The 52932-nt window shown below is 39.7% G+C and overlaps 1 protein-coding gene across 1 annotated transcript; it reads right to left on the bottom strand.

Moving 5' to 3' along the window:
- Positions 1 to 21171: 21171 nt before the first annotated feature.
- On the bottom strand, positions 21172 to 46950 carry LOC120542845 (UDP-glucose 6-dehydrogenase-like). The gene is made up of 12 exons (XM_039775535.1): positions 46749 to 46950; positions 31195 to 31365; positions 30920 to 31021; positions 30611 to 30811; positions 28757 to 28954; positions 27774 to 27921; positions 26358 to 26452; positions 25715 to 25845; positions 25369 to 25505; positions 22972 to 23063; positions 22770 to 22880; positions 21172 to 21735 (listed from the first exon to the last, which is right to left on the bottom strand). Exons 2-12 carry the CDS (start codon positions 31354 to 31356, stop codon positions 21643 to 21645), a joined length of 1470 nt encoding a protein of 489 aa, XP_039631469.1. The 5' UTR covers positions 31357 to 31365; positions 46749 to 46950; the 3' UTR covers positions 21172 to 21642.
- Between the last annotated feature and the right edge of the window lie 5982 nt (positions 46951 to 52932).

The raw sequence follows: 52932 nt of genomic DNA, 5'->3' as shown, positions 1-52932 counted from the left end.
AGAAGTGTGGTATACACAGTGTTGTGCGAGTTCACACCTCACAAGAACTCGCTCAAAGCTCAGTTCACTAAAATGAACACATTGTCGTCCATAGTTCACCGTTTCAATTTTGAACTGGTTCATGTTCAGTTCATTTTGTGTTTTTTAAAGAGTGACAATAAATGACCCATGAGTTTACTTTTTCAATTTTGCATACCTTATATTAGGCTATTACAGTGTTCGTAAATAAAATACAATAATTCTGAAGACACTTTATTAAGTTATACCCAGCAACAAACACGTATAACCATATATGCTAAATATCTTCCCGGTCACAAAAGAAATTAAATAGATGAAAGTAGGCTAGAAAATAAATTACAGCTTTATTTCCAACCGTGTGACACAAATGGTGACTGTGGGACCAGCGTGTAGCTGAACTAACTTATTACGCTGCCGGTCAAAATCCGCCTCACATATACTGCTGAAAAGAATTAAAGGAACACTTTTTAATCAGAGTATAGCATAAAGTCAATGAAACTTATGGGATATTAATCTGGTCAGTTAAGTAGCACAGGGGGTTGTTAATCAGTTTCAGCTGCTGTGGTGTTATTGAAATTAACAACAGATGCACTAGAGGGGCAACAATGAGATGATCCCCAAAACAGGAATGGTTTAACAGGTGGAGGCCACTGACATTTTTCCCTCCTCATCTTTTCTGACTGTTTCTTCACTAGTTTTGCATTTGGCTACAGTCAGTGTCACTACTGGTAGCATGAGGCGATACCTGGACCCTACAGAGGTTGCACAGGTAGTCCAACTTCTCCAGGATGGCACATCAATACGTGTCATTGCCAGAAGGTTTGCTGTGTCTCCCTGCACAGTCTCAAGGGCATGGAGGAGATTCTAGGAGACAAGCAGTTACTCTAGGAGAGCTGGAAAGGGCCATAGAAGGTCCATAACCCATCAGCAGGACCAGTATCTGCTCCTTTGGGCAAGGAGGAACAGGATGAGCACTGCCAGAGCCCTACAAAATGACCTCCAGCAGGCCACTGGTGTGAATGTCTCTGACCAAACAACCAGAAAGACTTCATGAGGGTGACCCAAGGGCCCCATGTCCTCTAATGGGCCCTGAGCTCACTGCCCAGCAGCATGCAGCTCGATTGGCATTCGCCATAGAATACCAGAATTGGCAGATGCACCACTGGTGCCCTGTGCTTTTACAGATGAGAGCAGGTTCACCCTGAGCACGTGACAGAAGTGAAAGGGTCTGGAGAAGCCATGGAGAACATTATGCTGCCTGTAACATCATTCAGCATGAGCAGTTTGGTGGTGGGTTAATGATTGTTTGGGGAGGCATATCCATGGAGGGTCACCCAGACCACTACAGGCTTGACAAAGGCACCTTGGCTGCCATTAGGTATCAGGATGAAATCCTTGGACCCATTGTCAGACCCTATGCTGGTACAGTGGCTCCTGGTGCACGACAATTCCTGGCCTCATGTGGTGAGAGTATGCAGGCAGTTCCTGGAGGATGAAGGAATTGATACCATTGACTGGCCACCACACTTTCCTGACCTAAATCCAATAGAACACCTCTGGGACATTATGTTTTGGTCCATCCAATGCCACCAGGTTGCACCTCAGACTGTCCAGGAGCTGGTCCAGATCTGGGAGGAGATCCCCCACAACACCATCTGTCATCTCATTAGAAGCATGCACCGATGTTGTCAGGCATGTATACAAGAACACAGGGGCCATACAAAGTGCTGCGTACAATTTGGAGTTGCTGCAATTAAATTTTGGCAAAATGGACTAGCCTGCCACATCATTTTTTCACTCTGATTTTTGGGGCGTCTTTGAATTCAGGGCTCTGTAGGTTGATCATTTTCATTTCCATCAAACGATGTGGCATCCTTTCGTTCCTAACACATTACCCAGTCTATATCAGTATAGATATCCAGGAGGATTTCTTTTTCCCATTGAGATCTGATGTGTTTTCAAAGTGTTCCTTTAATTTTTTTGAGCAGTTTATATGCATGTCCAACGGGGAAAAATATAAAGTGGCCTCGTGAAATCCAACGTTTTCCTAAAAGCGAAAGCGGAGCGTCACCGCGTGTTCGTGTCAACGGAGGTATACACTTAAGAGGGCAGACACAGACAGTGCCTTTTTTAAGTTATTTTTTTCCGAATACAAATAAATGGCAAAAAATTTGTACGAAATAAATATTTGTAAAAATCCGCTATTTGTGCTTATCTGAATACTGGACTGGATTCGAATTGCTACTTTGCAAGGTAACACGTTTAATCTGGACCTAAACCAGATCCAGAATGTCACTTAAAACTGAACTAGCTCACGTTCAAGTTCTTCACTTGCAAATACGTTACGTTAAGTTCACCGTTCGTAGAAAAAAATAGCTTTTTCAATGAACGTGCTCTTTTGAACTAGCTCATGCACAACACCGGGTATACGGAAACAAAGCCTGGTGAGCTTCTACTACAGCATTGTTGAGAGCGTAGTGGCAGGAGGTATCACACTCTAGCATGGGAACACCACAGCCATCACAACAAAGGATGGTGAAGCAGGCACAGCATATCACTTGGCTCTATTCATCCCACAATCCACCAAAAGCTGCAGAAATACTGTAGGACTGATGCAATGCATGGCCCAACTCATTCTGGGTACAGTTCATTTTCCAAACTGAAGTCAGACCATAGGTATGCTGCTATCAAAGTGAGGACCTCTCAGTTCAAGATCAGTTTTTAACTCACTGCAGTCCATCTTTTCAATAATGTGGATCATAGTTAGACCAAGTACACTGTATAATAACACACACTGTATATGTAACATTCAACAACATGCTACCCAAATAATGTAATCGTTCTGTTTTGTATTTGTCTTGTCTTGCATTTGTTTTGTTGTGTATTGTATATGGGTGACCCATGCAATGTTTCATGTACCTGACTGGACAGATCAAGTGAGATTTTCATACAGGGTCAGATTAAGACCTAAAGGTTAAGAAGGGAGGTGATGATTATCAAGCAGCAGTATGGTTTCATGCCAAGAAAGAGCACTACAGATGTGATGTTTGCTCTGAGGGTATTGATGGAGAAATTTAGGGAAGGCCAGAAGGAGTTGCATTGTGTCTTTGTGGACCTGGAGAAAGCATATGGCAGGGTGCCTCGAGAGGAGCTGTGGTATTGTAAGAGGGAAGGCCAGAGAAGTATGTAAGAGTGGTACAGGTTATGTACAATAGAAGTGTGACAGTGGAGAGGTTTACAGTAGGACTGACGGATGCGTTCAAGGTAAAGGTGGGATTACATCAGGGATCGGCTCTGAACCCTTTCTTGTTTGCAATGGTGATGGACAGGTTGACAGACGAGATTAGACAGGAGTTCCTGTAATCTATGATGTTTGCTGATGACATTGTGATCTGTAGCGAAAGTATAGGGAGTAGGTTGAGGAGACCCTAGAGAGGTGGAGATCTGCTCTGGAGAGGAGAGGAATGAAGGTCAGTAGGAACAAGACAGAATCCATGTGTGTAAATGAGAGGGAAGTCAATGGAATGGTGAGGATGCAGGGAGTAGAGTTGGTGAAGGTGGATGAGTTTAAATACTTGGGATCAATAGTGCAGAGTAATTGTGATTATGGAAGAGAGGTAAAAAAGAGAGTGCAGGCAGGGTGGAGTGGGTGGAGAAGAGCGTCAGGAGTAATTTGTGACAGACGGGTATCAGCGAGAGTGAAAGGGAAGGTCTACAGGACAGTAGTGAGAACAGCTATGACATATGGGTTGGTGACGGTGGCACTGACCAGAAAGCAGGAGACAGAGCTGGAGGTGGCAGAGTTAAAGATGCTAAGATTTGCATTGGGTGTGACGAGGATGGATTGGATTAGAAATGAGGACATTAGAGGGTCAGCTCAAGTTGGACGGTTTTGAGACAAAACTAGAGAGGCGAGATTGCGTTGGTTTGGACATGTGCAGAGGAGAGACGCTGGGTATATTGGGAGAAGGGTGCTAAGGATAGAGCTGCCAGACAAGAGGAAAAGAGGAGGACCTAAGCGAAGGTTTATGGATGTGGTGAGAGAGGACATGCAGGTGTTGGGGGTGACAGAGCAAGATGACGAAAACAGGACAGATATGGAAGAAGATGATCCACTGTGGCGACCCTTAATGGAAGCAGATGAAAAATGAAGAAGAGGCCCTAAGCATTTAAAAGATTTTGGAGCCCCCATACAGTATATATCTCATTCAAAATATAAACAATAATAAACCTTAAAATAAAAATGTATTTTTTTATTGAAACAAAACTTACAGTAAGATGGAAAATAATATTTTTTTCTATACTTCCACTATATTTGAAAACTTTTCTCTTACTTCTTTAATCAGATCCTTAAAACTAATCGTATGTAACACATCCTTCTATATAAAAGCGGTCGGGTGTCCTTCGTCCCGTGAGTGCTACGCAGGCGCAGAGTTTCACACACGCCCTGTCCATTTTGCAATGCACGATGGGATTTGTAGTTTCGTTTTTCCATGTAAAAGATGATTTTCTACTTCAGACTGTGCGATATCTTCTTCTTCTTCTTTCTTACTATATAAAAGCGGTCGGGGTTGTCCTTCCGTCCCTTATCACAGACTTACTACTTGCAGCTTGCGGTACGAAGCGACATGATGTGAGCAGAGTTCTGGTGCTCCCATCGTTCCTTTGCTTTTGTGCGCGATGCGCTGGAAAAATAGACAAAATTATGTCTCTGGAAATAATTAATGTTGATGGAGTACAAATGCCTCACCGCGTAGTAAATATCAGGGGGGTTCAAAAGGGCAACCTCCATACAGAAAAAAAGTTTAAATTTCATCACAAAAATAACAGAAACTAAGAGTATTAAAGTAATACCGCTCAAATGCAATATAACCAAATTAATGAGTTTGTATAAAATATCAAATTGATCTACGTATTGAATTGCCTTAAGAAGTGGTCAACTTAAAAGTCGGTCGCCTTAAAAGCTGGGTCAGCCTAGTAATCTTCTATACATAGTAGAGATAACACATCCAGTCTGCCTTTATTAGTACTATTTTTAAATTATTTTTATTATTGTATATATGTATGCAATTTTTTAATTAGATGTGGGAGTCCCTTTTTGTCAAACCTGGTTCAGCTGCACCATTTGTACTTTTGCACCATATGGTTTATGCTAAATTCATCAATGGAAAATTTCTGTGGTTCTCCCCCTTCCCGTGATGCCCTAATTGTGTTTATTTTGCTTAATGGGTAATCCAGCCCTGTTTGTAATTCTGTATATCAGTCAAATGAAGAATCTCAAGCTCTAACTCTGCTCTGCATGATGGTGTCCTTATCTGCCTAATAATAATATAACCACAGGGGGGCGCCAAACAAACATACAATTCATTTTATTAAATGACAAAGGATAGCATAACTCTGTGTACACAGTTCTCAGTCTGAAACATCCTCTCATTCCGTTAAAGTGGGGCTTTCGCAGTTTGCATTTGAGGTACATGGGTATGGAGGAATATTTCGGACAAAATGAAATAAATAAATAAATGCGTAAATAAATAAAAGTACTGTGAAATGACAGCCTTAATAAATAAATATGTCATGAAATGAGAGCATAAATAAATAAATGTGTCACGAAATATGTTTTTCGTTGCTTATTTATTTATTTCATTTTGTCCGTAACATTCCTGCAAACCGTCATGAAATACGGCTTGAAATAAAACTGTCACTTTCACTCGTCAAAGTTGAGAGGGTGGGCTCTAACACGCCCTCTAGTTACTGATTGCTGAATCGATAGCACAAGAGTTAATTAGAAAAATGCTTACTACTGCCGATGAAATGGATTCTGCCGAAGATATTACGTATTTCAGAGAGAGAATTGAAGGTTTATCGGAAGAAATTACAATGTTGGCGGCCCTTTTAGACTCCGATATAGATGAAACTGTTTTTGAAATTATCGAAGAACTGGTGGAACGGACTCGACTACACTCCAGTTCAGGTGATGCAGTTCCCTGCTCTGGACGTCCATCCTTTGACATTCCAGCTGAGTCAATAGAACACCTTCTGTTATGCGGTTTAAAAGTACGACAGATTGCTGATCTGTATGATGTATCAGAGAAGACGATCACAAGGCGAATGAGCCAGTTTGATATACGGTAAGCTGCAACGGCTGTATTAGTTTAGGTACTTTGACATGGAATGCCCAAAGCAGCTCCACCTAATATTTTGAACTGAACAACTTTACCACTGATCAGAGCTGTACAGTTGTTTGAAAAAGTAGCTGCGAATATGCAACTGACTTTCTACTCGTAAAACAAGGGTCAAATACTCAGTTCTAAAAGGGCCGCCAACATTGTAATTTCTTCCGATAAATCTTCCATTCTCTCTCTGAAATACGTAATATCTTCGGCAGAATCCATTTCATCGGCAGTAGTAAGCATTTTTCTAATTAATTCTTGTGCTATCGATTCACCAATCAGTAACTAGAGGGCGTGTTAGAGCCCACCCTCACAACTTTGACGAGTGAAAGTGACAGTTTTATTTCAAGCCGTATTTCATGACGGTTTGCAGGAATGTTACGGACAAAATGAAATAAATAAATAAGCAACGAAAAACATATTTCGTGACACATTTATTTATTTATGCTCTCATTTCATGACATATTTATTTATTAAGGCTCTCATTTCATGACACATTTATTTATTTATGCTCTCATTTCACAGTACTTTTATTTATTTACGCATTTATTTATTTATTTCATTTTGTCCGAAATATTCCTCCATACATGGGCAGTGCTAACAAGCCATGCTGTTCCTTCACATAAAGTCTAAAGTGGTATAAGAAGTAGGAGGCAAAAACACACAAAAAAGACTGCAGTCCCTATCATCAGCACATGTCTCTGCTTAGCTAACATAGTCGGGAGGCCTATGCCACTGGGCACACCCTGAAGTCAGGTTAACAGGTCCTAAAATTCTGTGTGGAGAGCTAGTGCCAGCAGAACTTGTGAGTATAACCATAATGCTGGCTGAAAGGTGTGCTCCTCTATCATTGCTTGGCAAAATGGAGTATTAAACATGACCTCCCTTGTCTGAACCCATGCTGTCTGTTTGGTAAAACGCTTGTTCTTGCCATGTGTTGCTCAACCTTTACCTTAATAGTGATTGCATGTGATGCATGTTAAATTTACCTGTGATGCATGTCATTACTTATATTTTTGTGCTAATGACTAACAAACATAGATGCATTTTGCAGAGCTAATCATTAGCTCAAGTCAGGCTGTGCTTAGTCTTGCAGAGCCAGATGTCTGGAGACAACCACGAGTGAATTGTGCTTAAAAATAAGTGGGAACAATTAGATGACTCGCTGCATGTCACATTTCTAAACCAATCAAATGTCTTAATGAAGGTGGTGGCTCTGAGGCTAAGGAATCTGTGCTGGTATCCCGAAGGTTGCCGGTTTGAATCCCCATCACTGCCAAAAGAGATCCTACTCTGCTGGGCCCTTGATGAAGGCCCTTAGCCTGTAATTGCTTCAGGGGAGCTGTACAATGGCCGACCCTGCTCTCTAACCCCAAGGGGTATGCGAAAACTAACAAATTCCTAATACAAGAAATTGTGTAAGGCGAAATAAGGAACAAAAAAAAAAAGTTGGGACGGGGATTTTGAACTCCAAAGAGCAGAGGTGCTCTCATTATCCCAGTACGACAAAGTGTTAGCTTTTGTCTATAGCTGAAAGTCTCCTGATTAAAGACTCTAACTGAACAAATAAATGTGTTTCGCCCGTGTGGAAAGCATATTGCATGTGTTAAAAATAAACACAACCTGTTCATACATTGGAATTTGAGGACATCCGTGAACTAGAGGTAAAAGTGTACAATTTGCAGTCACAGGTGTTGCGTGTGCTTTTTGTTGTTCCGCATTATGACGATAGTGTAGGAGTGGATGGAAACTTGAAAGAATTGGCAGATATGCTGGTGAAAATATGAACTACAAAATATGCATTTGAAGTAAACGGTGCGTCACACCCCATCAAAATGGAGGTGAAAAAGACTGACAGTAAGAGAGCTGATAACGAAGAGCCTCAGCAGATGCAAGATTTTCGAACGCAAAACATCAGAATCAACAAATCAGCCTCAGCATACCAGTAAAGCAGAGAGAAGGCAGTCCAACATCCACCTTCTGACTGCACATCTAAACGAATAACTAAAGGAAGTTAACATTACTGTCTAATTGCAAATGCAAATGTGCCATGCCAGAATAAAGCTGAAGCACTTTAACACACAGTATATCCATAGACATCAATGCTTATCTAGACTCTATTTGCTGTCAGTTTGCCCTATGGTGATGAAATAGTCAAAATGTCGGATAACGTAGCAGACAGAAGCATTTCTTTAATGCATAGGGCCAAGTACAGTACCTGCAGTGGTCAACGTGTGTGGGTCTGTCTCTTCTGTCACTGCGCTAAATACAAATTCATTATTAATCTTCTGTTACCTTGTGTTATTGAGCTCTTGAATTGATATCTGCTTATGATTCCAAGGATTAATAAAATAACAATGGGAGTCTGAGCTTTTAGTTACAGGGCCCCTAAACCGTGGAGCGGTCTGCCTGCTACTATAAGAAATGCACCTTCAATCTCAGCTTTCAAATCCCGGCTGAAGACTCACTACTTCAGTTTAGCACACCCTGACTAGAGCTGCCGATTAGCTGTACAGACTCCATCTCTGTTGTTAGTCATTAGCACTAAGGCCTTGTTCACACGGGCGTTAAGTTTTTGGATAAACGAACTTGCTCTGAACGTCCTAGACGTTTATGTTGCATTTTGTGGTGGCGATCGATTGACTTCTACACCGGCGTTCGTTTGTCTCTGTCTAACGCCAGCCTGCAGCCCAAATTGTAGTTTGTGTGTTAACCTGTGGAGTCAGTGTCGGGAACTGGATATAAAAGCCCTTGTCGTTTTATTTGAGGTGCCTCCTTTCAATATGGACAATTTTGCTATGTTAGATATTAATCTTCTTGTTTTAAAAATACTCGTAATACGGCGACGTAGGGAGAGAAAAAGTCGCCGCCGCTACTGGGTTCATCCTCTGACTGCACAACGTCGGGTTAAAGCAGTGCTTCTCAATTATTTTCTGTCATGCCCCCCCTAGGAAGAAGAAAACATCTCGCACCCCGCGCGACTATAAATAGTATCATTTGTCTATAAAATTGTTATAAGTACACCTCTGCTTAACACTGTATCCTTATTAACGTATAAGAGAATAAAAAAAGAAAGAAAGATGGACCAATTTACAACAAAGAATAGCTTTATTAAATGTAACAGAAAAGATTTAAAGTGCATTCTAAATTCAAAAAAAATGTAAAAGAAAAATAAAAAAGCATGTTCCCCGAGGTCAAACGCGACCTCCTTGACGGAGCCACGGGGGCACGCAACCACTATTTGAGAAACACTGGGTTAAAGGAAGTTTTTGTGCTTTATGAAGAAATGCGAAAATTTCCGCGCAAGTTTTTTAATTATTGTCGGATGTCGGTTTCCACTTTTGATTGTCTGCTGCAGCTGGTGCAATGCCACATTGCGCCGATCAACCAATATGCGACTTGGTGTTAGCGAAGAGAGACTACTTGTCACTTTGAGGTAAGGAAACAGTAGTCGAGTGTGCGCTTACACCGGTGTTATGCACTGAAATGCCCCCCCTACATAATCGTTATCAAATATTATATTAGAACATAAATTAATAGGTTCATGGTTTACAAATTACACGAGACAATAAAATAAAATAAGCAATATGAAAATATATATGTTGTATATGAAAACATAAAAATATTAATATTTTTTCATATACAACATGTTAACTTATATATATCCGGTCCTCCGAAACGTAAAATAAACGCGCAGAAAACGAACTAGAAGCGGTTTCCTTGCGTTCGTTGGGTTTTGAACGCCAAGAAAAAGCTGCATGCAACGTTTTTCTGATGCCGTATAAACGCGCTGCCGGACAAATGCACGTCACCAAAGCCCGTGTGAACACTCTCATTGACTCCTACGTGTAGAAAACACTCGGCGCTTGATCCGCGCTCACCGGACGCTACGAACGCAAAAACGCTCGATTTTAACGCCCGTGTGAACAAGGCCTAAAACTTAAGTAATATGATAGTTAGAATTTGTTACTAACCCTCACTTATTCTGTTTCTATTCTCGGTACTCAAATGTGGCACTTGGTGCCACTGCCCACCTGCAAAGCTTTTTGCCTGCCTAAGGTAAAGTCATCTCTGATGGAAAAAGTGCAGGAAAGTGTAAAGGGGTTCCTTTCATTGGATTGGCTGGCCCAACACTGACTCAGATGTGGAATGGCCAATAGGGGGAAGCCATTATATTTGCCAGTTTTTCACTTTCTCTGTAATCAGCATTACTTCTGACTTTGACCTCATGCTTCAGTATCTTCTTATACTGCCTTAGTCCTTGTCATTAAACTACATTCTGTGATTTGCTTGACGCTCAGCAGATGTTGCCATACTTCCCATTTTTCATGGTATTATGGTGGTTAGCTGATCAGTTTGTAATGACACGTGAGCACATTATGCTGCCCTTTATGTATATGTAATAAAAGCACAATATTTTCTATCAACAAATACATTCCAAAACTAAATATTAATTTTCTAAGCGCTTTTTTTCTTTGTTTATGGTAAAGCAAAGAGCCTTTTCATTAGAAACAGGGTTGTGTGACACAACAAAAGGTTAGAAATAAACCCATCCTTGACATGTAGTAGATGGCCCTGCACTTCTTTATCTTCTTTTAATGGTGTTGCTTGTCACATCATTGGCCTCTGTGATCTGCTTGACACTCGGCAGCAGTCACTATTTTTCTTTCCACCGTGTCACTTCCTTTGCCAGTCACTTTGCCGTAGTAAATTCAGAAAGAGAGGTCAGTTTCCAAACGTAGTGCTGCTTTTTATTATTAATATTTTGGCAATAGCCTTCCATCAAGACCAGGATCTAGGATCTAAGCAGCTTGATGACCAGGGTCTCCAGGACTCTGAACAAATTCAAATCGTGTTGTAAAATATCGTCTACTGTTGAATTCTGCTCTGTACTTGTATTATTTCTATTGCACTATTATATTGAATTGAGGATTACTTTGTGTTCTGTTCTGTGTATTGTATTGTATTTATACCCTTTTGTTTGACACCCACTGCACGTCCAACCTACCTGAAAAGGGGTCTCTCTTTGAACTGCCTTTCCTAAGGTTTCTTCCATTTTGTCCTTACAAGGGTTTTTTTGGGCGTATTTCCTTGTCGTCTTAGAGAGTCAAGGCTGGGGGGCTGTCAAGATGCAGGGCCTGTTAAAGCCCATTGCGGAACTTCTTGAGTGATTTTGGACTATACAAAAAATGAATTGTATTGTATTGTATTGTGTTGTGTATCAGCAATATCAGCTTGTTGTTTTCTCTCAGCATCAAGTCTTTTGTTCACTTTCATTTGCTCTCTCCCTGTGAAACCCCGGTAGTTTAAAGTGCAGGGTTTGGAGGAGATAGGGGTAGGTGTATTAGGAAGAATGTCTGTGAGTGGAGACTTTGCAGCGGCGATCAAGAGCTTCTTCCCCATAAGCCTGCTAGGCTTAGAAAATGGTCTCTGTAGTGCGGATTAATCCGACAAAGTCTGAAGGCTACTGGACAGTAAAACCCTGCGTTTGTCGTGCCTTAGCCTCTTGTAGACATGGATCCAGCTCCAGTGCACAACAAATTTGAACAGCCAATGAATAACACTTTATAGTTGTCAAGCCTACTATAAATAAATGCATTAATTTCTCAGTATCTATATATATAATTTACTAAGGCATGACACCCATGGAAAGGACGCCGGAAGGGGCGTGGATTCACTAAGCCGCCGACATAAGCCACCTATGGCGCACGCAGGAAGGAGCCACGCCGGAGGTGAATCGCCATATGCAGCGTGTAAAACGGTTTGCGAGGGGTATCCCATGGAATCCTTAAAACAATCCTTTACAACTGAGGTTAAAACGCAATGAATTAAGCAGTCTTTAAAAACCGAGTTTTCGTTACGACGCATGACCACGTGCACCATAGCAAACTGTTTTACACGCTACATACAGCAATTCGCTTCCGCGACAAACATGCGTCTTCTTAGATGCTCCTGCAGGAATACGGAAAGTCTACGTGAGTCACAGGTGCATCTGGACCGTGCAAAGACGACAACGACTCAAGTGACGAGTTGGAGGTGGGCACATGAGTGACGGCGGTCCGCCAGTTTTCAGTCACGGACGATTGTGTGTTGGTTCGTTCCGTGCATTGTTACAATGTTGCTTTTCTTGCTGATTTATTACATTACCGATTTTTCAAATGTTCATTTTCTCCCTGTGCTTAAAAATCATTAAAAAACCGGCCTGATTATGCGGCATATGGTACGCCGCGGGTTGGCTAGTCTTTCATATTTAGAAAACACCTTAATTGTCCAACATTTTTATGACACATAACTATCCAAAACATGTTTAGGATCAACCCTTTTAACTCACAGGCACAACTAATCGTGGGTAGCATTGGAGAAACATCAGTTGGCCTAAGAAAAAGGTATACTTGGGTGCCATCTGCATACAAGTGAAAATGATTGTTATCTATTAATTTCCAAAGGAAGCATGTAAAGCTAAAACATTAAAGACACCAGTGCTGAACTCTTCGGGACACCAGATTTAACTTCTGAGAATGACAATGGGAGTGTTGTCGACACATTTCTGTATGTATTGAAATTGATTTGGTAAGAACTAAACCAGGCAAGATTGTGCTCCTTCATTGAATAGAGATATTCAATGACTAAAATAAACTGTCCTAATCGGTACTCTGAGGGCGGCACGGTGCGCTTCCCGGGTCCTCCCTGCGTGGAGTTTGCATGTTCTCCCCGTGTCTGCGTGGGTTTCCTCCGGGCGCTCCGGTTTCCTCCCACAATCCAAAGACATGCAGGTTAGGTGGATTGGCGATTCTAAATTGGCCCTAGTGTGTGCTTGGTGTGTGGGTGTGTTTGTGTGTGTCCTGCGGTGGGTTGGCACCCTGCCCAGGATTGGTTCCTGCCTTGTGCCCAGTGTTGGCTGTGATTGGCTCCAGCAGACCCCCGTGACACTGTGTTCGGATTCAGCGGGTTAGAAAATGGATGGATGGATGGATAATCGGTACTCTTTCATCTACCCCAGCTTTGCATTATCGCATTCCTGTGCTGCATGGCTTTCTTCTGTGGGTAGATGATCCCTACAGATGTATTTCACTCGGGATCCTGTGATAATTTTAATGAGTACTACTTCTCATCCTGTCTTCAATGTCTCTGTCTTGCAAGCCCAAAAGGAGATTTGATGGGGTGGCTCACCTACTTACCCAATTTAATGTACAAAATCACTCCCTTTTTCTCCTCCCTCCTCTCTTTTTTCTTTGCTTTGCCCCTTTGCTCTGTAGTTTTTCAATTTGAATCAAACTATTCACACATGATTAAAGGGCACATTCTTCTGTTATGTACACTTTGCTTTCACCAAAAAGAAATGGCTGCACTTCTTAAGCACAGTTCCCCTCATTTCAGGGCACCATAACTAGTGGCCACCTGGTTGCCACAACCTAACATTTTTGAATTTCTGGAACATACATATCAGGCTATATTCAGGATGACATCTTTCTTATCTGTGTGTCAGTGCCTTGTCTGCTTCTTCATTTAATCATCTTTTTTGTTGTCATTCTTCTGCATGCTAGACTTTGTCTGGCAGGGATATAAGCCATTTTATTTGCCCGTTTTTCACTTTCTCAGTAATCAGCATTACTTCTGACTTTGACCTCATGCTTCAGTATCTTCTTATACTTCCTTAGTTCTTGTCATTAGACTAAATTCTGTGATTTGCTTGACGCGCAGCAGATGTTGCCATACTTTCCATGTTTCATGGTATTATGGTGGTTAGCTGATCAGTTATGCCACCTTTTAATGTACATGTAAGGAAAGCACAATATTTACTGATCAATAAATACATTCCAAAACTAAATGTTAATTTTCTAAGCACTTTTTTTTTTGTTTACAGTAAAGCTAAGAGCCTCTTCATTAGAAAGAGGGTTGCGTTACACAACAAAAGGTTAGAAATAAACCCATCCTTGACATATAGTAGTAGATGGCCCTGCACGTCTTTATCTTCTTTTAATAGAGTAGAATAGAACGCCTTTTATTGTCACTATACGCATGTACAATGAGATTAAAAGCAGCTCCTTCAGTGCAGACATATACTGTATGTAGAACACAACAAGTAAATAAACAGATAAACAAATGGTGCAAAAAGTTGCAAAAAAGTTCTGCAATGCTATATACATATGAAAAGAATAATAACTATTGTGTTATTGCACAGAATTTAAATATTGCACAATAATGATGGGCGGCACAGTGGTAGCGCTGCTGCCTCGCAGTTAGGAGACCTGGGTTTGCTTCCCGGGTCCTCCCTGCGTGGAGTTTGCATGTTCTCCCCGTGTCTGCGTGGGTTTCCTCCCACAGTCCAAAGACATGCAGGTTAGGTGGATTGGCGATTATAAATCGGCCCTAGTGTGTGCTTGGTGTGTGTGTCCTGCGGTGGGCTGGCGCCCTGCCCAGGTTTGGTTCCTGCCTTGCGTCCTGTGTTGGCTGGGATTGGCATCAGCAGACCCCCGTGACCCTGTGTTCAGATTCAACGGGTTGGGAAATGGTTGGATGAATGGATGGATAATGATGATCATGTGCAGTGAGTAGTGGATGTTGAACCCTGAGAGTAATGATATTGTACAGTGTACAGATATTGCAGTTATTACCAGTGCAACTTATATATTGGATATTGCACAGTTGATGGATAGAAGGAAGTCCAGGGGTTAGACTGTGTAGTCAGTGCATGTGCGAGTTTAGAATGGCTATGGCTTTTGGGAAAAACTGTTCTCGAGTCTGTTTGTTCTTGTTGTGATGCGCCTGTAGCGCCTCCCAGAGGGCAACAGGTCAAACAGGTCAGAGCCATGGTGGGAGCCGTCCTCGATGATGTTGTTGGCTCTGCTGAGGCAGCTGGAGGTGTAAATGTCCATCAGGGACGGGAGAGGGCAGCCGATGATCTTCTGTGCTGCCTTTGGTACTCTTTGAAGCCTCTCCCTGTCTGCCATGGTGCAGCTGCCGAACCATACTGTGATACAATACGTCAGCAGGCTCTCGATGGACGAGCGGTAGAAAGTCAGTAGCAGGTTGGAGTCCATGTTGTGCTTTCTGAGGACCCTCAGGAAGTGTAACCGCTGCTGAGCCTTCTTGATGACTGCTGTGATGTTGTCTGTCCAGGAGATGTCAGCAGAGATAAGGACGTAGAGAAACCGGAAGGTATGGACCCTCTCCACACACCCGCCGTTGATGTAAAGGGGGGCTAAGTCAGTGCTGTGCCTCCTGAAGTCGACAATGATCTCCTTGGTTTTCCTGAACACCAGGCTGCCAACTTCAGGACCTCCTAATGGTGTTGTCACATCATTGGCCTCTGTAATCTGCTTGACACTCGGCCGATGTCACTATTTTTTCTTTCCACCATGTCTCTTCCTTTTCCATAGTAAATCCAGAAAGAGAGGTCAGTTTCCAAAGCTAGTGCTGCTTTTTATTATTAATATTTTGGCAATAGCCTTCCATTAAGACCAGGATCTAGGTTCTAGGCCCAGTAGTTCATGATTAACCGCTAACCAGATGGACAGAACTTAGCATTTTATTTATGCAGATTAGCTGTGCTACTCGTCTAAGATGGGTAATTAAAGTAGACCTCAGTGTTAATGTTTGCAGTGTACCTTCTATTGAATTGTATTTTGTCATACATGTAAACAATAAAAATGCATTTGGATGTCATTCCAACAGATCACAAAAATGGTAATAAAATGCATTACCACAAATATTTGTGATGCACCATCTGTTGAAATGACAAGTACAATGCGTTTTGTTACTAAACATGTGCGATGCATCACCTTTCAGACCGACAGAGACATAGCAGCTAGATGAATAAGACACGCATCTTAAGTTGGATCATGTATGTAAACGTGACAGTATCTCTACCCCAACTTTAAAAACATCTTCTGTAACCTCGGCAATAAAAAATTTTGATACCGCTGCCAGTTTAAACAATTTTCTGCCTCTTTCTCACTTACTTTCTCCATCTAAACTTCTCAGTGGTTTCCCTGGTCAATGGTGAAACTGCTCTGCTTTAAGTAACTAAATGATTTGGGTTTTGGCAGCAGACTCCGGGGAATTCATTAATTCAGTGGCACCTTTGTGCACCACTTTATAGGGTCAATCGTGGGATTTCACTGTCCAGAATGCAAAGCACCTCATGTGCTCTTCATATTTTCAAAGCCTCTCTAACGGGAAGTCAAAGGTTTGTCAGTCTTGACAGCGGAAAGTGCAACTCGGAAAAAGGAATTCCTCAAGGCTCAGTCTTCAGCCCTTTGCTCTTCTGTATCTAAATGCTTCCCCTTGGCCACATCATTTGTAGCTGTAAACTGGGTTAATTCTACATGGGAGATACACAGATCTACTTTAGGGTTGACACAGATTTCTGGACAAAGATGAAGGTACAAGGATATCATTACCCGGTGTGACTGAAAAATAGCTCAGTTTCTTAAGTTGGGCTTTAACACCATTTAGCAAGACTTTAGTTTTACAGTAGTGTAAAAAGTGGAACTTAATCCGGTATTTAGGTGTAAGCTAATAAAAGTGAATACAGTAATCCCTCGCTATATCGCGCTTCGACTTTCGCGGCTTCACTCTATCGCAGATTTTAAATGTAAGCACATCTAAATACGGATTTCTGCGGACAATGGGTCTTTTAATTTATGCTACACGCTTCCTCAGTTTGTTTACCCTGTTGATTTCATACAAGGGACGCTATTGGCGGATGGCTTAGAAGCTACCCAATCAGAGCATGTATTACATATTAACTAAAACTCTTCAATGCTATAAGATATGCGTCCCGCACGGAGCTTGATTGTTTGGTTGTCTCTGCCTCTCTCTCACCCTCTCTGACATCCTCTGCGCCTGACGGAGGGGCTGTGAGCACAGGTGCTGTTTGCACAGAAGCTGTTTGCCTAGTAGATACGGACGCACCTCTAAGAAATGCCGCTTTATCGCGGTGCTTCCAAAAGCACACGTATTGATTTTTTGATGGTTTGCTTTAATCTCTCGCTCTCTCTCTGACGTTCTCTGCGCCTGACGGAGGAGATGTGAGCAGAGGGGCTGTTTGCTTATAAGATACTGACGCTCCTCTAAAAAATGCCGCGGCAAACTTAAAAGCACACATATTGATTTTGTGATTGTTTGCTTTTCTTTGCGAGCGAGCTCTCTCTCTGAAATTCTCTGCTCCAGAAGAGAAGAAGATATGTTTGCTTTCTTTTAATTGTGAGAAAGAACCGTCATCTCTGTCTTGTCATGGAGCACAGTTTAAACTTTTGACTAAAGGGTGTTATTTCATGTCTAGAGGGCTCTAATAATGTTAACAGTGTGGGAGAGTTTATAAGGGCTTAAAATATATAAAAATAACTACACAAACATATAGTTTCTACTTCGCGGATTTTCATCTATCGCGGGTGGTTCTGGAACGCAACCCCGCGATCGAGGAGGGATTACTGTAAACATTATTAGTACTTATTTGGCTGGCTTCTTTATAAATTGAAGAACTGCAACATTTGAGATAAAACTGGTTCAATTTCTTTAGTTTACAGTAAACCCTCGTTTATCACGGTTAATCCGTTCCAGACTCTGCCGCGATAAATGAATTTCCACAAGTAGGATTCTTTATTTATAAATTGAATATTTTCGCAGTTAGAGCATGGAAAAGCTGTTTACGACCTTCTAAATAAAATTATTAGAGCTCTCTAGACATGAAATAACACTCTTTAGTCAACAGTTTAAACTGTGCTCCATTACAAGAAAGAGATGACAGTTCCGCCTCACAATTAAAAGAATGCAAACATATCTTCCTCTTCAAAGGAGTGCGCGTCAGGAGCAGAGAATGTCATGGAGAGAGAGAGGGAGAGAGACAAGCAAACAATCAAAAATCAATAGGGCTGCTTGGGCTTTTAAAGTATGCGAAACACCACGATAAAGCGGCCGCAATGTGAAGGTAGTCTTACAGCATTTTTAGAGGTGCATCCTTATCCTCCAGGCCAGTGTGTGAACACTCCCTCCGTCAGGAGCAGAGAATGTCTGATTGAGAGAGAGAGAGAGAGAGAGAGAAACAACCAAAAATCAATAAGTGCTGTTTGGGCTTTCAAGTATGCGAAGCACCGCACGGGAAGCATATTGTATATCATCGAGTTTTATTTAATACGCAATATGTGCTCTGATTGGGTAGGTTCTCAGTCATCTGCCAATAGCGTCCCTTGTATGAAATCAACTGGGCAAACAAACTGAGGAAGCATGTACCATAAATTAAAAGACCCACTGTCCGCAGAAATCCGCGAACCAGCGAAAAATCTGTGATATATATTTACATATGCTTACCTCTAAAAATCCGTGATGGAGTGAAGACGCGAAAGTCGAAGCCTGATATAGCGAGGGATCAACTGTATTCTATCTGGAGCACAGGCCAGTGACTAGATCATGCTCACACAGTGGCAGTAATGTGATGTGAACTCACCATCTCAAGGTCTGATGTCTAAATACTCGACACTACACTAAACTTGCTGCCAGAACACACTTGGGGGTCCTCAGTAATGACCGGCTGGACTGGACTTTTAACACGGAAGAACTATAGAGGCAAAGAAAGAGCAGAGCAGAGAAGAGTCTTGAAGAGACTGCACTTCTTTAATGTGGGTAGTGATATCCTTTACATGTTCTACAATTCTGCAATGGCCAGTGTGGCTGTGGCAGTAATACAACTTCAAGTAACCAGCTCAACAAGCACATGAAGACGACAGGCTCAGTTATGTTACACTCTCTTCACCTGCTGGAGTTAGTAGTGGAAAACAGAATGAGAACAATACTAATGAGGAGCATTAGTCACAATGACCATGACCTCTACTTTCAACAAATTATTCAGGAAAAGTGTTGCTGGAAACACAACTGGGGCTGCTTTATCCATCCATCCATTTTCTAACCCACTGAATCTGAACACAGGGTCACTGGGGTCTGCTGGAGCCAACACAGGGCACAAGGCAGGAACCAATCCCAGGGTAGGGCTCCAGCCCACCGCAGGACACACACACACACAGTCCAATTTAGAATTGCCAATGCACCTAACCTGCATGTCGTTGGACTGTGGGAGGAAACGGGAGCACCAGGATGAAACCCATACAGACACGCGGAGAACATGCAAACTCCATGCAGGGAGGACCCGGGAAGTGAACCCAGGTCTCCTTATTGCAAGGCAGAAGTGCTACCACTGCGCCACCCCTGCTTTATCCTAACAGCAAAAAAAAGTCTACATTATGCCTCAATAATCACTGCAACTGCTCTCTTTAGCAGAGTCAGATGTTCTTCTCATTCAAGTCATTCTGATGTGTCTTTGTGTGGGGCGGATGCGGTTTGTTATATTTATCTTAGCTTCTGTTGGGGCAAATAAAATAATTTATCTAACACTATCAAGTGATTGGTCATAATCATGAAGACATCTGTCTTCCAAAACGATGAATACATAACAAAAATGATATTAAGCCATGCAGACCTGAACCCTTCATTTTGTGTGGGACCTTGACAGTATGAAACAAACACAAATCTGTAAGATCTACAATACAATGCCATACAACATGCACAGCCCCTTATGAGAATATTAATGCAGTTTTAAATTAAAGTGCATATGCAATGGTTACTCGGGTAACATTGTGAGTAAAATATACTTGCAAGATTTGCATTTCTGCTGTTACGTTTTACATGCAAGATATTTTACCCTTACTAGCGGACATTAAGTTTGACTGTGGTCAATTAAATCTTATTTTGTATTGCACTAAGTTTGGTTCCATGTTAAAACAAAGTTGAAAGGTAAAAAGCACACGTCATACTGAAATGTACAGTTAAAATAAGCAAACTTTATGATATTAAGATTTCATACATTCACAAAGACAATACTACAAACAAAGAGCTGAAATGGAAAAAAAAAGAAACAAAAATACCCACATGCACAAGTGTAGGCTAAGGAATTTTCAGAAGACTCTGCTTAAATTGGTCCATAAAAGCAACCATTTAATTATATGTTTGCATATTGAAAAAGGTTCTCCCATCGTTTAGATCAACAGAGTCGGGTATTTAAAAAAATAAAAAAAATAAAAAAATCTGGAAAACAGACCCTTTGTTAACAACATCTTATATGGTGACCCCAGCAACGTGAAAGATGCATTCAGAGAGAGATTAACACAAGCTACTGAGGTCACTATCAGGCATTCAACAAGCAGAATCGAAGGGGAAAAAAAAATAAAATAAAAGACACAGAGGCCTAGAAGGAAATGGGGTGGGGAAGCATATTCAGCATTCAGAACCGAACCTGTGGAAGCTTAACTACCACCTCCACTTTCCTTCATTCCAGTTTCTGCACCTGCAGAAGCTACCACAAGGGGACAAGGATGAAAAGCAGGAAAGGTCAGTAGAAGGGAACTTCAGTTCAATGGTTTTAAGAGAAAAAAAAATATATATAAAAAATTTAGGAAGACATTTTATAAAAACACATAAAAATACATATGCTCATTGTAGTTAAGTATCTTGAGATTTCATCCATAACGTAGTGTAAAAATTGTTAACATGCAAGACTGATGAAGAGAAAAGAATGTATAGTCCCGACCATTGAGCAAATGAATAAACAGCAAAAGAACAACAACTTTAAAAGCAGACACTGTATAAACGGTCAAATCCAAGTACTGCTTTTGTTACTTCTGTTAGATTTGCATTTTTCTAAAATTACATGGTAATTACAATACAAGAAAACCCTCATGGTTGAACCCATAAGATTTTGGCATTATAAATTAGCTGTTGTATTTGTTAGTTCACAATCCATTTTTACAGGTATAAAATGCAAAAAATGTGCAAGGAATTTTCAGTCTTAAAAAAAAAAAAAGTAATAAAAACTGAATTACATGTAACAGTCAAAAGTTATCAAATGAACTTTATATACTGGAATGGCAGTTACCATCTTTCATCTCAGAGTGAGAAAATAAGGAAAGACCCTTTATATTTAAAAAAAAAAAAAAAAAAAAAGAAATAAATTAAGAAAGCTGTCAAACTGTTCTAACAGGTTCTGGTAGGATTTATGAACCATAGTGAATGGATCTGCTCTTTGCATTTACTACAAGGCACTTAAACACATACATACATATATGCGTGTGTGTGTGTGTACAGCTGTGTATGTGTGTATATATTTTCTGCACACACACATACATTTTATAATATATATATACACACACACACACACACACACTTCATTTGACTGATACTCTGCTTCAAAACCATTGGTAAAATGTTCAAATGCATATTAGCTTTGTGAGCTTTACAGTTCACGACGGACACTGCCATTTTGTTTTTTTTTTTTTTTAAGGCAAAAATCATATAAACAGCATCTGTGTTGCTAAACAGGAAGGTCACTTTTTGGATTTAAAATTTATTAATCTCCTCCCCTCCCCCCCCCAAAAAAAATCCACTACAAACTAGTCAGTCCTCCTCAAATTTTAACTCTTTTTGAAGAAGGAGACTGGGAACCACCATTAGCCGTGAAAGGAATCCTCTGGTTAATTTTCTTGCCGATAGTCTCCACCTTAAAAATAAAATAAAATTAAAAAAAAATAAATATTAAAAAAAAAAAGTCCATTCTGCTGATGAATTCATTTTCTGTTATATGAATTTCTAGTTGGCCTTATTTATTCTTTTCTTTTAAATCAACTGCATTAACAGAGAAAATGTTCAATTTGACTTTGGAAACTTCCAGTACATCCTAGGCCTATCTGACAGGAATTTTATGATCATGAACACTTTGGAATTTCTTGTACAGCTGCAGTGAGGGGCCATGTCAGGCTAGGAGGCCCTAATAAACGTCCAGGGGAGCCACAAGAAAACTGATGGGAAAAAAAAAAATAAATAAAATTCACGCCAATAGTTGGCTTGTTAAAACTTAAGAACCACCAGCTTGATAGAAAACCACTGTCACAACAATATTCAATATGTGACCTGTAACTGACTCATTTAAAAAAAAAAAAAAAACATTTATGTTACGATTAAGAAATTCAGGCACCAGTAATAATTTATTAAATAAAAAACAGACTGGTTTTTAAATGGCCTTTTGATTTTTTATCATGCTTTAAAACACAGGCAGTGCAGCAGCACTAGCAGCATATATGCTTTTGTTAATGATTAATAATAATAATAATTCTTTGCATTTATATAGTGCTTTTCTCACTACTCAAAGCGCTCAGCGATTGCAGGTTAAGGGCCCAACAGAGCAGAGTCCCTTTTGGCATTTACGACATTTGAACCGGCAACCTTCCGATTGCCAGTGCAGATCCCTAGCCTCAGAGCCACCACTCCGCCGATTAAGATAACAAGCACCTCTGTCAAGACTGCAAAAGGAACAAGAAGGTAAATATCACGGTCTACGTTTTTTGTATTGTCATGATACACTGGGGGGACCTTAGAGAAATGAAGGTTGAGAACTGTTCTCAAAACGATACGAGATAACAAAATGTCCACAGATTGAGTTGCAGCCAGAGTCTTTGACATTGTGGTAATTCTATAGACATTACATAAATTTAGTTTCGACTCCAAGGGTAAGACAAACAAACACTACTTGCTCACCTGAAAGCCCATGTGCTGCAACTGATCATAAAGACTGTCTAAAATGCGCCTTCCGTCAAATATAAATGCTGGTTTTAGCATGGCTTTGTAGATCCGTTCATAGTCCAGTTCCTATGGGTTTAAAGGAATAAGTTTTTTTAAATTTAAGGGGGTGGTTTAACAAAATTAAACACGAACATACAAACATACATATAAATCCCACCTTAAACATATCCCACTCTGTGCAGATCACAATAGCATGTGCATTTTCACAAGCATCATAAGGGTCCATAGAGACTGTGACCAATCGAGAAACTGAAAAGGGGAAAAAAAAAAAACAAATAGTTACATTTTTACATAACATTCTCGATCACACTTAATCAAACTCAGTGACACAGAAGGCTGGAGACTATCCAGGTGGCAGCACAAGATGCAAAGCAGGAAATAACCATGGGCAGTTTATTTCAGGGCCCACTAATGCATATACCCATATGGGCGCAGTTTAGAGTCGTCAATTACCCCAGAATGTAGAAGGAAAACCATAACAGGTGGATGAAAAACCCACTCAAAACACAAGGAGAATATGCACATTCCACATGGGTGTGAACAATCAATCGCCAGTCACAAGATCCATATACAGCAGTGCTAACCATTGTGTGTCTATGCCACCCATCCATTCATCCATTTGCTAACCCGCTGAATCCAAATACAGGGTCACGGGGGTCTGCTGGAGCCAATCCCAGCCAACACAGGGCACAAGGCAGGAACCAATCCTGGGCAGGGTGCCAACCCACCGCAGGACACACACAAACACACCCACACACCAAGCACACACTAGGGCCAATTTAGAATCGCCAATCCACCTAACCTGCATGTCTTTGGAATGTGGGAGGAAACCGGAGCGCCCGGAGGAAACCCACGCAGACACGGGAGAACATGCAAACTCCAGGGAGGACCCGGGAAGCGAACCCGGGTCTCCTAACTGCGAGGCAGCAGCACTACCACTGTGCCACCGTGCCGCCCCTATGCCACCCTATAAACACAAAAATTAAAATTAAACACAAAAAGGACAGGGAATACCCCTTACCATTGGAGACAGTCTTTAGGTTGTGTAAACTAGCAGTTGAACACCTCAAAATTATGTGAAGGGAAAGGAAAACTGAAGCAACAATTAGAGTTTGAAAGTGCACTTGTTGGATGAAAGGAGGAATTCAGCCAATCTGTTAAATACAGATATGAGAAACCACACTACCAAATAAGAACTTATTTAGTGCTAAATTTAAAAAAATCTGCCGAAGATCAATGACCTCATAGGTTCTTATGGATATGCCATAGACCAGACCCACCATCCTCTTTCTCAAAACTGAGTATTGTATTGTAAGTTTTTTTTACTTCAGCCAGCTATACTCCAAAGCTATGGCAGATGGGACTGTTCCAAATATGCTTCATCTGGTAAGCATTGGAAAATTGAACAAAAGTGTTTGCTTTAGATGTGTATGTAAAAGGTTTCTATTTTTGTACTTTGAGGTCTGCTGTTCATTTAATACACAAGACCAAGAGGAATGGACACCTCTATAGATCTAAGAGTGGAGGGGCAAGTGCAGCCAGTTCTGCTTGAAAAGCACAATCCATGGTTCAGGGTGTGGAGGAAGGGAGATGGCAGGATTAGCCACGTCATAAAGGACAAGGATAAGCTCATTTGTATGAGGAAACACCCCCCACCACATTCCTCTAATTAAAAAAAAATATATATATATATATATATATATATATATATATATATATATATATATATATATATATATATATATATATATATATATATATATATATATTTCTAATGTGGTGGTTTTAATGCAAAAGGCAATCAACAAATTCTGGTTTATCAGAAATCGCAGCCCTTGGCTTGCTTAAACAATTCAGGCCCATGTTAAGATACTGATTTGCTTATCTCCCCCAGTCATGCAAAAGATGGTGTCTGTTTACAACTTGGCTCAGTACTGCAAAAGCCTTAAAAAAAAATTACATGATTGTTCACATTCTTAGAATAGCACACAAAACAATTAAGTAAAAGTGTGACTGTGCAAGATCAGTTTCAGAGCTTAATGGAAATTTTGGGTTTTTACATTTTAAGTGCACAAAATAAAAGTATGTTTGTATAATGCATCATCACTCTGCCAAGGACTGGTTCCTGCATAAATCCAGTGTTGTCAATGTAGGCCCCAGTCCCAACTTTCACAATCTTCAAATACAATAACAGATTTAAGAGTGAATGACACTCACGTAGCATGCATGTTTGAGATGCAAAACAAAAACCCCATACAGGCAAAGAACTGCAAACTCCAGGCCAGAATGAATCACTGTGCCTCCCAAGATGGGGACATTGCAAGTTTTCAAAATGCAGCACCATTGCAGATCAGTTTTATATAGGAGTTCATGTAATGTAGATTCTCCGACAAGGGGGAGGGGAGAAAAGAAATAAATATCACCTCATTTCCTGAAGATGATATAGACAGCAAACTGAACAGTCTTTGTCCCCAACACACACACACACACTCTTTAAATATACTGTACTTTAAAATGGGGTGTCTCACACACACACAAAAAGTTAAATAGTAACCTCTTTCTGGGTCATCTGAGATGGCAGGGTGAGAAAGATCTTGAAAGATCTGTTCTCGCTTTACTTTTGGATCATAAATGTAAAGGCGTGCTCCTTCATCCATCAAATATTTACTAATGTATATGCTGGACGACTCCCTAAAAAAGTGAAAGACTTAAATAAGCAAAAACATGTACTGTAATTCTTAATCAGAAATTCACAATACAGTGTGCCTCAAAATTACTTATGGGTAATTAGTGTTTATATTAAAAAAAAAGCATAAAGATGAAGTAGACAACCAGATAAAATTCAACAAAGCAGTGTCAACAGTTAGAAAAAAAAACAGCAGGCCACACACTCTGCTTACCTTGTATCACCAGTGTTTTTTTTAAATGCAAATCCAAGAAGTGCAATCTTCTTATCTGTCACTGTATTGAAGAGGCAACCGATGATGCGGGAGGAAAATCGCCTACGCTGATAGTCATTAATTTCGATTACCTGAAAACACAGAAAACCCGAGAGTCACACCTACTGGAAAAGGGAGGATGAGGAGACGAAGACTATGATGAAGAAAAAAAAAAAATCCACAAAGCTAATGTAGTAAATAAAATTGCTGAGCCAGGAATTGCATAAAACACCACTCTGGAGAATACATGGAACCTGTTGTAAGTCAACCTGAAGACTATAAAATGGGGAAGTGGCTGGAGTGCCACTGGAAAAATGAAATTTTTGTTAATCACTACCTGGAGATTTTATAGATTTGCAACATGCATGTACAGATTTTCTCTAAAAACCAAATATCATTGATCTACTGTACTTACTGAACCTGCGTGATTAAAGGTTCAAAATAGAAAAGACCACTTGTATGACCATATAATTAAGTGTGACATGTACAATACTACATAACAGCTAAATGTGAAATGCTATCCTAATGTTTTACACATTCAGTGGAACAATTTGCAAATTTCTATGATGAAAGGAATATAAAAAAAAAAAAAAAAAAATTGTACCTGTTGCCAATATCTGGCTACTTCTGGCAGGTTGAGGGCTTCACAAAGGTAAACCAGGTTAAGAACATCTTTCTGGAAACAGCTACCACCAAACCCTAAATAAGAAAAAAGTAAATTGCGCAACTTTTGATAAGCGACTATAATCATCCATCCATCCATTTTCCAACCCGCTGAATCCGAGCACAGGGTCATGGGGGTCTGCTGGAGCCAATCCCAGCCAACACAGGGCACGAGCCAATCCCGGGCAGGGTGCCAACCCACCGCAGGACTATAATCACATACATGATAAATTACATTTATTATGTTAAAATGGCAGGCAACATAGAGAAGCAGTGGCGGTGCTGATGCTTCGCAATAAGGAGCCTTGGGTTCATGTCCCAGGTCCTTCTTGCATGGAGTTTGCTTATTCTCCCCATGTCTGAATATATTTCCTTTGAGTAGTCAGATTTATTCCTGCACAGTCCAAAAGGTATGCAGGATAGGTGGACTGGTGATGCTGAATTGGCCCTAATGGGTTTATGGGAGTGTCTTTCAAAGAAATGGACTGGCACTCTGTCCAAGAACTTTTTCTGGCCTTGTGCTTTCTGGGAAAGGGTCCAGCCCATGGGTTGTTGAAATGTCTATTTGCTTTATGATTATCTGCAAACACACTGTAATTCCTTGTATGCATAAGCTGCCACATTGCCATGACAGGAGCATGGTATAATCTTATATTAAATTATTTTAAGGTCAGTACAGCCTATAGGTGCATTGGCTTTCCACTGCCACATGGAAATAGAGTGACATTTGAACATAACATTTCAAAACCACCCATGACACACTAGTATTGGATCAGTAATAAAATTTTTACTTCTGTATTGATGCCAGCTTTCAGACCTCATTACCTGTATAAAAAACCTTCTCTGAAGCAAATAAAGGGCAACTCCAACCCCCAGTCTTGCTCTAGCCTCTCTGCTGTAATTTACTTCCACCCCATTAATTCCTGATCACAAAGTATTTGGGAAACCCCAAAAACCTCCAAAATTCAAACCTCATCAACCAACCTCCCAACCCCTCCCCAACTAGCAGTCATGATTGCGTGGAAGCACTAAATGGGCAAGTAATTGAGAGGAATGCCGTCATTTATTTCCAGAACTGAAAATCCCAAAATGTTGGTACCTTACAGTTTTAAAATGTCAATATTTTGGTACTATTCCAGTACTGGTATACTGTGCAACCCTATAACACACAATTGTGACCTCCAAACAGAGTGCTCCTTAAGAGCAAAGCCATACAAAGCACAATACCTCAGTGAACAAGAATTCAATTTACAAGAAGTCTTTATATAAAATTATCCATGTTCTAAATGAGAATGGAAAAATACACACATTTTAGGGTAGGGAGTCAAGTAGACTCCCTGAAACGGGCCAGACTTACCTACACTTGCCTTGAGAAAATTGCTCCCAATTCTTTGGTCAGTGCCTATGGCATGTGCAACCTCTTCCACATCTGCTCCGGTTACTTCACAGAGCGCACTGATGGAGTTAATGCTACTGATTCTCTGGGCCAGAAATGCATTGGCAGCCTAGAAAATGTAAGTTTGGTTTTATAAATTGTGTAAACCTTTGTCACTTCAAAGTGGCACTGTGAGAAATGCAAGAACCTATTTAACTCTAAGTAAAGGTAGGGTTTTTTTTTTTTTTAACTCCACTTTAACTTGTTACAGGAAATTGAGTAATGTATACTTCCTTGACTGTAAAAAAAAAAACACAACAATATATATATATATATAAAAATAACCGACTTAAAAAACGCTGAACTTCTCCTTTAGCATCTCTATCTTTGGGATATGAAAAATCCCACCCAAACAAAAAGAAGAACATGCCACAGCATGTGACCTGGCTAGGAACTGCACTTGGGTTAAAAGTACCATTATTACTTTTTTAAACGATTAAAATATTTATATTTAAAAATATATTAAGCTTTGACACCCATTAAACTAAACTACTTTTATGGGGAAGAAAGAATGAAATCTGAATACATAAAATGTACCATCAAAATAAATTCCAGAATTATAACATGAATTTTAAGTTGAAAAGCATATGTTTTTGTCCAACAAATCTCCAACATTTTTAACATTTGCTGTCTAATATCTGTAGCAAGCAACTGGAAAAAAGCAAATACTGTAATTATATGAAGCAAATGTCATGAAAAATTCAAGACATTACCAGTTATCAGGTGTAATATAATCAATTCTAAAGAATAAAGGTGAAATTAATTTGTCTGTCTAAACACACTATACTGTACATCTATAGAAGAATATTTTAACATATTCTCTACGAGTGCAGAGTCACACAAGTGCAATGAAGAATTTAGTAAATACAAAATACTCTTATTTTAAAATATGTCAAATATGTTACCAGTTTGGAAAGCTCAGATGACCAGGTATTGGTGGTGATGATTTTTGTTTTAGGTACCCAGTGCTCATAGATGTTGCGAAGTGCTTCAATTGCCTTTTGTCCCTCTGGAGTCTCATCGCCACCAATAAGAACTCTGTCAGGATTCTTCAGATCCGATATAGCAGTGCCTTCTGCTAAGAATTCTGGATTGGACAACACCTTAGAAAATGGGGAAACAAAATGAGTGGATAAAGTTTCATACGAGGTTACCCATTGGATGTCTTTGTACTCAGACCACAAAAGAGGCAAAAATGTGGCATCATTAAATTAAATACTCAAAGAAGGAAATCACTTGGGATTTAGAAAGCATCCAAAACTACCAAAAAAAAAAATAAATAAATTAAAACTATCAATGCACCCATTTTTCATTTAGTCAGTCAAGTCTGTACCTTTCTCCACTCCAATCTTCCATTTTCTCAACTCTACTGTAAATGTGTTTTGCTAGAACACCCACAAGATAAAATGTGTTGTTAAAAACAAAAAACTTATACATTACTTAAGATTTTCAAGCCATACAAACACTGTTTTGGTGCACCGGATTATGACCAAGAGATCTGTAAAGATATTTCTGCAGAAGAGTTTGTAATATTGGAGTCACTATTTTCCAACTAAGAAATTATGGTTTTGAAAGCTAGCAACTGCTAGAATATCTAAAGCTAGGAACTAGCTCAAAAACAGGTTTAAAACTCATACTTTTCTGACTTTGGTTGCAGTAGAACCTGCCCAAACCACCACTGGTTTACGTAAAGCCCCAAGCATTTAGTTGCCCTTAAGTCATGTCTTCCTGTCTGGTCTGTAAAGGAGACAACAGTCCCCATGAACACTGCATGTTTTCGAAGAGGAAAGCCAATCTCCTATCTTTACCAGTGATAAAGCCCATTGGCCCCCCTGGGAACAGCCAAAGCCCTTTCATACACAGACTCTGCACATTGAACCCTACCAGACTCTGCACATTCACTATGGCATCTCATTATTAGGACATACAAAAAAAGAAAATCCACACACACACAAACCACACACAACAACTACAATATGCTCTAAACATAATCCATAAAGCAGAACACAGCACTCAACCCCAAATGACGGAGAGATCGAGGCCCACTTGTGGTAGTGAAGTCTTAAAGAATAAAATGGCAATCAAAATCAGAATTACATAAAATTAATTCCTGCCAAATTCTGGAACAAATTGAACAGATCCTTAAACAGAATGTGTTTTTTCGTAATTTGACTTAATCTAGAATTTTATAATTCTACAATTTACAATAAAGTGTATACTGTAGTATTAAATTAAAAGAGATATTCCACCACCACCACCATAAACCACCTGTAACTTATATCAGCCAGTTGGCTTTTTCCATTACAAGGTAAAAATGGAAATGAATGTATACACCCAACACCACCCTGGAACCAACTTTTTACAGTATACCAGCCTATCAGGAGTCACAATATGCATGCAACAAATATAGTGATGCTAAGTAATCCAAACGTATATCTTTGAAGTGAATGGATATTATGGAACCCAGAGAAAATAACACAATCCAGGAGATGCAAACTTAACAAACAATAATATAATAAGTCTGGCAGGGTGAAAAGTTTAACAGTCAGTCATTCTTCTTATTTCTACCACAGATTCCATTAGGACAAAGCCAACCATGGATTGTGACAAACTGAACTTGTCTAGTTTAGATATAAGAAAGACACGTTACCCGCAGTGGCCACACTAAGAAATGCACACAAGTCCCACAGCAAATACATAGATTAAATATTTAGTTGCAATTGAGAAATCAAAAACAGTAAATCCACTGTGGGTCTCACCTGGAAGTTAAGACTGGCTTTTGTGTTTGCATTAAATATCCTTCGAATGCTTTCTGCTGCACGGACAGGTACGGTGCTCTTCTCTACTACAATCTTGCATCCATCTGAAACATCTGCTATCCGTCTTGCACATGCTTCAATATATTTTAGATCAGCTGCTCGTCCTTTTCCAATGCCAAATGTTTTAGTTGGAGTATTCACCTAAATAGAGATTTTTTTCCATTTTTACTTTACCAGCATTTTTCAGCTACAATCCACTAAATGGAAACTGAAGGCAAATTTTAAATTGATACAGAAAATATTCCTTACAGAAATGAAAACCAGATCAGCTTCTTGAATGGCACGGTCAATATCCGTGGAGAAGAACAGGTTTACATTTCGGCATGATTCCACCACTTCTTGCAAGCCAGGCTAAATAAGGGGAACACATTTAAATATTTACACATACTGTATACACATAAAAACCAAATGAAAGTGACCTTCAAAGCTAACTGCTCAAATTCTCTTTATCCCCCGTTTAGAAATATCATATCAAACTCTGAAAGGGAATTTACAATTCAGGTTGATAACACATATGAACTTGCCTCAAAAATAGGGAGACTCTCTGAATTCCAAGCTTTAATCCTCTGTTCATTTACATCCACAACTGTGACAGTTACTTCAGGACACATCTGTGCAATGACACTGCATGTGGGTCCCCCAACATACCCAGCACCGATGCAACAGATCTTCTTAATCTGCACCATTTTCAGAACCTGGGAAAAACCCAATTAACTGCATATTAGAAATCACTACTGAATACCCACAATGCACTTTAACAATAATCATATATATAAAAAAAAGAATTTACTATAGAAACATGACTAAGAAAATGAACTAAACATCTGGAAAGGTTGTATATTAGCAAACATATCACAAATGAGAAATCTATTTTGTTACTTATGAGCTTGCAGGCAATAAACTGGCCTTAAAATAAAACATAGCAGGAGACACAATGCATATGCAGAGAAAGCATTCAGTCTAGGATACAGTATTTACATTTACTTTCCCAACCAACATCTAATTAACCTCTCAAACAGATTTTTATGATCTATAGTTTGGTCAAAGTATCTGGTTTGTCAGGTTAAGTGCCAAGCCAAGATAAGCACTTTGCCATGTCAACAGAGCGGTTTCAGAAGTACAGTATGCCTCGCCAAACAAAGTATCAACACAGTCCAGACATACACTTTGGGTGTGATGCAAGTTTCTGATTTTCCTAAATCATTATAGGCTGTTTTTTTTTTATTTATCAATAGTGGGGTTTACTTTTACAGAAAGACCCCATTACAACTCATATCTACAAGTAAATTTGTTTTAATGCAGAGTTACAAGAAACTAGAATCTGCCAAGACAACATCATGAGCTATGCACGGAATGAGGATCTAGATTATCACAAGCACACTGAGCAGTTCAAGTTTAACTTTAATGACATTTCTAATAAGATCAATGACAATAACATAATGCAAAAAAAAAAAAAGACCCATTTTTCCTTGATATACCCGTCTGCTCCACAGTGTAAAATTAAAAGGCAAACAAATCATATGTGACTAAAGTGCACACTGCAGACTTTCATTTAAGGCAGAGCTGTAGCTCTCATGTAAAGCAATGGCAACTACAGATGCCAAAGGTAGTCTGTGTGTAGAAGCAAGCCTAGGTATCTTATGCCTGCACTAATGAAGTATTGAAACACACGCGAGTAACAAAAAACAACTGTGATGCCAACTGTCCCAAACATTATAGTGGGGGAGATATTTAGAAAAAGTGCTGTCATTTCTACATGGTGGGCGCGAAATTTATGAAAATCCCCTTAAAACGAAAGTCTGCAACATGTACTTTTATTATATTGAATTGTTTGCCAAAATTTTTCATATCTTTACGACCACACACTGTGGTGGCGAATAAAAACACTGGCAGCCAGTTTCCCTACGTGCATTTGTAAGCGACAATCCATCCATCCATCCATCATCCAACTCACTATAACGTAACTACAGGGTCACGGGGGTCTGCTGGAGCCAATCCCAGCCAACACAGGGCACACACACACACACACCAGGGACAATTTAGGATCGCCAATGCACCTAACCTGCATGTCTTTGTCTGTGGGAGGAAACCAGAGCACCCGGAGGAAACCCACACAGACACGGGGAGAGCATGCAAACTCCACGCAGGGAGGATCCAGGAAGCGAACCCATGGTCTCCTTACTGCGAGGCAGCAGCGCTACCACTGCACCACCATGCCGCATGCCAAATGATTTCCCATTCTCCGTTTTCCATTTTCTTTTGTTTGTGTATACAGGGCCTAACAAAGAGCTGATGTTGCAAAAGGAGTTACAATGTTAACCAAACAGAGGCCTAAAGTGCTGGAAGAGGTGGAAAAATTGTTGCTAGTGTGGCTGAATGAGAAGCACCTTGCAGAGGATGACGTACGCTAGGCGATCATATGCGAGGAAGCCAGGAAGATTCATGGCGATTTACTGAAAAAAAATCCTTCTTTGACTGGCAAAGGTGAGGAATTTAAAGCCAGTAGAGGATGTTTTGAAAAGTTTTGCAAGAGAAGTGGTATTACATTTTTTTTTCCCTATGCTTAAAAATCATGAAAAAAAAAAAAAAATGTTTAGAGTGAGCGGTTCATTAAGGGTCTAGTGCAAACACCATCCATCTATCCATCCATCCATCCTCTTCCGCTTATCCGAGGTCGGGTCGCGGGGGCAGCAGCTTAAGCAGAGAGGCCCAGACTTCCCTCTCCCCGGCCACTTCTTCCAGCTCTTCCAGGAGAATCCCAAGGCGTTCCCAGGCCAGCCGGGAGACATAGTCCCTCCAGCGTGTCCTGGGTCTTCCCCGGGGCCTCCTCCCAGTTGGACGTGCCCGGAACACCTCACCAGGGGGGCGTCCAGGAGGCATCCTGATCAGATGCCCGAGCCACCTCATCGGACTCCTCTCGATGCGGATGAGCAGCGGCTCTACTCCGAGTCCCTCCCGGATGACTGAGCTTCTCACCCGATCTTTAAGGGAAAGCCCAGACACCCTGCGGAAGAAACTCATTTCAGCCGCTTGTATTCGCGATCTCGTTCTTTCGGTCACTACCCATAGCTCATGACCATAGGTGAGGGTAGGAGCGTAGATCAACTGGTAAATTGAGAGCTTTGCCTTACGGCTCAGCTCCTTTTTCACCACAACAGACCGATGCAGAGCCAGCATCACTGCAGATGCCGCACCGATCCGCCTATCGATCTCACGCTCCATTCTTCCCTCACTTGTGAACAAGACCCCGAGATACTTGAACTCCTCCACTTGGGGCAGGATCTCTCCCCCAACCCTGAGAGGGCACTCCACCTTTTTCTGGCTGAGAACCATGGTCTCGGACTTTTAGGTGCCGATTCTCATCCCAGCCGCTTCACACTCAGTTGCGAACCGATCCAGACACAGTGCAAACACAGTGTTAGTTTTCTCTGTTCAAGGTTTTCTCAGTGTTATTCAATGTTTTACATTTAATTTACTATTACACTGTGCATTCTATGGTATAATTAACTATTTTTGTGCTTAAAAAAAATATATATATATTTACATACAGTCCATACGGTCTGGAACGGACTAATTGTATTTACATACAATCTTATGGGGAAATTACGGTTGGGTCGCGACCAGAGTTTTGGAGTGAATTATGGTCGTGACCGAAGGTACCACTGTATATACTCACAGCTTACTGTCATTGGCATCAGAATGAAACTTCTCCAGATAGAGAGTTCCAAGACCATTTATTACACGCAGGGGCCTACAACGCCAGTTCTGATGGGCTGGGGTGGCATAATTCTTAATAAGATGTCAGTTACTGCTATTGAAATGTTTATTGCTCAAGCAACATTTTTTTTCTGCTTAATGTTAGTTTTTTTCTTGTTAGTATTCCCCACCCATAATTGCTTATTTTAGTCTTAAAAAGCTGCATTCTATTTTTTTTTAATTCCTTCCTATTATTACCAATATGATGCAAATGACAAGTGAACCATTAGTTACCGTCTAACTTGCCCTACAGTTCTATAAATTCCACATGAACTACATGGTTTAATCAAATATTAGAAGGAAACTGGAGAGAATTACTCATTTGCTTTAGGCTACAACTGATTTCAATAATAGAATCGGAAAGGAGAATAAAGGAATGGCTGATATGGCATAATGAAAACACTAACAAGCATAAAGGTAAAGATCTGTTATTGGTAAGGATTGGTTTCTAATTAAGCAATTGGGTTGAAGCAAAAACTTGTCGACATAATTGCCCTACAGGATCACCTTGCAGCCCCCTGGATTAGCACATGGGAGTAAGAATTTCACTGTAGCCTGTACACATGACAATGACTCCATGGGCATATACTGTCCATAAACACATGTACAAACGTAAACAGTATAAATTATTTTATCCATACATCTATATAGCCTTATGACCAGTAGACAGAAACAGTCTCTGAACCTACTGGTGTGAATGCACCATTTGCCATAAAGGAGTGGAGAGTCTGAAGCAACCATGCAGGATGACAGGGGCCTTTAATGCCCAGTGGGGACTGGGCGGTCTCATGGTCTGGAATCCCTACAGATTTTATTTTTTCTCCAGCCGTCTGGAGTTTTTTTGTTTTTCTGTCCCCTGGCCATTGAACCTTACTCTTATTCGATGTTAATTAATGTTGATTTATTTTGTTTTATAATTGTGTCTTTCATTTTTCTATTCTTTAATATGTAAAGCACTTTGAGCTACTGTTTGTATGAAAATGTGCTATATAAATAAATGTTGTTGTTTAATAAAACTGTTTGCCTGTTTACAGCAGTGTACACTGTATTTGTACTGAAAAAGAAGATGTTGGGTATCAGTAATATTCTGTGCTACCTTCACTGCCCTCTCCACGACTTTAGGACCTTGAGCACAGCAGATGTTCATCCAGGGTGCGACACATCCAGGGAGGATGGACTCCAATGTGCAACAGTACAAGTTACAAAGAACGGGCACCTGAGTAAGTAGAGGTGTTGGGGGTCTTTCTTGACAATAACTAAAATGTATTTTGTGTGTGTGTGTGTGTGTGTGTGTGTTCAACCGAAATAGTAACTCCTTGAAATATAAAGCTACCCATTCCCTCCAGTGCAGGTGGCAGTGTGATCTAACTTCTGATACATTTTAGTTCTACTAATAATAAGCTCGATCCTGCTGCCTCACAGTAAGGAGACCTGGGTTTGCTTCCCGGGTCTTCCCTGCATGGAATTTGCATGTTCTCCGCGTGTCTGCGTGGGTTTCCTCCCACAGTTCAAAGACATACAGGTTAGGTGCATTGGCCATCCTAAATTGCCCCTAGTGTGTGTGTGTGTGTGTGTGTGTGTGTGTGCGCGCGCCCTGCAGTGGGCTGGCTCCCTACCCAGGGTTTGTTTCCTGCCTTGCGCCTTCTGTTGGCTGCGATTGGCTCCAGCAGACCCCTCCCCATATGACCCTGTGTTGGCTGCGATTGGCTCCAGCAGACCCCTCCCCATATGACCCTGTGTTGGCTGCGATTGGCTCCAGCAGACCCCTCCCCATATGACCCTGTGTTAGGATATAGCAGGTTGGATAAATAATAAGCTAGATAGTCATCTATTCTATCTATTCTTGAATGAATTTGCAATTATTAATCTCTACTTTTCTCAGTTTCCTTTTCCGGTTCTTGCAAGGTGGTGTTCTGCACCACTGCCACCACCGGATCAAAGCTCTGTACAACCAGCCTGTCATGTTTGACTGAAAACGGATTCCGCAACCTCTCACAAGTCCCACTTTATTGATTTCTCTGACGTAACCTTAACAAACAAACAAAGAATATTTATGTTAGGTAGCGGGGCTGGATGTTTTTTAGCCTTAGAATCCTTGCAGATTTGATTTCTTTCTCAAGCTTAACTGGAGATTCTTTTTTTTTTTTTCCTTTTTTAATCAGATTTACCTTTAGAGACTTAAAAGTCGATTCAACATATACAGCATATGAACTACTTCTCTACTAAATTACATATCTATCTTGTGTAAGTGCGTATTATTTATTTTTAATGTTATTAATCATTACACTTATCAACTGTAAATTTAATTAGTTTTTCTTTGCTTTTAACTATTTCTTTAGCTACATCACATTTAGCAAATGTGCTATAGAAATAAATATTGCTGTTGTTAAAGTCTCGGAATCCATCTTTAATCCATTGCATACATCTTTGGGATATGGGAAAAAATAAATAAACCAGAATACTTGAAGAAAATCCATCCACACACAAAGCTTGCCAAAGAGACACTGTCCTCTTTTTCTTTGGAACAGTAAAGTACAAGAACCTTTACTGCAGAGTTTGAATACGAGTTACAATATTGACTGAATAATTTACAAACCTCTACCGGAGGCAAAGTGAAATTCTTAAGAAAATGAAAAGGAAGAGAGACTCTGTGTGAACCTGCCGCATTGGTTTTCTTTCAGTATGCAGCATTTGGATCATTCCATCCGAGTTACACGTCATTATAACAGGATGACATTTCTGCAAGCTAATCTCAGATGTTAATGTGAATTCTTTTGGACTGTTTCATCATATACTCAAGAGAAAGTGTGTGTTAGTTTTGATGGACAAACCTAGGCACCAATTATCAAACAAACTTTTGGAATTATTTGCATGGGAGAAACCAATGGCAAAATATTAAAATTGTCCTTTATACCATACCATATTTATTTGTTGAGCTCTTAAAAACACAGCATTACAACTGACCGAAGCGCTGTACAGTTACAACAAGCAGGACTAAAAGCAAAATATTAAAAACAAACATTAAGAGAGAATTAAAACAGAGATACTAAAAACAGGTCAAGGGACCAAATAAAATAGAGAAAATAGCAAAAGGCAAGTGCAAAATGAAACAGGTTAAGAATTAAAAGCCAATGTGAAGAAGTGCGTTTTTAGGCGAGATTTGAATGTGGCGACTGAAGCGGCTTACCTAAACACTAAGGGCAGGGAATTCCAGAGCCTGGGTGCACAGACGGAGAAAGCCCTTTCACCACGAGCTTTAAAACGTGCCTTGGGAACGGTTAGGAGCAGCTGATCTGTGGATCTAAGAACACGAAGAGGATTGTGACAATGGAGCAAGACACTTATATAGGCAGGGGCTAGACCGTTTAATGCCTTATAGGTTAGGAGGAGAATCTTAAAATCGATTCTGAATCTAACCGGCAGCCAGTGTAGGGTTTTTAAAATCGGTGAAATGTGTTGGATTCTGCTACTTCCAGTTAGAAGCCTTGCAGCCGCATTTTGAGCCAGTTGGAGTCTAGAAAGAGTGGCTTTACGGATACCAAAAAGGCAGGAATTAGAGTAGTCAAGCCGGGACGTAATGAATGCATGGATTACCGATTCCAGGAGGTGGTTAGACAGAATAGGTTTGAGTTTGGCGATTCGCCTTAGATGGAAAAAGCAGGATTTTACTGTGCTGTTGACTTTGAGCATCCATTTTCAGGAATGTATCCATTTTGATTCCAAGATTGGAGACAGACGAAGTTACTGGAATGGGAAGAGAGTCGAGGCCAAGGGGTGGAGCCTGTTTGCAGTCAGGACTAAAAACAATGACCTCGGTTTTTGAATCGTTCAGGTGAAGGAAGTTTACAGCCAGCCAGTCCTTAATGTCAGATAGGCAGTCGAGGAGAGGTTTGGTGGAGTCAGTTGGCTTTATAATCCAATCTAGAGTTTGCTATAGTCCCGTTTTGCTCTCTCTGCTTCACAGAGTTTAGCTTCTTTAAAAGGTCAGTAAGCTCCTAAACCATGAAAGACCATTTGTAAATGTAAAGAGTTCTGTCTCACTGATGAATCATTACTGTCTTTTCGTTTTGGTTCCAAGGGTAATATTTCTTTCGCTCTCACTGCTAGAGTAAAATCATTCGGTGAATTACCCTATGTATTTCTGGTTGGTGATGTTACTTACCGATGAAAGTAATTCACAGCGTGTCAGGTAAATCTTTAGCAGGTTTATTTTATTTTTTTCCCTGCATCAGATAAGCTACAGAATTCACCGAGAGCACTAGCTCCTATGAAGCTTACAACTGCACATTGGATGAGAAAGACAGATGGAAGGAAGAGCCTGCACAAAGGAGTCGTTGATATCGTTGGTACGCGAGGATGTGCAATCCTCAGTCGCACCACTTCACTTCCTGTTGAGAATCCGCTTGGCAAGTGCAAGACGACAAGGTACGGCAGGAAGTTGCACCACTTTGATGGACCCTTGACTGGTTGAGTCACCTCTGACCTTACTGCCATGGGTGGTCCTTCCAGGAGTACATGACTGTCAACAGCATCGCTCAGGGGATCATTGATCACACAACCCACTCCGCCACTCGTGCCGACTCAGTGGATGGGCAACTGTAGATTCTCAGTCACATAGTAGCACTTCACGTTTTTGTTACATTTTGTTATGTTTCAGCCTTACACTTTGGTCAACTGGGAGACCTTCGCCAGACAGGTGTGTGCTTTTTCCTAATCATCCCCAAACAATTGGACAGACCACAAGTGGACTCTAAACAAGGTGTAGAAACATCAATGATGATCAATTGAATGAGATGTACCCAAGCCAAATTTCAAGCAAGCATCGAAAAAATGTCTGAATACTTGTCAAGGTGATTTCATGTTTTTTTTTTTTAATTTTTAATAAACTTGCACAAATGTAATAAAAACAAATGTTCTAATATCCCTTTTTTGTTTTTATCATTAATAAGAATAATAATTCTTTTCATTTATATAGCGCTTTTCTCACTACTCAAAGCGCTCAGCAATTGCAGGTTAAGGGCCTTGCTCAAGGGCCCAACAGAGCAGAGTCCCTTTTTGGCATTTACGGGATTCGAACCGGCAACCTTCCGATTGCCAGTGCAGATCCCTAGCCTCATTGACTGTTGCTTGATCAAAGGAAAAAAAGTAATTGAAATGATTTTAGCATAAGGCTAAAACAAAGAATGAGAAAGGAGACTACAGTGCACTCAAAGAATGTATAATCGAGGAGCCTGGCACAGAGGACCTTGTTACCCAGACAAATGTTTTATCCATTTAATAGAGCAGAAATACTGCAAAAAGCCAAATCAGAAATGAAAAAAGTTTTTCTCATGCAAATCTTTGGACAATAATTGAATGGGGAGAAATATTTCACAAGTTTGTTCCCTGTTCATAGGCAAGTCAGCTTAGGTTTATGTTATGTGCATTGTCCTAGGTATCTTAAAAATCATTCCATTATAAAGAATTTAAATTTATTATAACAAACGGGTTTGTGGAATTTATGGAAAACTGGTTATTGCCTGCCTGGCCCACACAGGCAGTTGGGGGAGTTTATCTATTACTGGATTTAGGCGTTTATTAGTGAATTGAAACTCACCTGCTTACCCAGAGCTGAGAGAAACTGAGCAAACAGCAAATCACCAGCCCAGCAGTTCTATTATGCCACAATGCTACCCAGTAATCATATAGTAAACATGAAATAACAGCTCAGAGTGTTATAATATTTGGCCAATGTCTTTACCCAGTATTATTTAGAACACTTGGGCATGTTATAAATTAATATTCCCACATACACACACAGACAAAATATGATAAATACAGATTCTGCTCACATTTCTGGGTCAGTACCCAAAACTGGGGCACAGCCAGGTAAAGGCCATGTCACTTTATTTTATGATTTTCAGTTGCAGATTTCATTTACATAATCTTAGGGAGTCGGGAACAGTCACAGTGCATTCCTCGGACTTCCAGTCATGTAGCTGGACATTCCCAAAGACCCAGTCTGACAAGTCTGTGACTCACCCTGACAAAATCAAGCAGAACTGAATTTGTATCAAGAATGGATAGTATGGATGGGCTCAGAGTTGTGTGATAACCAACACACAAATAAACACTCTGCCAGCTACAAGGGCTAAGAAACATGGGCGTTTAAGACCTGACAAACATAAGAGAGACTCGTCTGTCTGACTATGTTTTATATACCATGAAAGAAAAACTAAAACAAATAAAAATAAATAAAAACACGTGTTGAGATTGTGGCTGAATATCTGAACCTGCAAATCAATTGTACAGCACTGGCTCGGTCAGTCAACACATCAATGGCCGACAGAAAAAGAAGCAAGCTTGTGATATTTTGGAAATATTTTGGGAACTGTGCTTGAATTTTTTACATCGTCATTTAATCTGACTTCTACTAGTGCAGTCGGACATTCTAATTCAACAATATCAGCAACTCTGGTCATCAAGTTTGACAATTTGTTCATCTAGAAGGCGTTTAATGCAACATTGGCTTTACTACTGAGGGTTATACAGCAAGTTAAAAGGTGCTAAAGAACGGAGAGCATTTTGACCTTTAAACTAATTGTCCTACTTCTCTATTATAAAAAAAAAAAAAAAATCTTGGAAGGAGACGAGACCCAACTGTCTCAGAGACACTTTCACGTCCCGCGAGATGAGTCTTTGTGCCAAGTGATGTAACCACACCTGGGGCCAGAAGCCCTGCGAGACAAGAGCTTATGCAAAGAGATTTGGAAAAGTCCTGCGTGGTTATGTCAGACACATTTCTTGTAGAAAGAAAGAAACGATATTCACTCACAGGCAATTATATGATGTGCTGTCACGATGTAACTCCAAACACAGAATCAAAATTCAATACGATATTGACAAAAAGGTAAAAGCTAAATGAGATCGAAAATATGGACATAGGTGATATGACAGAAGTGCGCTGCATGAAATGCAGATCACGCGGCACGGCAGCAGCAAGCCAGCAGCTGATCGAGCAAAGAGGAGGTACCAAAAAAAAAAAAGAAAAAAATCTGTATGTGTTTCCCATTGTATCACAGTTTAAGAGAGGGTGTCGGAGGAGCGATCAAATCTTCTTGGGGTGCGTTCAGCCCTCCTCTTCACATCGAGAGCGGCAGAGACGCAAAGTGGTTGGCGTGTAGTGTTGGCGCGTTGTGCAGGCGGTTTAGGGTTTGAAGCACCCCAGTCTCCTAAATTTATATAAAAACAAACAAATAAATAAAAATCCACACACTGCTCCAAGTAATCTTACTAAAATTAACCATATGTGGAATTAAACTGCTTAGTTCATATAGATTTTGGGGAAGGGAAAAAAAAAAAAAAAAAAAAAAGACTAGATTGTGGCGGTCTCCATAGCTTATGCAAATAAAAAAAATAAAAAAAAACTGCTATATGTTAACAGAATAATTACTTTTTTGGGCAACTAAAAACAGAACCACCAAGGCTCTTTTACTCTGCTCAGTCATTTAGAGATGACTTTGAGACTTGCAAGTTCTAATTCTTTCCATATGCTTAGAAGGCTACAGCCTCTCATTGAATTTCACAGTCCTTTAATCTCATGTTCTCAAATTTAGGGAAGTTTAAAAGCATTAAAAACGACAATATTCCAGTTCACTTTAGACAAAGGTTTGTTGTATCTTCTAATAGCAGGTTTCAAAATACTCAACCTTAACCCGGTTACTAATGCACAAACTGGCTGTTTTTGTCCCTTTTACATAGGTTTCTTTTCACAATCAAAAGAAGTTGTCTTAAGTTGCAGTTTTAGATAGAGAGATAGATTTTCACACCACTGTATCTATTTGCCCCCTTCCTGATTTCTTATTCTTTTGCATGTTTGTCACACAAAATGTTTCTGATCATCAAACACATTTAACCATTAGTCAAATATAACACAAGTAAACACAAAATGCAGTTTTTAAATTATGGTTTTTATTATTTATCCAAACCTACATGGCCCTGTGTGAAAAAGTAATTGCCCCCTGAACCTAATTGCCCCCTGAACCTAATAACTGGCTGGGCCACCCTTAGCAGCAATAACTGCCATCAAGCGTTTGCAATAACTTGCAATGAGTCTTTTACAGCGCTCTGGAGGAATTTTGTCCCACTCATCTTTGCAGAATTGTTGTAATTCACCTTTATTTGAGGGTTTTCTAGCATGAACCGCCTTTTTAAGGTCATGCCATAGCATCTCAATTGGATTCAGGTCAGGACTTTGACTAGGCCACTCAAGTCTTCATTTTGTTTTTCTTCAGCCATTCAGAGGTGGATTTGCTGGTGTGTTTTGGGTCACTGTCCTGTTGCAGCACCCAAGATCGCTTCAGCTTGAGTTGACGAACAGATGGCCGGACATTCTCCTTCAGGATTTTTTGGTAGACAGTAGAATTCATGGTTCCATCTATCACAGCAAGCCTTCCAGGTCCTGAAGCAGCAAAACAACCCCAGACCATCACACTACCACCACCATATTTTACTGTTGGTATGATGTTCTTTTTCTGAAATGCTGTGTTCCTTTTACGCCAGATGTAACGGGACATTTGCCTTCCAAAAGTTCAACTTTTGTCTCATCAGTCCACAAGGTATTTTCCCAAAAGTCTTGGCAATCATTGTGATGTTTCTTAGCAAAATTGAGACGAGCCCTAATGTTCTTTTTGCTTAACAGTGGTTTGCGTCTTGGAAATCTGCCATGCAGGCCGTTTTTGCCCAGTCTCTTTCTTATGGTGGAGTTGTGAACACTGACCTTAATTGAGGCAAGTGAGGCCTGCAGTTCTTTAGATGTTGTCCTGGGGTCTTTTGTGACCTCTCGGATGAGTCGCCTCTGCGCTCTTGGGGTAATTTTGGTCGGCCGGCCACTCCTGGGAAGGTTCACCACTGTTCCATGTTTTTGCCATTTGTGGATAATGGCTCTCACTGTGGTTCGCTGGAGTCCCAAAGCTTTAGAAATGGCTTTATAACCTTTACCAGACTGATAGATCTCAATTACTTCTGTTCTCATTTGTTCCTGAATTTCTTTGGATCTTGGCATGATGTCTAGCTTTTGAGGTGCTTTTGGTCTACTTCTCTGTGTCAGGCAGCTCCTATTTAAGTGATTTCTTGATTGAAACAGGTGTGGCAGTAATCAGGCCTGGGGGTGGCTACGGAAATTGAACTCAGGTGGCAATTACTCAAGGGGGCAATTACTTTTTCACACAGGGCCATGTAGGTTTGGATTTTTTTCTCCTTTAATAATAAAAAACATCATTTAAAAACTGCATTTTGTGTTTACTTGTGTTATATTTGACTAATGGTTAAATGTGTTTGATGATCAGAAACATTTTGTGTGACAAACATGCAAAAGAATAAGAAATCAGGAAGGGGGCAAATAGTTTTTCACACCACTGTAGATAGATAGATAGATAGATAGATAGATAGATAGATAAGCTGAATTGGTTCTTTTTGTAGAATATATTACTAGATATTCAGAATTACACCTGGTCAGTAACACGAGATAGTAGAAGAATAGGGAAATTGAAGGATCAGTCATTTCCAGCACTATATTACTTGCACTTTGACTTAATTTGTTTAAATAGAACAGTCCTATCATACCCTATACAATTCAAACATATATAAAATGTACATTATCTTCAACTAGTAAAAGAGACGTTATTAATCCCAAAGGGAAATTTACAAAATTTCCTAAAATTTGCTTAGGCCTCCACTCCAAAATTAATTTGACAGGAGAGAGGAAAAAAAAAAAAAAAAAAGGTTGCACTTTTCTTTCACCCATCTCACAGTCTACTCATTGTGTCTTAGACTCCGTCAGGTTACACACAACCTCAGGAGTGCTTACATGGGGAGGTGATGAAAAAACTGCCCAGTATATGACAACAGCTCCTTTATTCAGATTCCAGTCAGTAAAGGTTTATAGACGAAATCAACAAGCAGGAGTCATGAATAGACAAGAGGTGAATGGCTGCCAGACTGTGTCCAACTCCCCAAATCTCCAATGCCACATTTTTACAGAAGACTCAATGTTAGATTCTCTCATGTGTCCTTGGAAAATATAGGGAACCAATGAAAACTGACCGAACGTATATTTCATCTTCACTTGCAAACCCTGGTGGACTTCTCAGATTCACAAATAAGCCTCTGAAGGTTAACCTGACCAGGGAACAGGCCTGTTAGTACTTGTTTTAGCTACATATAGACAAACCCTGGGGCACAAATGTGCAGATTCCCACCAAGCCAAATTTTTATCGCACAAGAGATGTCCACAAAAACACCTAGGATTAAAAAGAATGCTACCTACAGGCACTCTTATTTTATAACTAGTTAAATGACTAAAATAACGCTGTTCAGGTGGCATGGTGACAGAGTAGTCAGTGCTGCTGAGTCATGGATCCCCCGTACAAGATTAAAGCCCTGCATGTGGCTGTTGTATGTATAGAGACATGTCTAGGTCTGTGTGAGATTTCCGCCTATATCCCTAGAGACGTGGGGGATAGGCTGATCTGCAACGCTAAACTGACAGCTGGAGTACATTTAAATATATAAAGGTTTTAAAAACAAGCTCAATGTGTTGCACCTTTCACATCACCCACAAACACAAGACAAAAGGCAAAGAATACAATACAAAACAATATGACAAGCTTTAAAATTGAATTCAAATTCATTATTTGCCGTATCAAAGGCATGTACAAATTCATGAATCTCACCCACGGACAGAAATATATCCCTACCTGATAAAATACTCAAAAAGACCAAATACAGCATTTTGTATGAACAGCTTTCTTTAAATAAAAGTCTTACTGCAATCTTTGCTCTTATTCCCTCTACCTCACCATCTCTTAAAATTATTTATAATGAAATACCCAGTTGAAATGCTTTGTTTCAGGGCCAGGCTGATGCATATACAAGAAAATAAGAAATGTGACCAAAAAAAAAAGGAGACCATTCTATCCATCAAGCCCGACTGTTTAACTAATAGCTAAGCTGTCCCATAATCAGAAGTTTAAAATAGTTTACCCAAACTGACATGCAAATGTAAATTGGTCTTGCATCCATGAACATGCCCTGCCCTGCAATAGACTTGTGTCACAGGGTTGCTACCTCCTTAATGCCAAGGCAGTGTTGCCAAAAGGACAATCCCGGACGCAGAGAACAGAATTAAAAGATCATATGACTTGGAGTCATGATTTTACTGATCTATTATGCCTGAACCTCCTTATAAAACTACACCCATTCACTGTGTAGACCATACATGCTCTTCAAGTTGATTTTCTTTAGGTTCAGTCACTTCCAAGACAAATTATAAGCTAAAAGGACACTGTATGATTAGTAGTTTCTGCTCGGCTATATATTAGCAACCCATCCAGACAACAAGCCTCTACAGTTTTGTAATAGAATGGGAGTCTGTATCACAAATTATTTGTGCAGTTTTTTGTATTTTTATTGTGTCATATTTCAATTTTAAAGCTTTTGCTTTCATGTATTTATTATAGTGTTTTATGTAGAATTATTTGTATCCAGCTATTCTATAGCATAAGCATTTGAATAGAGCTTAAAAAAAAACACAAGTGATTTTCCTCTTTTGCTCTTTCAATCCAAGCAAAAGTCTTTCCAAATGCTCACAATAAACTTTAGATGGTATACCCTCGTTTAAACAGTTTAAGGTTTCGTTTATTCAGTTAAGCTTCATATTATATGTGAAAAGTTACTTTAGACAAGGAAACCAGTTTAACCAGATCTCAATACAAAATCAGGCAGAATAATTGATTCTGGTAAATTCCACGTCACTCTTTTAAAGCGCATTTACGTCGTAAAAAAGCACCTAAAAAACCAAGAACAAATTAAACAGCTCTTACAACTTTCAGGCTAGACACCCCCCACCCCCAACCCCTGTATAAATTGATGGGGGTGGGTTGAGGGGGCGGGGTGCCTGGTAAGAGAAATTCCACGTTGTGTCCGAGAGCCGCAGGGTATGATTAGAATGACGGGCCTCTATACGAATAGAAATGTAAGATTTCTTTCTACTAGCCAATGGCAGAACCGCTAAAGCCTGCGATCCAGATACCAAAGCACATCTCATGGACACGCTGTAAGTGAATTAAAATTCGGGAAAGAGAACACGAATAATCAAAAAATGGCTTGAGGCAAAAAAAAAATGAACACAACTTTAGCCAGCAACGCGCCATCATAACATAGTACGATTAAACTACAGTTATGCTCTCCTATTAATAGAAGCTAGTGATGCTGGACAAATCGGTTTTAGAAAACGGCTGGAATTTACAGTACATCCCAAAAAGAAAAAAGTCGCCAAGCTTACCTCCGTCGCCACGTCCAACAGCAAAAAAAATAATATCTCTGAAAGGGCAAGGTATCCGAGCTTGAGCACCCTGCTTAAGGCTGATACACAACAGAGATAAAACAGAAATCCGATTTAACCAACAACAATTCACGCACAAGTCAACCTAATACTGAACGCCAAGTAAGTAGAACGGCAGCTCGTGCACAGCGCCTTTTCAAGAGCGCACAGAGCCGGGCTGGGGAGAGGCGGTCCCAAATTACGTCACTTCCTCGACTTTTTGTGCGCCTCTGTTCTGTATTACGAATACAGAACTATTTAATAACCAAATGAAATGTGCGGCAGTTGTCAAAGATGTACAATATCTTTAGGGAAAAGGTAGGTAATAAAATGTAACTTGTCTTTGCGTCATCAGTCATTAACTTACGGTTACTTTGAAACCCGTTATAGCAACTTCCCAGAGCTGCACTGGTCTGCTCAGCTGCTACATTCATTTGGACAAATACTTTGAAGCGACGCCATGCAGATGCATTGTAAGAACGGTAAGCACATCATACGCAGGCTGACCCTATATTGCATTGAAAAGAAACAGAAACAAAAAACAAACTTACATATTTTGGTATGTGAATTTAATCACAAATGGCTTTGTGGTTCATTTAAATTGAACAGTCAAGATGCAAGTTTCATATGTGAATGTGTAAATGTATTGGAATGTTTAGAGCACAGATGTTTAAAAAAACACATTTCGTGTTAGCTCTCAAAGACATAAAATATGTGTTAGCTTAATTGGCCTTTAATTTCAGGATTTATGAGAGGATGGTGTTTAAAGACCAAGCAGTGGGTGCCAAGATGGAGTAGAAAAATATACAGTATGTGACAAAATAGAGTGACAAGATATACCTTTGGATATCTAAATTAAACAAATCGATTTAAGACAAATCTGTAGGTGTTAAAATGTATTAATTCATAAGGCATAATGTAATAGCAAAATAATAATAATAATACATTTTATTTATATAGCGTTTCTCCTATGCGCAATGCGCTTAACGTACACTGAACTACTACCTGTTTGGAAAAAAAAATAAATAAACAACCTGCTGCTTCCTTTTGAGATAGAATATCGTCTTTCCTGAATAAAACCCATCAAGATACTCATTAAAATGATCAATCTAGTGGCTGGCAGAACTTGCTTCTCTGTTTTGTTAATAATTTTTGTCATTCTATGGATACAAAACTAGGAAAGAGTCCTTAGCTCAGCATCACCCGTGCATAATCTATAGCTAATTCTAAAAGTTTTCTGAAAACAAATACTTCACACTTACTAGTATTACTCTCATGGTCTACTTTGTGGTGTAATGAGAAACTGTTTTTGATTTAGGCTACATCTACACTGCTATGCTTTCATTTAAAAATGCAGAAATGTGTCTCTATTTTCAACTCTCCACAGCCATATACTTTTGAAAATATCGGCTTGGCATTGTAACGTGGATGGCTGAAAATGCAAACTTTTAAAAATTCAGACTCTAATCCCTGCAAGTAAATGATATCACCATTTTATGTAAATGATTATCATGAACGGTAACACACTGCTAATATATTATATATGCCTTAATAAGAAAACATCAGATTTCAAATATGAGTGATGGCAGGTGATGACTTGCTGAAGATTACACAGGTAGTTTGTAGTCGGGTATAAACCTGGAAATTGAGCTTTACAGTCCAGCTCTTTAGCCAAAAGGGGGCACACTGTCTAAAATTAAAATTATAAGCAATTTAAATAGTGTCCTTCCATAGGGAGCACTAGGTACTTTTCAGCCACTGTCATATTTCTAGAATGACAGTATTAAATATAAGTAGAAAATATAAGAATCTGCTATATTGTTTAGAGCATTAATGTACTTTAAAAATCAATCCTGAACAACACCAGGAATGATACTTTAAGGCTGGTAGGATATGCTCAGATTTTCTCTTTTTATTTAGAATTCTTGGTACTGTGCTTTGGACTAATTGTTACTGAGGAATCATATCTTTTTAGGTAATCCAGTTAGGACTGCATTATAATAATCTAGAAAACTAAAGACAAAAATGTGTGTTAACTTTTCAGCAATTTGCAGTGATATAAAAGATCTGACACGTGCAATGTTTTCTTAAGTGCAGGAATGCAGTCTTAGTAATGTGGGATTTGAAGAGTCTAAAATGCCACCTTGATTATTAACTTCTACCCTTATTTGTAAGGCCACCTGGCCAATTTTATTCTATCACCCTCACTTTTTTCATTACTGCAAATCATTAAAATTAGTTTTTTCCTTTTTAAGTTTAAGGAAATGATTACTCATTTATTTGATGATACTGTAATAAGACACTGAGTTAGAGAACTTGAAAACTAGCCTCATTGTCATCTGATTCTATCAACAAATAAATCTATGTCTTCTGCATATCTTTGGTAAATCACTTTATGTTTCAAAATAACCTAATGGGAGCACATAGATTGAGAATATTAAGGTAAAACTACTAAGCATTGTGCTTCCCTGGCACTGAGTCCATTTAATTTTAAAGTTCTTCCTTCTTTACATAATTCACCCCATAAGCTGCAATTCTTGTTTGACTAAAGATTGTCCTGCAGTGTCATTTTTCTTTCTCTTTCTTTCTTTCTTTCTTTCTTTCTTTCTTTCTGTCTTTCAGCTCTGAAATGCAATTTAATTAAACTCCAGTGTGCACTTAAATGGCGACGTTCATCCATTTTCTAAACTCCCTTGTCCAGTTTATTAGCGTTTAAAACACTGCTGTTTTTGGTCAGACTCTGACACCTATTTCTAGACTCTTGTACAGATATAACTGTCTAATCAACACTGGTATTTGCATATCACATGTTAAGGGAAGAATCAGTCGAATTATGGCTGACTAGCCCTCTGTGTTTAGTCTGACTCGCCGCTCGCGGAGGTTATCGGATATCCTGCTGACAACTCGGAGGCAAGAAGACCAAATAGCCCTGACTACAAGACGGAGCGGAGATAGAGCTCAGGCAGTCGGGAACACAGCTCGGCGCGACGAGGACCGACAAGGTCGGGGTTAGGATTTCATACCTGCCCTTGTAACGTTATCCTTGATTGCACGATTAGATGTGGGAGACCCGGAGTTAAGCCACTCCATCGCATCCTCCTTGCCGCTGCAGGGAGCTTCACTTGATCCGCCAAAGAATTTATTTTTTCCTGTCGAAATAATCGGTTCATAAAATGCTGCATAAGCTCCAAAATTGCTATAGGAACATAGCTTTTGCTCATTTATAATTTGGTTTCATTCTACTGCCTGATTGCATGTACTGTAAATTTGTCCTTACATCATTTGAGTTTATGGGCTTTGAATCAATGTAACTCCTAACTAATGTTACTTTATTTCGGAAAATATTGCTTTCATGCTTAGTTTTCTACATTTGAAGGTTTGGACTGTAATGCGTTAACTTTTTCTAAGGCGCATATCCACATTATTATGTATTAATGTGCTGGCTGTGGTCAAAGGTTAACAGGCCATGTACAGTACTTCGTTTCGATTAACTTAAACGTGTTGGACTGATTGTGTTTTGTCCACGCCCACTGTACTCCGTAACCGCCCTACGAGCTTTGTCCCCGCCCCATCCCACTACCCACCGCCAAGAACAAGCCTCAGTTCCAACGTGTTATCATACAGTACTTCTTGCATTTAGGTGTAGGAATGTCTGCAAAAAAAGGACTATGGCAAAAAGTATATTATAACATTTTTAATTGATAAATTGCGACTAACAGTATAAAAACAATGGAATGTCACATCGTTACCAGTGAAGAAGCTGGATGCAGACAAAGAAAGTAATCGACACGTAACACTCATTGTCATTTTTGGCTAACAATCTTTGTCACTCAGGATTTATTTTGTTCTCATAAACACTCAATCACAAAGGCGCTTTAATCAAATTAAAACACACGTCAAAGTTAGAAGTGCAAGTGTAGCAGGTCTGCCCTAGACCATTCAGAAAACAAAATATGTGAAGAACCACTCTGGCAACTTAATTGCTTAAAATTGTAAAAGGCGATACACTCTTATCAGTGACCCTCAACCATCTCAGCAAAGCTTTCTTCTCTATCGACCCTTCCTATCCTGAGACTTCTTCAATGGACCGAACGCGTTAGAATGCAACCTGGGCTGTATGACGATTCCTGCAGGGGGTTCCCGATCCCTACGTGAAGACCGCTTGTAATGTTGTAATCGCCATTCAGGTCACTAGTTCGAATAAACACAATTAAGTAAAATCAACAGCAGAAATGGAGACTTGGAGAATGGACTGTCTCTTTACGTACCCCGTCTGTTGGTGAAGTTACTACATACAAAGATGTGGCCGATATCAAATAATAGCTGAAGGAGAGTTTTAAATTTGAAGACAGACGGGAAAGCAATGGTGTATTGTCATCACTATCTGCCTTTCTTCGGGATTGGTGCTTTATGATCAATATAATGTCCATTAGAGAAAAGACCCCCAAAAAAAGATAGGGTGATAGAGCATTTAAAATGAGTGTAAAAATCTATGCGTTTTAATCTTCATTGTTTGCTTATTATTTAACAACCCTCAAATAAAAAAAAATTATTGTGCTCCTGCTGTGTTCACTGAGTTCATCGAGTCTAGCAGTCCTGAATCATTAAGCTCTTATAACAGCGTATAACGACACAAACTCCCGACATCTCCAGTAGCGGTAATGTCAGACATTCCAACAAAAAATGAGTCAATACCCCTCCACTGTCCACTCCCACAGAAAACCATCAAGAGACCGTCCACAAATTTTAGTCGGCTCAAGTGGAAGGAATTTAACCTCAACCCTATGGCCGGAGCCGATAAAGGTGACGCGGTGCAAAAATGAGGTGTTGTCACCAGCGGGCGTTACCTAACAAGCCATGTTCTGCGCGGGTTAATCTGGACTACTGCCCTTTTTATTTTATTACACACACACACACACACACATATATATATATATATATATATATATATATATATATATATATATATATATATATATATATATATATATATATTAGTACAAAGAAATATTCCTGCCGTTAGAGTGGACGATCGACTCATCTTAACCCCTTTGTCGTTTCTCATATAACTCCTCCACCGTAATCGGCGCTAACACCGTCATCCACCAGTATGCGAGTCTCCATGCAGCGAACTGTTGGACGGCGTTTGCTGCCGCAGGAGAGCTATGAAATAATGTCAGTTTTTTCTGCATTAACCAGCGAGAGCATTACAGATTATAAATAGTGAAGCATACGAAGTTAATGATCTTGCGTCAATGTTTAACTGTACCATTTTGTATCTGCGTGGTGTAATATGAGCTTTGGGCCACTTTCGAAGCAGCCATTCACTCATTTTAATTGAGTAAAGAATTAAGGTCAGTTCATAAGGAACGGCAGGACCGGTTCTAATATTTTTGTTACATTAGACGAAGCTGTAAATTCCCCACCACCCACACCCCAGCCCACACCCGCCTTTTAAGAACTTCTTATGTAAAGAATTTAGGAACATATTGCCTGTAATCTGGTAGTGTAATTGGATTATGCACTGATCTATCTATCTATCTATCTATCTATCTATCTATCTATCTATCTATCTATCTATCTATCTATCTATCTATCGCTCTAACAATAACTTGTTGGTCTTTTAACCAATGCTTAAATAAGTGCATATAGTTGCAAGGTGCAAATTCGAATTTAATGATTTTATTAAACTTTCTAATCTGCAAACCTTATTTAATACATTGTGCTTATACAATAATACTAACAATTAAAATTAAGTCAACTTACTACTTTAAGTAGTTTGCCATTTCATTAACTCACTGATTAAAAAATATATATACTTGGCTATAGAGTGAAGATTAACTTATTTACAAACACATTGTTATGACTAAAGCCATGTGTCTGCATATAGGCATTGGTTGGTGATAATGGATAATATTTTTATGTTGGTGTCACAGTTTAACTTGATAATGCTAACAAAGAATGAGATAAAAACAGGGCCACATTAAGACCTTTAGATGCCCTAGTAAGCAGTAAGATTTTGGTGCCCCCATATACATCTAATTCAAAATATAAAAAATAATAGACCATAAAATAAAATCAAAATGAAACAAAATTTACAGTAAGATGGAAAAAATGTTTATTTTTGCATACTTCCACTTTTTAT

This window comes from Polypterus senegalus, chromosome 13 (assembly GCF_016835505.1).
Source record: "Polypterus senegalus isolate Bchr_013 chromosome 13, ASM1683550v1, whole genome shotgun sequence".
In the NCBI taxonomy this organism is placed as follows: Eukaryota; Metazoa; Chordata; class Cladistia; order Polypteriformes; family Polypteridae; genus Polypterus; species Polypterus senegalus.
This window is presented reverse-complemented; position numbering and strand designations above follow the sequence as displayed.

What these genes read in the sequence shown, in the direction of transcription:
- LOC120542845 (XM_039775535.1), bottom strand. Translation starts at nt 31,356, where the DNA reads ATGGTGCAGATTAAGAAGATCTGTTGCATCGGTGCTGGGTATGTTGGG. An exon ending in CTGATCTGGTTTTCATTTCT is followed by an intron (nt 30,812 to 30,919) that starts GTAAGGAATATT and finishes ATCTCTATTTAG; the next exon opens with GTGAATACTCCAACTAAAAC. An exon ending in AAAAACACTGGTGATACAAG is followed by an intron (nt 25,506 to 25,714) that starts GTAAGCAGAGTG and finishes TCACTTTTTTAG; the next exon opens with GGAGTCGTCCAGCATATACA.